Source organism: Hirundo rustica, chromosome 21 (assembly GCF_015227805.2).
Source record: "Hirundo rustica isolate bHirRus1 chromosome 21, bHirRus1.pri.v3, whole genome shotgun sequence".
NCBI classification, from domain to species: Eukaryota; Metazoa; Chordata; class Aves; order Passeriformes; family Hirundinidae; genus Hirundo; species Hirundo rustica.
Genome location: NC_053470.1, coordinates 5,802,073 through 5,874,161, shown reverse-complemented (window position 1 = coordinate 5,874,161; position 72,089 = coordinate 5,802,073). Strand labels below are relative to the sequence as shown.

The 72,089-nt window shown below is 40.1% G+C and overlaps 1 long non-coding RNA gene across 1 annotated transcript; it reads left to right on the top strand.

Moving 5' to 3' along the window:
• Positions 1-34,135: 34,135 nt before the first annotated feature.
• LOC120762136 (uncharacterized) lies at positions 34,136-55,426 on the top strand. Its single transcript, XR_005703830.1, has 3 exons — positions 34,136-34,251; positions 34,605-34,677; positions 55,309-55,426. It is a non-coding gene; the product is annotated as an uncharacterized LOC120762136 (long non-coding RNA).
• The last annotated feature ends 16,663 nt before the right edge of the window (positions 55,427-72,089 follow it).

Below are 72,089 nucleotides of genomic sequence, written 5' to 3'. Positions count from 1 at the left end.
GCATTTCTATCACAACTTGTCCCTTTCCAATTCCAGGACTAACAGGAGTAAAATGAGGTGCTTCAGCATCTGTCAGTATAAGACTTCTAGTGTCTTCCTTGTGAAATTCATAAGCACGTGTTCTGTTTGCTGCCACAGATATAGAGAACAGAAGTGATTCAGCATTTCCAACCTCACGATAAAAAATAATTAAAATACCCCAGGGTTTTTCTGGTTTCCTCAATTCCTTTTTTCTCCCCAGAAAATCGTGAGTTTGAAAAAAAAAAAAAAAAGTGTTTTAAAACCTCCCCCTCCTTTCCCTTTCTTTTTTTTTTTTTTTTTTTTTTTTTTTTTTTTTTTTGTTAGTGGTGCAGGAGGAGGAGTTAACTTGATCTACAGTTCTTGGATAATCAGGAATTTAGGAACTCCATCTAATGTGCTATTTGACAGCAGGGAAACCTAATCAAGGTTATTCATCCCTCTAACCATTGACCTCTACATTCAATAAACAGACAGTTGAAAAATTACCATTTCAAGGAATTTGTCAAACTTGGCCAGAGAGCGTGAATTTGAAGAAACAACTTGTACAAATCTCTGAAATATTACTTAATAAAAATGGCATTTCCTTACTGAAAAATAGTCTGCTTTTATGTATTCAGACATGCTTCTTAGAAACAAATAATAGTTTTGGATTTGTTTTTGTTTAGCCAATGAGGAAAAAAACCTGTTGGCTTGGTTTTGGGCTTTTTCATTTTTTTGACTTCCGTATATTCAACAAGAGCAGTTTATATTACACTGAGACACATCTGCCAGTGATGGGGCTTCCCTAGGTAGCAGAGGGATATAGTTTGTGGATACGTAGGTCCTAGCCTGATGGAAATTCAGTGGTGCCTTAGGAAATGAAGGTGGGAGAGGAGAAGGGATGATGATGTACTGTCCTCTCACCTCAAGTCAAATGGCTTCTTCAGGCCCTGCCTATTTTTTCACATCTCCTGTGTGCTTCATGCTTATCTGAAGAAGACTTTCTTGCTAATCGTTCAGGTCCCTTGAGCCTTTGGCCTCTTAGAACATGAAAGTCAAAAATGTTCTACTACCGGTTTCGTAGACGTGGGTCCATTAGCATGTGTGTTAAAAAGCGTAGCTGTTTTGGGTTTTTTTAATTGAGTTTTTACATGAATCAGAAAACAACCAGTGGTTTGTAGCTCAGTGTTTACAGGCCCCCAAGACAGAGGGCTTCGGTCACAGTAATTTTCCATCGCGGGGTCGGTTTGGGTCGATAACTTTCCTTGGAAGTTGAACAACAAGCAATGTTTTCCCTCTTGGGTTGTTATTTGGGGAAGAAAGATCAGCCTGCAAGGCTGTTGATTAAAGCCCAGGAGCTCGTTAGGCAGCAGGAACTGCTGGGAGCAGAGAGAGTTTGTGAGGGGAGCGCGGCCTGGGCCTGCCCACCAAGGCCAGGCCTAACGAGGCCTAACGAGGCCTAACGAGGCTTTCTGAGCTCTCAGGGCAGCCCCAGGTTTTTGGAGGGGCGGTGTCACCCCCCTGAGCTTTAGGGATGGATAAAATTGTATTTATCAAAAGCAAAGATAGCTTGTTTTCCTGACTGGCTTTGGTAAAGACAAAAGTCTGAAATGAGAGCTTTTCTGGTCAAGATGGCGACATCTGGAGCTTCTGTTTTAATTAAAAGTTTCTCCTGAGGTGTTAGTATAAAGCTCTAGTGAAAAGTGTTTCTGTCCACTCTGTGCCTTTCATTGTGTCCCTTTTTGAAAATGCTTATGGCAGATGGTGGAAAAAGAAGAAAAAGACAGTATATCCAAAGAAAATGGAGTTAAAGTATAGCAAAAATGAGCTAATTAAGATTACTATGATGTATTATTATTTTCAAAATTTGTGAAATATTTGCAAATGTAAAAATGCATGTGTTTAAAATATGACAGTATTAATTTATGAAAAAAATTATAATTAAGGAGCTGAGTTAAAAGGAATATTATTTCCAATTAATAGTTCTGTACTGATGCATCTCTTTATGGGCTCCCTATACCAACTCGTCCCTTGCCTAATTGATTTTAAATACATTTTGTTCTCCAGAAAGAAATTGAACCAGAATGATATCCATCACACTTATTTTATGCATCTTTAATAAATCAAATCATATTTATTAAGGCCTGCAATTATGTATGTCAGAAATGTTGACTAGATGCAAATAAAAGGCCTTGTTTGAATGTTGCTCTTAATTATGTTCTTTTGATTTTCATGACTTACTTTTTTAGAAAACTGTGTAAAAAATGTAATTGCTAATGAATGTCTATGCTAGAGTTTGATTATAGTTGTGTCTCTTATACAACCATTTGAATCTGAATATAAATCTTTTCCTGTTGCTCTTGCTTGAGCATTAGTACTAAAATTCCTGAGTAATGCTGATGTAGAATTTTAGTTTGTGTCTGAAGTATGCTGGCACTCGAATTACACGCTGAGAGAGACTCGACCTGGCGCTATAAAGGTTGAAAGGCAGAACTCCTGGTTTGCTGGTGATTTTAATTTTCTTTTCAAGCCCATCGAATCTTACTGACATCGAGTGTTTGGCAATGGTGAAGTCTCAGTCACGGTGTCATTAATCTTGTCCTGTGCACTCACTTTCGCAGAGAACACGTAAAGGTACGTGAGGAAGGTGCGGAACAAATGCTGAAAGGTGCATTTTCAGTTTTCATTGTCTGGACCACAGACACACGTCCATCACTGTGGTGAAAAGAGAGTGAGTTATACTGCTGGCTAGTTGTCCACAGAGAGCTGAAGTCAAAGAAATTCTGCAGTACATCATCAGCCAGAAGAGGCAGACTCCATATTAATTCTGCTTGCTCTTGAATTTCAGGAAGTCAGTTGTGAGCCTTATGGATATGTTCAGGCAGGAGCTCTGTGTGATCTCAGAGTAGCTGAAGGGCATCAGATGCCCTATTTCTGCCGCTGAGATGTGCCTCAGCATCCAAGTAATAGATTATAAATCTCTGAAAGCATTTTTCAGTCATGCATTTTTACCATATCCCTTAACCAACCGCAGATTTCAAAGAGCATGAAAATCACTTGTACCAGAGGATTTTGCAGCATAGGTAATGCTGTAGAAACTCACTGTACTGTCATTTTGACACAAATAATTGGCCATGGAGCTGCACATACACAGGAAAAAAAGGAAAAAAAAAATCTTTATTGCATGCTACCACACAGGATGTGTGCTGCAGACTTACAATTGTAATAATCCATCCCTGTCTGTCTGTATTGAAATGGAAAACAAAAAATATGGTGTTTGGACTGAAAAAAAAAAAAAAAAAATTGAATACCTGTGGTACAGTTACATTATTGGGTTATAGCATAGCTGATATGTCTACAAAATTGAACTCTTCTATTGCACTTCAGGTTTATGGCTGAGTAAATCAAAAGTCACTTTGAGAAGATGAGGACCTACTATTTTGTAGGTAAAATGTTGTTTTATCCTGAACAAATTTAGTGCATATTTATCGTTCCCTGCTAGGTTGCTTCTTACAAAATACATGCATTTCCTTTGCCATGTTCAGTTTGCCACAAAAGAGATAGTTGCATTGCTGATAGCTTGCAAAAACCCTCAGCTCTGTGTTTGTAACTGGATTCTGCTCATCTGTGCAATGGAGGCCAACATTCAGGTTAGGGATGTGTGTGTGTTCCCACAGCTCTAGAGTATTCCTAGCTGGGCTGCAGCCAGGGGAGGGCAGGGTGAGAGCCATCAGCTGTGACATGCTCCAAAGGTGATCTCAGTGGAGGAGAGTTTGCTCTAGGCGCGGGCAGTGGCACCTCACAGGGGAAGCAGATGCCAGCTCCTCTCGGAGGGGCATCAAGGAAGTTTTGCTGCCCTGTTGCTGTTGTCATGACCTGATGGAGTTTCAGCTTCACCCCAAGTGATTGTTCTTGCTGTGTTGCACACTTCTGTCACAGCCTGCTCACTGCTGAGGGGATTGGGTCATAAAGACAAGCTGTTCCAAGACATTATTAAACAATGTATTGCCACTTTCTCTGTATTGTAGGTTTTTGCTTCAGCGGCTCAAAGTAGGACTTGCTTTCTGATGGAGGGAAGTGATCGTGTACTTTGCATAGGTTTGTTAAAAAATTAAATGAATGGAAAAGAATGAAGTGACTGATGATTAGTGCAACAAATTTCCCAAGAAAATAGGGTTATCTAAACCAGTAACTACACTTTAATCAGGTAAGTCACAGTTCTCATTTTGCTCTGCTATAACTTTGTTTAGCTTTTTAGTGCTTCCTAGAAAATTTGCTGCAGTGCTGATGGTCTTTTGCTCTTGAAAGAATAGTGCAGTATTATTTCAATGAATTACTAAATATTTGTAATTTATTTCTTCTGCTGTTTCATCCTGAGTCCCTGACATTGCTAAGAGCGTAGCATTAGTGAAATCTACCTTTGCATTAGTGATGCATCTTCTCCTTTTTGCTGCCTGATGCGGCAGCAGAATGATGAGCTGAAGAAAGAACATGCTTTAGTGCTTTTGGGAAGTCCTTGAAGTCTTGCACAAATACCACTTATTTTCTCCAGCGTTTAATATCTTGAATAATAATATAATGGACTAATAATAATTAGTCCATTGAGCCACTTGACAGATTCTACTCCACTTACTTCTGAGTGTGTTTGTCTTGATGGGTACCTGTTTGCAGTATTCCTGTTATAATAGCATATTTTATAAATCTGAGGGGACGGACTACTTTAGGACACCTCCTAAAGTAGGAAGTGTCTGGCCTGACCAGGAACTGAGTTTAGTTATATATATATCAAGAGTTCAGAGATGTGCGTCTTCAGAGTGAAACTGATCATTTTTGGTGAGACTGGATGTTTGTTAGTGATGTGGGATGACACCAAGCTAAGATTTTGGTGTAAGGGACTTTTTTTGCTTCTTTTGTTGGTTGGTTGGGCTATTTTTTCACTTGCTTATCTTCTCATTGCAATACTCCTTTCCTTATACACATATTTTGTCGTGCCCCTTTTCACTAGGCACTTTACAGCAGCATTTTTGTTGGAAGGAAATACAACCACAGAGCCTTTTTTATCTGTGCCTGTAGTTTTACTTCCCAAATCTCAGCCACACACAGTGTGGACCCTGCCCAAAATGCTGTCTTGCTTTGTCTGCAGGTAGCTGCAATCTCCAGCCTCTGTGCCAGATGAGCAGTAATGTGGCAGATGTGGAAGGAAAGGCAGGAAAGTTCTGTCTGCGCTGAAAACATTACAGCATGTTGCATTGATCTGCTGTCACCTCAGACCTTCCCTGGCCCAGAGCAGCCAAAATATTAAGGCTTTTGAGCTATCTGAAGTTTGAAACAGAAGAGGCAGAAATCAATAAGGAAACCGGACACTCTTAAAGAAAAAGGCCAATTTCATAAAGATTTTACTTAAAGTAAGAAATTGGGAAGTAAGTCCTTACAATATCTAAATCCTTATACTATACACACTCCACTTTTCCCAAATGTGTGTTGTTCAGTGTAAAATCTTAAACCATTTATTGAAAAGATCTGTTCCGTGTCTGTGGCAAGGGAACAGATTCCATCAAAATATGACTTTGAAAATCCAGTGTCCACTGCAGATCTGGGAGGAAATTTTGAATATTCATCAAACAGCAGTTGTAGGTGTTCACTGAAGAGCCTGAGTCATGCCACAGAGCAATGCATCTCTTCCTCTACCCTCAGATTATGTTTTGGTAAACAGGCACATAAAATATGATATATGTTTGTTTTTTTATCTTTTAAAAGATAAATAGTGTTCCTACCAGGAAATGTCAAATGCGTTTGTGTCACTAAAAATATTTTCTTCCAAGCAAGTAAGTCACTCTTTTAACACCTAACCAGATACTTCTATTTTCAAATTGATTCTCCTGCAAACCTGGAGGAGTACTTAAGATCACCAATGCAGGTATGTTGTTAATTCTCAGTGGAAGCTCTTCAAAACTCAGCTAAGTGTATCACCTGTGAAGATCTTGTTTTCTTTTTGCCTGAACTAGCATCCCAGTAACAGTACCTTTGCCCTGTTAGGTTGAAAGCATGTGTTTTCTTGAGACTTGGCATACTATAACAGATGATCTCAGTTGTTTGAAATGCATGGTTTTGACCCTAGGTTGTTCACTTGTTGGTGCTGTAGTTTTCCCTGTCACAGGTGACGTGACCATGCAGAAAAAATTCCCTTTATTGAATCATTACTGAGATGGTACTCCATAATATTGTGAAAACCTGTAGCTGGAATATATTACATTACCACGTTAAAAGGTTTGGGATATTAAACAGCACAGCCTCCACGAGGATATCCTTGGGCTGATCAGGATGATAACAGCAGCAGGGCAGAGCAATTCAGCCACAATTACAATGCCAGCTCTGCAGCCCATCTCTGAGTTCCCAGGGCTTATTTGCACATCAGGCAGAAGCTCTTTCAGAGAGCATCGTGCTGGCATGTGGCACCTGTGCAGGAGCTCTGCTGCTTTGTAATCACAGCAGCTAAAGTTTGCTCATATAAACACATTCTCCTGAAGGAGTGGTAAGAAAAAGAAGCAAGTCTGATCCTGTACTGCTCGATAGAAGGGATCAAAAGTGAAGGAGATGTGGGTTTTCCTATTTCACCCTGGTAATGAAGCAAAGGTGCATTAGAGATTCAACCATAGGGCTGCACTGATGCAAACAAACCCCCTAATGTTGGAGCAGGGATGTTTGTGATGTACAGGAAGCTGCTGGGAAATCATTAAGATGTTTCTCTTGCTCTTCTGGATTTTAAGGAAGTCACTCCAAAGAGAACTGTAGAATATATGAGAAGGTGAAACAGCTACGGCTGGAGGTTTTAAGGGTAAAGCAGTTGAGCAGGCAGATCTGAGAGCCCACAGCAACAGTGGTGGAGGAATCTGGTGGTCTGTGAATAGGTGAGGAAGAGTTTGAAGTTGTCCTGAAGTGATCTCAGTTTCTACACTAAATTTCAGTACTATTCTTTTAATAATTTTGCTCTTTCATTATCCATTCTATTCTCTTGCTTGGAATGAACTGGCTCTGGTTAAACAAGGTTTCTCTTCTGGTATTTGATGTAATTATCAGAGAAATGGAGTTCTGGCTCTCTGGGTTGGCTTGCTCTTATGATTTATGTTTCATGCATTCACTTCTCTTTCCAACAAGTTCTTGGAAAGTATGAGAAACAATTGTTTTCTTGAGGGAAGGTGTTTTATCACTCTTAAAAAGCCAGCTTCAAAGAGGTGGTCTACTGAAACATCAGCTCCCTGTCCCCGATGATTTGTCTTTTAATACACAATGTTGTGCCAACAATACAAAGAATGAATTCTTACTGATTCATAGAGGAATCAGAAATGTGCTTTCTCTTTGCCTTTTCACCCCCTAAAAATTCATCAAGCCCTAAAGTGTCTTTCCATAAAAAGCCCAGAGAATCAGCCAATTAATTAATCATTAAAACATAATGCCATAGTTGCCAAGCATTGCACCTGAAGGAGGAGAAGGATATAGTTAATTCTAATAACGCCAGATTGCATTTTTAACAAAATTTCTTCCCTTGATCCTGTTAGACTTCACAGTGCCTATGCTTGGTAGTGTCTCACAGCAGCACAAGACTTTGTTAGATTTAATTATTAAATATACAGCAAAGCTGGCAGAAATGTTGAGGAGTGAACTGAGCTGGGGTTTTTCTTTTTGCATTGTTTTGTTTTGCTTTTATTCCAGTGTTCTTCTGGACCTCTCTACACCTGAAGCTGTCGAGCACAGCAGCGGAGGTTTGTCACACCCGTGCTTGGGCTCCTCTCATGCCTGCTGTTAATGAGCAAACAAGACACAGGATGAACCTTGTGGGAAAATCCCCCAGAGGAAACAGACATGTCTGGAGACAGAAAAGTTGGAAAAATGAAGCTAAAACAAAAAAAGGCCCTCCCAATAAGGTATTTGTGCAGTTATAAAGAAATGTATTAGCTAGCTTCATTCACACAGAGAGCTGAATGCAGTCTCATTTTACTTTTTATTTCCACTCTCTCTCTTAGTGGGATATTTACCATCAACACAATTTATGTTTGGAGATAAGGATTTTTATGAGATAAATGAAGTTCATTTTACTGTTTAGAGAGAGCTGCATCAGGGACTGATTATTATAGGAAAAAATATTGGAAAGAAATTACAGAAATCATGATTATAGGAAAGATTAAAAGCCAGTTTACATGGATCAAAGATTTTAACAGGTACGATGAGCTAATGGGTTTAATTAAGGTCAGTCACCATTTTGTCCAGCATTCCTCAGTGCAGTGAAAAATGCCTTTTCTGCAGCTGTCAGAAACTCAAGATGGACACATAGAGGAGCAACTTTTGTGCTATTCTGAAACCTCTCAGCAAGGTTCTGTAGGTGCAGCAGGGCCCTGGAGCTGTGTCACCATCCTCACTGCACGTTCCCTGGATGCTGCTGCTGGGGGGATCCTGTGGGATAAACTCCCAAAAGTCTCATGTGTTTTCAGTCAACACTGATCACCCTGGGTTGTTCTTCATCACGTAAAGTATGATGTGCATAGTAAGATGTCATTTGTGAGGAATAAACATAGCCATTCATGACTAAAATGTAAATTTTATTTACAGTCATGCATGTGCCTCCATAGGTGTTAAAAAAAGGAAACGTTCCAAATTGTCAAGTGCGAAATGTTTATTTCCGTGTTTCCGATAACTGTGGTTGAGTTAATTCAGATGTGTGATTTGTATTTATTAGAAAAACAGGATTCTTACTTAAGTGTTAAGGGATACTGGGATCAGAGATGAGCAAAATAATCAGCTTTAGACAGCAGTAAGAACCAAAATTAGGATAGAAAGACTAAACAGTACACAATCAGCAAGAAGTAATTTCAGATTCAATATGTCAGAAGAGCAAAATTGATATGAAAAAACTTTTAAGTTGGATGACTAAAGGTATTTTATTTTTTTTCTGACACTGGAAACTGACAGTGCCTTACAAAAGGCAGACTTCTTAGAAATATCCTTGGCTGGAATATTTTAATTTTATTAGTCGAACACCTGTTGTTATTCCTGTAAGCACCTGAAAAATAATTGTCAGTTTCCCTCGATCTCACAAAAGTTGCCAGGATGCCTGTAATGCCATAACACCACACAATAAATTTTAATAGCTCTCACAGATGGGCATCCTTTAGAAGGGCTGGCTGTGCCCGTTCTGCAATGGCATTTTGTGGGTGTGCATTCTCTGTGTCGATGCCTGAGTGTGTGTGACCTCCAAGCGAGCCCTCAGTTTACAGTTTGTGCTGCTGCTTTTGCTTCAGAAATAAGAAGATTTCCTGGGTTAGCTGGAACCAGCACTGGGATTTTTAGTAGCATCATGGTTTAGGTCTTCAGAAGCAATCTGTGGTTGCATCACTCTTTGTTTGCCAGCAGCTCAGAGGATGCACATTGCTACTGCTGGTGCAGTCACCTGCTAACAGCCAATCCTGTGTTTGAGCCCGCAGGATAAAATGAGTTGAATGTAGAGTAAGTTCAATGTTAACAAAAAAAACCCAACAATTTTTTACCTTAAATGTAGTAAAGATATTAAGGAAAGAAGAGTTTTCAGGGGTCAGTTTGCAGTCTGATGAATCAGAGACATTATGAAGTTGAGGTTTGAGCTATTTAGGAAAACAAGGCTGTAATCCCCATCAGATTTTACCTTCCAGAAGTTGTTAAATCCAGGAAGAGAAAGTTCCATCTATGACTCCTCCCTTGTTACTTCTAACATACTTTAGAATCTTTACTAAATTGAGAGGACATTTTTTAAGTGCACTTAGTTAAGAGGAAGCAGTGAGGGTTTTGAGATACTGCAATCAACAAAACATTTTTTCAGTCCTGTTAAGGATTTTTTATTGCTGCAACAGCTCAACAGAGAACAACAATCTGTGTCAAGAAAAACAAGAAATAAGAGATGCTCGATATTTCTACATGTCCAAAGTGTTTATTTTAAAACTCTACATTTTCAAAAACTGGTGCTGGTGAAGAAGCTTGGCTTTTCACCTGGGGCAAATCATTATTATCTCTCCAAACCTTAGCAGCATCTTTTATGTTCATTACACTGAAAAACAGCTTTGAAAAGAAGCGGCACAGACTTCCTTTGTAAACTGGATTTTCGTGTTGATGATAGATAAGCAGTGATGGTGTGGAATTTTTGCGTGCAAAGCCTCTTTTCTATGCCTGATTTTTGAGATGTCTGAAGGTCTCACCTTATCTCTTCGTTACCTCATACAGAAGCTCCCAGAACACACAAATTATCAGTGTGAGTACTCCCATGCTCTAGGATAGAGCTCTGGTAATGATTAGAGATATTCTGGTCAAGACCAGAGCTTAGAGCTCCCTTTCCCTGCTGAGTGCTGGGTGGTTTGCACTCCCCTTGTCTCAGCCTGGCTGCTCCCTTGGTTGCCTGAGGCTTTTAAAAGTTGCCTGCAGGCCTTTCTTCCTAAAAGTGGCTCTTCATTCCTGTTTAGACAGTAAACTCCTAGGACATGGGATTTCTCTTTCCTTGTGGATGTACAACCAGAGATAATTTAGTGGAGCAGTAATAGGAGCCTTGAGCCAGGGGAGAGAGAGCTGCTGGACCATTAGGCAGGGAGTGCATGATCAATCTGTGTAGCCCAGGTTCTCCCAGCAACCCTCTGGAGCTGAACTGCTTCTGTCTGTTGCCAAAATAGAAACTAAAGCCAACCTAACTGGCTTGTGCTGACTTGCTTTACGTGGTGCTGCAATGGTTAATGAAGGTGCAAATGGAATTTTTGCATCAACTGCAAAAATTGGATCTGAGAGATCAGGAGACTCTTAAACTGCACCAGCTTGACTCTTTGCTGTTGTCTCTGTGTGGGATAATACCTCGCTTGAGAATGATGGAATTAGTCAAGTGCTCACATAGGATTTTTATTTTTTTTTTTCTTTTATGTTTTGTTTCCTGTATATCCTTCACATGAAAACCTGAAGTTTGTGACAGAAAATTACAGCCCCGGTTCCACAAGTACAGATTTTTCTGTTCTTTGATTGTCCCTGGTGGCACACTGCAGGGAGACAGTCATTTCTGAATTTGGAGTTCTGCCTGGGGACAGAGCCTCAGCCTCTGTGAATGCCAGGCAGCTCCTGGATGAGAAGGGTTCTCTGGCCTGCAGCAGACAGCAAAGGCACTGTGTGTTAAAGACAGGCTCCTCTAGCCTGTACAAGGTAGATAAAATCAGATAAAGCTGGCAAGAGAAGGGAATTATGCATTAAAAGAACATAATGGAGAGAAGAGAGAGGCAGCAGTGGGAGTGGTTGGGTATAGCTGTTTCTAATTGAGAAGCAGGGTGTGGACCCTCTTCCTTTCAGAGAACTAAATCTCAGATACCTACATCCCAGCTGAATGCTACCATTAAAAAACAAACCCACAACATCTTTGGCTGGCTTTGGAAAAAAACCCACCGCCACAAAAACTGCTCCTCAGTCCTCTAAAAAACGTTCTGGGTGCCACACTCCTAAATGGGTTTTAAGACATGAATTAGTTGGAGCAGTCATTTCCCAGTAAAACCTCGTAAGGTGCATGAACATTGTTGATATTTTATATACTCCCATCATTATCATGTCTCCTGTCTCAGGACCATTCCCAGACCTGATTCATGCGTTTGTTTAACTTCTGTTGCTGATGGCTTTGCATTTTTAAGTGAGAGCACTGGAATGACTGCAGCAGACCAATTAAAGCTCAGGAGAATAACACACATTTTAAAATCACATGTTTCAAGTAACCTGCAATACCTCTGTGATATATTTTTAGTAATGTGAGAAGCAACTCTAATCACTAAAATAAACTCATCAATGTCCTCACTTCTGCTGGAACCAGGAATTTGGGCCACCATTCTCAGGGTGTAGGTGTAAAAATCTGTCATTCAATCTGGGAGCTGTAGGAATACATTCCTTCTCTCCATATGAATCCCATTCTGGTTTGTGCCTGTCCAGAGCAGGGACAATTTCCTTTAACAAGGGCAGAGGAACAGTCGGTCTCATTCACAGCCTGGAAAAGTCACAGAGTTTACAGCACTGCTCACTGTGGCATACTTGGCACTCTGAAGGATATTGCTATCTAGGTGGCACTTCAGCCCTCAGCTCCTTTTACCAGGCTTTTCATTAAGAAATCCTCCAGAAGATTTATATCTAGGACTTGAAATTTCCTTGACGCCTAAAGCAGAATTGCTGAAATCCCATCACAGCTTTTGTAAGGAGTGCAGAATCGACAGCTACATGGCAAACATGGAACTCGGCTTGTGATTGAAAGGATTCAGAAATTGCATGGCTGACAATTCTCAGATGGGGGTAAATAAATTGCCTGGACCTCATGAACTTGTTCTCCATGGGTATGCTGAGAAGTGCAGTCTGTAGAAAAAGGGTGGCTGAAATGGCAGAAGTTGTGACTGTCAATTTGTTAAAAGGCAAAGTAAATGATCAGCTTGAGAAAACCATTCTGGAATATTTCATATGCAATGTTCAGCACCAGAGAGAAAAGTCTGGGGTTTTTTCATATTTATAATAGTATAGAAGTGATGAGGAAAGATCCTTTAGTAGAAGGAGAGGCACTAAAGTCTTGAAACAAAGTTTTAATTGATTATAAAATGCCTGAAACTTAAATGAGAATTTTCCATTTCCTCTGCAAGTTCTGTTCTAACCCTGCATCATTCACAGAAAATGCAGTGAAATAAAAAGGATTTTCTTATAGGTGTCCATGCCGAGAAATGGCAAGATGAAAGTAGATATTCCTCATTATTTACAAAAATGTTTCTGCACTATTACTTCTGCCACCATTTCATTGCTTTAGTGTCCCCTTGAAAGATTGCCTTTCAAAGTGTGTTTTATTGCAGTCCTTAAAGATAATGCAAGGTTGTATCTCTGCTGCTTTAAGTGAAAAGGAGTTGTAAATACAAGCTCCCGTTTCTCTTTTCACCTGACCAAAGTGTGCATTCAGTGCCTTTGAGAGTGTTTGAATGTTTATGTAATTTCAGCAGGATGAATGTTCCAGGAGGTCAGCAAAAGGTTGGGATGTACCAGTTAGCAAAGATCATAATGATCTGCATGGCCTTAATCTGAAACTCTACATGAAGCTTCGCGTGGATTTTTGAATACAAGCTGTGCTTCTGAAATTGCCTTTAGGAGGTCACTTTTTAGTGTCTGCTCTCTCATCCTACCCCCAGCAGTAATGGATCTTGGTTTTCCAGGATGCAATTACATTGCATGGGGCTGTCTAGAGGACATGGATACAGGCTAGTAAGCTGCATATTTGAATTAACTTTCCATATAGAGTTGTTTGACCTCCGAGTCTCCTTCCCCTCGCATGAAACACTCAATTCTGTGTCACCGTCAATGTGCTGCTGGGAGCCAGGGCTGGCTCAGTCCTGCCTGAGCAGTTACAGGAGACTGCACAGGTCCTGCAAGGGGCAACAAAACAAGGATTCCTGTCACCTCTGTCCCTCGAGGACTCCAGTCCCTCAGACAGCGCAGGAGGAGTTTGTAGGGTTTGCTGTCTTGCAGGTTCCACTGCTTTCTTCCAAGACTGGCTGGCAGAGGAGCCAAGAGTTGTCACTTCCCCACAGTCTGGTGATCAGAGAGTTCTCTGGCGTGTAGAATAGCCATCTGTGTCCTGTACAGCAACCAAACTAGCCAAGCTTCCTTTTAGGCAGCAACCCTGCTGTGTGGAAGGTGCTTGGGAATTCATTCTGAACTAGCACTTCAGTGGAGCACAGGGAAGTTTCTTGTTTCTACTCCTTAAGAACTTGGGTGATTTTTTCCACCCCCCATATTGTACTGTTAAAGAGCTGTTAGATAGAAGCAGGAATAAATAATTAAATTAATAAATCCCAAACTCAATAACTCCCACACCTGTCCCAGTAAAGAGAAAAAGACAAACCTTGAAACACCTTCCCATGAGCTTGTTCTGTGGCATCTCCTTGTTCCTTCTTAGCCCCATGGAAATCCTCAGTTCAGATAGAGTCTGAGCTCTGCTTTTCATTCACTTGAATGACTACAGGAGTGCAATAAGGATCCATTGTGATGTGCTAAATAATTGCCTGTTGGTTTCAAGGAAGAGCCAATATTAGAATTACAGTTTCAGGGAGGGTGTTGACAGCAGAATACCTTTCCACTTGGGTGCCATCTTCTTGTGGAAATGAATTCAAACCTCAGTCTATGGCCTTCAGTTTATGTAATGTCTTGTAGGAGGTGGTTTCTGAGCTGCAAAATTTTGATTCAAGTTTTCCTATTCACATCTGATTGGATGGGACATCTGGAGCATGGGATCAAGTTTTTTCCAGTTTTTAAACAAAATATACTCTGAGAGGAAGGAGGAAGGAAGGGAAGAAGGAAGGAAGGAAGAAAATTCCTCTTCTGTCAGTGAAGACCTGAGGAACTGCATAGTTCTTTTTCATCCTGTCAGTTTCTGTGAAAGGTATGACTTGTTGGATATATAACTTGTTGGATGACTTGTTTGATCTCTACATGATTCTAATTCCTTGAGCATGTTCTGTCTCTACAGAGCACTGCTCACTGTGCAGGATATTTTAAGGTGTAATTTGTTTTCAAGCTACCACCAATTTTTCTCAGTAGAAAAGAACACTTGGTATCAATTTTAACTGGATGGAGGGACATTTTTTCTACCTGCAGCAAAGAGGCCATAGTAGCTGTCAGAGCTCTTGCCTATGTACATTTTCTGTGAACTAACCAAAAATAAAGTAAATAAAGTACAGTAAATTCTGAAAACTGATGCCCGTCCATTCTCAGGAGCAATTGAAAGCTAATCTAAAAGTCAAAAAACGTCAGATAGATTTTAATGCACTCACAATTTTTTAGCTTAACTCTGCGGTAATTGGAGACCAAGAACTTTCCATGTGCTCTTGGGGAAATGTCAGCATCTCCTGTTTTGTTATGACATTTGAAAGCTGTGGCAAATGAATAAAAATGTGTAACCCACTCACTGGCAGTCATTATGCCTGTGCTTCCCATTTTGCCCACTCTGTTGTACATGGGAAATCAGTTTGGTTCTCACTTACAGGTACTGCCTGTTCAACTCAAACCGTGATGGTTCATGAAGTAATTTTGATCACTGTCAACCAGGATCAGTTGTGACAGTACCTGAAGCTGCTCTCAATTACAGTGCTGTGAATTTGGAGTCAGCACAGAATAACTTCAGGGCTGCTGGAGAGTGGTGAGCAGGAACTCCCATGCAGGGGGGGTTGATGCCAGGTTTTGCCACTTGTTCATTTTATTGCTTGCCTGCAGAAGCACTGTGGCAGCAGCTAATGCCAGTGTCACCTGTGACTGAAGTCAGAAGGTCCTTGCAGTGGCACTCACCTGCCAGGTGAATGCCTGTGATGCGTTGTGCTGTCTGGAGCATTCCCCTCTGCTTTTTGCTGCCGTGATTACCCTGGACTTTGGGTTTTTGTTGTGATGTGAACGGGCGTTTTATAACAATCTTTGAAGAAGCAAATTCTTCACATGTGCCCAGTGCCCAAGGTGGCCAGTCATTATCTTTAACTAATAGCAGGACTGATTAGGAGAGATGTGCTTCCACACTGGAGAGAAAGGCTGATCACTCTCTAGTGTGTCTTTCCTCTGCTTCTTTCAGAAATTTCACTCTTTCATCATCCTTGGGTTGTTTGTGGCATTAGATACGGAAGAGATGTAAGTTTTCAGTTGTGTGGAAGACACTCCACATCTCTGGTGTTTTGTGCAGGGGGTGGAGGTGCACTGGGACAGCTCCATGCAGGGATGGAGCACAGAGGTAGAGAATCTGAGTGCAAAGAGCTGGTTTAGCAGTGTGTGCAGCCCTTGTCAGATGCATCCAGACCCCACACTCAGCCTGTGTTAGCAACTGGAGGTCTATTCCCTTAAGGACAGTAGGAACAGGAGTGTGTAGAGCTTAATTCCAGACTGACCTAGTCTGTGTCATGCAGTCACCAGAGACAAGTAACTCCATCTTGTGTCACAGGTAAGCACTTCATTGTTTTGCAGAAAACTTCCCCTTCAGTTAGTGGAAGGCTCAGACTAGGGTCTGAACCATGATACCCTGGTCTTGAACAAACCTGAGTGTGCTAGAGCAGCATCTAGTCTGCAGAGGGTAGAGCAGCACACCTTAGTGGGTTCTTTATGTTTACTGGCCTACTGAAAATCCAGAACTCAGTTCCTGTAGAATGGAAATGAGGAGGAGATCTTAGCAGGAGCTGTCTGTTGTTCCTCCTGCTTTCTCTACATTACTACTGGCAACATAATTTAATGAAGTTATTGGGGCTTGGCTAAAAGGCTCTGGCCAAGTTTTAATTTCCTCTGTCCGTGACACATTTCAAAGAGGTTATGTGGAAGTTAAACCAGAGTAAGATTAAAATCAGGGTGATGAAAGTTGTGTGCTGACATCTGAGAGGAAAAATTAACCTTCTTAATTTTGAAGAAGCTGCGTAAGAGCCTGGATGTGCAGGACATGTGTCAGAGAGGTAAAGAAAAGCCTGTCAGATTTTGGCTCGGAGCCATTAGATGTGATTTGCAGCATCCTTGCAGAGAGGAAGGAGAGGCAGCAGTGTGATGAGCATGGAACAGACAGAGACTTCAGATATCCACACACAAATTCATTCTTTCTCTTCAGTTCAGGAACTACCAACGTATCACATCCGCAATGCCCCAGAGCATCCTCCCAGCCAGTTGGCTCTCAGCAAGAATAGAACCAATTTCTTAATCCTTACTACCACCTCCTGCCAACACACTATGGAAATAGAAGATGTATCTGCTTCAAAAAGCATTTGTCTGCTTTCCTGGCCAGGCATATGCTTCAGAGGTGACAGCTGGTGCAGGAAAGAAGAATTTATTTATACATACATATATATAGAAATGTATCTATTTATATGAATATATACACACAAAGATATATATAGATATGCCTACAGAAAATGCTTTATGTGCTCATGTGTTTATATGAAAGGGAAGAAACCAAGGAAACTGATGAGATGCCATTTCAGTTTTATAACTTGGTACTTTAGAAGAGTAGGGACAATGTCTGTATCCCTAATGTGCAGCAGACAGAGTAGACCTTCTCTTGGGAGGATTTCTAGGTCAGGCAAAGTACATTTTTTTGCAAATTCTTAATTTGACATCAAAATAAATTGTTAAATATGCCGAAGATCAACTCTCTTGCTTCTCTTCATAAAAAATAATCCTGCACTTACCATTTACTGAGGGTGACTCAGTAAATTCTCAGTAATGACATCTCTAGTGAAGTATCAAGAGAAAGCTAAGGAAGGCAGTTGAATTTAAAGTTAAAGGCCTCAAAGAAAAAAAAAAAAAGTATCTCATAATCTTCCTGAAAGAAAAATCACCATGTTGCCATACTAGTAGCAGAGTTAACAGACACTACATGCCATATTGTGAGTTCTAGGCAAATGAAAACTGCAAGAAAAAGCATTTTAAGAATATGGATTTCTGGTTTTTTGGGCTTTTTTTTCAGAGAAAAAAAACCTTTTCTTGCTATACTTTCTCAAATTCATATTAAACAACATGCTTGCCTTGGCACTGAATAGATGCAAAAATTGTCAATCTAAAAATGTGGTTCATCTGAAAGAGAACAAGCATACATTGGATGCCAAGTGTGGGTTTGAAATGCATTTATTCATTCCCGATTTAGCACCTACTCGTAGCAAAAAATGCACTGAGATATAAAGGATACAGAAAATACAGCCCCCCCCTCTCCAATTTTAATAGCACATACTTATCATCATTCTTATGTTAATGAAGTGTTTGTACAGCTGCCACAGTGGGCACAGGAAGATTAAAATCTGCCTGTACTCTGTTTAAAGAACCTCAGGGAGATCAACACATCTGCTCTGGGGGGGAAGAGGAGTCTGTCAAAACCATTATTTCACATCTTTTGCAGCAGCTTAGAGCAAGGGTGCGAAGGAGAGAAGGAAATTTAATAACTTTAGGGCAGCCAGGTGTCTGTAGTTTTATCCTACCTGACAATTCATCACTTTGCTCAATAATCAGCAGCCTTGACACCCACATGTCATCTTTTGAACCCTGACGACTTTTTACCTGCTCCCTTTTGCTGGGTTGGTTATAGCTCAGGTACTGGAAGCCGAGTGGGGTTCACATCAGAGCCAGCAGGTTCTGGTGAGTATTTCCCAGGCCAGACTTCAGGGGTGAAGCGACAGAAAACGTGGCTGTTCCTGTGGATTGGTTGTTGTTTCCCAGATAAAATATTAGCTATCATAAGGACATCTTTTAGAACAAGAGTGCATGGGTGTGATGGAGAAAGAGATTTTAATGGTGATCCTGAGGAACTGCAGCTTTACTCACATTGTCATTGGTGGAGCCAGTGTTCTTGTTTTGGCAGTGACATTTCTCTTAGAGTTTTAGTCTCAATTAATGCAAGAAATATTGTGAAAGGCAGAAATGTTCTGTCTGTTCTTGTTACTTGCTGAGGATAATGATATATGCATGAGAGATGGTGGATGGTTTGGTATGAGCTGATAGGGCAGATGGAGAAGGAAAGGTGTTTTTCAAAGCAGTTAGAACTATTTTAATCTACTTTGTTACAGTGACATTGCCTCTAATCCTTTCCTTATATATTATTGATAAACTTTTCACAATGTACATCATGGTAGGATTCATCAGACTTGACATTTTATCCTCACAGTGCATTTGGGAAGCTCAGAAGTCTTCTATTTCCCATTTTGCATTTACATTTATTTCTCATTTTCGTGACATTGGGAGAGAAGAGAGTGTAAGGCAAATTGTTTGAACTTCGGTTTCTGCAGTCAGGCAAGAAATGCTCATCTTGTTAAAAATCAGGCCAAAAATTTTAGTCTCTAAATATAGATTTAAAGATCTAATTTTAGATACCTCATATGGGAGAGATTGACCTCTGTGATTGACCAGTGCTGTGCAAAGGCCCTGCAAGAAATCTCAGGGATAGGCTTTTGATCTCCTGAAGCTTCATTGCTAAAAAGTCGCTTTTCCAAGAATTTTTATGCAAATACATCTTTAGACACATCTTTACAGTGAGACATAAGTTGGCTAAAAGTGCTGGAAAAACTGAATTTATTTTCAGAAACTGAACCAAAAATAAAGACAAAATAAGTTTTGGTCAGTTCGAATAAAAAATATTAACTGCTTGTTTGGGGCTTTTCTTCTGAAACAGCAAACTTTGGGAAAAATAATACAGAATAAGCCTGGTGAGGCATGAAATATTTTAACTGAGTAGAAAAACAATTGATTTCTTTTTTGGGCTTCTATCTGTTTTATCTCTTAAAAAAAAAAAAAAAAGTCTTGCTTTTCTAGACGAACTGGTTTAAGGTTCTAAATAGGCCTAAAAATTTAAATTTAAAAATTTTGCCTCATACCTCGTTGTAAAGTTAAGCACCGCTTCTGCTTAGGTCTCGGAATTTTTGTTTAATGCTGTGTTCCTAGATTAAGAATGAGTAAATCCATCCCTATTTCATGGTCTGTCCATCCTAAAACCCTTCTTCAGTAAGGCCCTTCATTATTTCTGCGGGATCCCATCGGGAGCCCTGCCCTTAACCTTGCTGTTGACTCTCGTGCCTTTGAGCAGAAGGAGTTTGCCAAGCTTGATCAGGCCCACTCTTGGCAGCATCACTTTATATTGACTCCGGAGTCCTCTTCAAAACACGCTCTGTGCATCCAAGTCTGCCTTGATTTATGTTCGGTGATTCCCTTGGATCTTAGCTTAGATCTGTTTCAAAACAGAGTTTGGAACATTCGTCTCTGCCAGCGCGACTGTTTTGAAGGAAAACGCTGCGCTGCTTTCAAAATACTTCATGTCAAGGCCAAGAAACTATTAAAATTATATGATCTTCTGTATTTAACCATTAATTTGGTCATTCAGACAAAAAAACCCCTAAGCTCCAAAGATTCCTTCATATGTCATATGTTGATTTCCTGCTGTTTTGCATAAACCAGATAGGAATTCTTAGCATAAAGTGAATTTTTTGCTTGCTTTTGAGTATTGCTTGCTTCCAGTTACTGGGCAATTGGTGATGTATTGAGGATTTAGGAAAACAGGATGGAGAGCTGCAGTTTTTGTGGTTGGTGCAGCTTGCAGTTTGAGGCAATCCTGCCTCTTCTCTCTTTTCAGTGGAATTCAGCCCTTCCACCCTGACCTGCTCTGAGCAGGACTGGTTCTGGGGCTGTTGTGTGAGACAGAGGGAGTGCAGCCTGAGGGGGGCAAAAATCAGAAAAATCCTACACCAGGCTAGGAAACCCAAAAGAGACAAACCACCAGATTCTACTGAGGGAGTGTCAGCTCCAGCCTCACCACTAATACCACGTAATCCTACCTTTACAGATTTTTTTTTTTTTTAATCAAAATGGATGGATCAGTTGGGAAAAACCTGAGCAGAGATGCATATTCAAAAAGATGCATATTTGAAAGTCAGCTTCTGTCTGCTTTAGTTCTTGATGAATGTCGTCAGTTTGTTCTGTAAAGACTGATCCCAGATGTTCCCTAAAAGGATGTATGAAAAGGGTATTTATTTAATTTTAATATGGAAGATGTGTTGAATTTTTTTTTTAATCTATCTTTTCTGTTTCCTAGATTTAAATGTGAATGATGTGATGAACTGATCCTTAATTTTTTCCCCAAAAAACACATGGAAACATGCAATGTTTAGTCAGGCATCTGTCTATCTCCAGATAAAATGTAGTCCATTGCTTGCTTTAGCACAGCACATTGTGCATCTTAAATATCTGTTTCTCTCTGTTGTAAACTTAGGCCAGTTGAGACACTGTAATCTAGTTTATTAAATAAGCTGATTAGTGTTTATTTAATTGGGTAACTGAGAAGGTAATGGCACACAAAGCTGAAGAGCCTTAGTAGTGGAGCCTGACAGGAGAAACAGATATGAAAACCACTAGGATGGGGAATCAGGTCTCATTTAAAAATTAAATTATATTAATTTATTCAATTACCTTTAATTAATTCCTAAGTGTACACAAGCACACATTGTGAAACATCATTAAGATCCATCATAGTCATATTGATTTGAATTCATTCTCTGCAATAACAGAGATCCATATAATACTTTGTAAACTAAATCTGCTTTTCAAGAGCTCTGAATTCCAATAATTCAAAACAGAAAAGCAGGGAAGACCAGGAAACAGTATCCAAAATCCAGCCTGTGACTATTATGTGATACAATTAGCTTAGGCATTCTGAATCTCACCCCAGCGGCACGAAGTTTACCACAGAATGCATAAACCTGGCCAAATGCAGGTTAAATTTTATTTTTTTAATTTTTTTTTTTCTAATATGTCTGACAGTTCTTAGTATCTGAACTGATAAAATTTCAAAAAACCTTAATTTCTGTACAAAGTCTTCTGTGATTTGCTTTGAGTGCACAGTAGATACTCTCAGAATGGCTTCACACGTCTCTCTTCTAAAATCTTCTAACAGTACAGGAATACAGTGTTCTTTGTGACTTGGAAAGGGTGTTGTGTGTTTGTGTTAAAAGGCAGTTTTTACTTTTGAAAAACGCTGGCACAAAGCACCACTTCCAATCCTGAGTGACCTGATGCTGCTTGTTATCAAACTCTGATGCCTTAGACCTATATGGCATAACCATTTTTCCTTGAAAAGGGCCGAAAACTCAGAATTTTTTGGCTGCATCTGTTCAAGGCCGTTATTCCTTTTGCTCAGGTCAGCACTTTGTCATTGCAAGCTCTGCTCAGCAATCCCAAAGCCCACTCTTGCTGTGACTGGAGAAGTCCACATAACGTATTTTTCCGACAAAATTTCAGTACTAGTGAGTATCGAGCGTCATGGCTCTGTGTGACTGAATATCCTCATTTTGCTTGGCTGCTGCTCTCTGATCTGGTGGAGAATGCTGAGGATGGAATGATCCACCTGTGTCTGCTACAGCAGCGCTGCACCTCGGTGTTGTGGTTACCTTTGAGAGTGCCATGGAGCTGTTGCCACGGGGTTTTAGAGGACTTTAAGGAGAGGTGCGTTCTCCAGAGAATATTGGTGTGATAACGTGGGCTCACCGCTTTAAAACTGCTCTGTTCGAGGGAGGCCGCTGCGCCAAGTTTTATTGTTTTGAGGTGAATATGCTCATACTTGGAATATATTCGCTGCTTACAAGTCAAATGCATAAAATCAAGGGGAACTCAGGTAGACTGAGTGGATTTTTTTCCCTTAAAGGAGACCTCAAATGTCCAAATGTCCTTATTGTATAATATTGGAAATTCAGCCTTGTCACTGTAAAACACAGATCTCCGAATGTTTCTATCCTTAACATTTTTTTTTTTCAAATGGCAAAAAAAGATCCAAATTTACAAGGGTGAATCTATCTGAATGTGAAGGGGAGAAAACTCATTACATATATTTAAGCAAAGAAAACTCACTACTCTAGTCTATACAGAAAGAATATATTGAAATCTTTCAGGTTGTATTGAGAAGGATAATGTCATACTATTAGGCAAACTTGCAATTAAATTCAGGAAGGCTGTTAAATTGGCTTATTAAATTCAATCTGCAATCTGAATAGCACTGAAGGTTTGGAGGAAAAAAAATGTGTCAGCTAGTTATGTCCACTGTTGCTGTGACAACAGGCTTGGAGAACAGTCTGTTTAAAACAAAACAACCTCTCCCAAAAATAACCACCAAATCCAACAGAAGAACATTCTGCTGGCCCCACTAAACCCAAATAACCAGACAATAACAACACGATGCCAATTCCAACTCAATGAGAATGAATCATGTAAGTATTGAAATTGTGCCTGCTGCTGTTGTCTAGAATAATAGAAAACTCAGAAATGGATAAGTCAAATTAAAGTCAGTGTTGTTGAGCATTTGCTAATTTAGATAAACTGCTGTGTGTAAGCCTCAGTGTGTATTTTTGCTGGATTTTTGGAGGGGTGTGTTTGACCTCCTGTTCCATGATGCATGGGTGTCTTGCAAAGGGAACATTAGGTGCCTGCAGACCAGATTTGTGTTTTATAGCCATGGCTTGTGCTCAGCTCTGTTACAGGCTGAGCATTTCTGGATGCTATGTTCTGTTTGGGAGTGCAAATGGAAATGGACTCTCATGTCTCACCCATAGCTGCTACAGGAGTTACTTTATTTGTGATTTTCATACGAGGTTATGTCTCTGATTTGTGGCCCAAGCTAGAGAATCTGCCTGATTTTCTGATGCAGTTATGTCCCTACTTTTATCTCTGTACATGCAGCTGGATATTTCCAGTGCACAGTAACTTTTATTTCCAGCTCCAGGGTCACAGGCCACACCATGGGTCATTGTTCTCTTAAAATTAATTTCATTTGATTAGGAAAAATTATGGTAGGTATCCTCAAGTTGTGAAGGTAGGGCCAGAGATGGACAGTTACTCTGATTTGAGCTGAATGAATTTGCTGATTGAGGAAGTTCTGGTTGTTGGAGGCAGAGACAAAAAGAAGAGATGGAAGAGGCTAAATTTTATACCTGCCACTTAAAATACGTCTGCTGAGCTATAATTCAACTAAGTAGCAGCAAGTAACTCTAATTAATCTCTAATTAAGCCCATGAGTTTTAGCTAAGAAGGGGTTTGGTTTCCTAAAAATAATAATAATAAAAAAATCCCTTCACCACCAAAGACCGTGTTCCCAGACTTTTCTAGCCTTAATTGCAGTCCCAAACACCTCAAGCAAATTTCTGGGCCAATTAAATCAGGGCAGTGGCTGGATTAACATATTGCAGTGCATTTGGTGTGCTTGCTTGCACATTTGGTGTGCTTGCTTGCTGGAGTGAAATGGTTTGAAAAGAGAGGAACAGCCTGGCCCCCAGACCTAGATCTTGCAGCTGGCATTGCTCTGCGATTGCTATGGCCACTTCAGATCTTTATGGGTAATATTTTTTCTACTGATGCCTAAGGAGACTTAAAAGTAGGAAAAACAGCAGAAGGAAAGGGGAAAAAAAAAAAAAAAAAAAAAAAAAGAGAGAGAGAGAACAAAAACTGGGGGGGAAAAAAAATGTGCCTTTTTTATTACCAGGCGTTTAATGTGGTGAGGAAAGATTCCACTGAAGAAGAGTCCTTCCTTCTGTGCTCTGCAGTATATTCAGCATTGTTTGTGTTGCCTATATAAAGGAATGAAGTTTTGCAGTGACAGTTTTTAATATACATCTGCCCTAATGCTGCTGTGGAGGATGATTCACTGTATGGGAGCAGGCATCAATATTTAACACGAGGTGACATTTTCCCTGTGTTTTGGGAAGAATTTATGCAGCCTAAAAGACAGTGAAATTTGATAATGCTTTTCCCAGTGCAGCCATGGAGGATCTGTAGAGTTCTCTTTCTGAGACGTACATCTGCTGAGTTTGAGCTTTATGTGATGCATTTGTCTATTTTCTAAAGGGCTCATTAAGAAGAGAATTGGGATGTAATTATTGGAATAAGCTAAATTTGCTGTTTATGTGAGCTGCTCCATTTCAGTTGCTTCATACAATCTTGAAAAATATTGTTCCACTGCCTGGTTCTCTGCTGACCTTAGATTACTTCTTACTCTGTTGACCTCAGATTACTCACTTGCTACTGCATTTATATTTCATGCAACAGAAATTGAACCAAACAAGTTTTCATCTGCAAATATAAAGGAAGAGGACACAGGAAGACCAAACACTTAGGACAGATGAGAAACCAATGTCAGAGAATCTGGATGAAAATGATATTTTTGAAATTGGGGGGAGTACCTTTTACAGCAGCAGGGTGAAATGGAAGGGACAGGAACACACGAGTTCACATGGGAGAGGGAACATGTAGGTCACAGAGAGGTGATGATGGGCACAAGCCCCTTTCTGTTCATCTAGGTTGTATCTTAGAGCGTCTACACACCTGTGAAACCTTCCACATTTGTGCTGAAATGTAATTGTAGGGATCCTAGACTTTGACAGCTTAGCATCCACCTTATCCACGTGCCCTGGTGAGGATTCAGACTGGATGTTTCCATGCATCCTTCTTCACAGAGTAAATATGGCCTTGCCTGTGTGCTCAATCCTTCAGGGTTTTTTTTGAATGAAAGCTGAAAAATTTAGAGTAATTTTCAAGACAGAACACTTGGTGATAATACAAATGACTCTTTCAAATTTTAAAGTAATACGGATTTGTTTCTTCGTTTTAAAGCAATGCTACTACTGGAAGAAACTGAGGTAATTTAAAAGTAGAAAGAGCCTGACCAATAATATTTGCCAACATGGGAAACTGGCACTCCAATATCAGAATATTTTAAATAAAGCATATCTGTTGAGTTATGAGCTAGCAGAGCTTTTTCTGTCTTTGTAGTATTATTAATGCAAATTCCTTTTGAGCTGCAAGATTATTAAGTTTGTGTCACTAAGTCAAACAATTATATGTGAAAGGTGTGAAACATAGACCGTGCCAGAGCAGTGTGACCCTTTTGGATAGCAGCAGATGTTAAATGCTTGATTTCTTACCTTTGTTCTCCTAACTAAGTCTGGATTTCCTTGTCAGTTAATAAGCATTTAAGCAAATTGTGTATTCTTATCAAAGTTTGTGGCAGTGAACTGTAGCAGCATTAAAATGGCATTTAGGAGGAAGAGAGGAGTATCCTTTCATGGCTGTCCTGATGAAAAGCAGTGTCAAATCCGTCTGGTGTTATCTCCCTTCTTTCTGCACTGGTTGCCAGTGTTGAACAGCACGAGCTGGCTGTGACAGGCTCTGCAGTGGCTCTTTCTGGGACTTCTGCTGGTTGATTTCCATGACCAGGAGAGCTGCTGACTTCCTAGAAGAGGAGATGCTTTGCTATGATTCACAATTTTAAGGGGGAACAATACTGCTGAATACCTGTGGGTGGCTTTGTGGTGGCTGAATACTTGTGGGTGGCTGCCTTGTGGAAGGCAAAACATGTCAGAGTCCCCTGGAGGGGTGGGAGGGCTGACTGGAGTTACAGTCTACATGTGAGCCCAGTTTTTTCCAGCTTGAAAAGAAATCCATGTTTGTTTGAGATTTTATGTTTCTTAGCCTTTTTCACATGAACTGCTAATAATGCCAGTGTAGTATGCAAGCTGCTCAGGTATTGGACTGTGTTAGAATTGCACAATCAGTTGATTTGATTGCGTTAAGAAAAGTCTCCATCAGATTCTAGCTCAGTAAAAGCTTTACTGCTCTTATAACAGTTTAGCAGAGCAGAACTTTCCATTCTGGGGTATCCTGAAATATGCTGCCCCTGATTGTTTTGAATTTTAGGTGAACTTAAAGATTAAGATGAGCTGACACCAAGTCTTACTTGATTTAAAGGGGTCAAAAAAGAAAAAAAAAATCAGAAATCTTGTACTGCATGTTCCTATTTCTAATTTTTTCAGAATTGATATAAATAGTGGCTTAAGTATTCCTAGCATCAGACTGACTATTATGTGTGGAATAAAGCCTGAGGCTGGTAGAAATTTCTATGAGCTTGTATTGGAAACATTTCCAACCCAGAAAGGGCTTAGTGTAGCAAATCTGGAGTCAGACAGTAGTTCAGAGCTGCATACCAGATGAGATATGTAAAGAACAGAAATTATTTATTCTAAATGGGCATGAAGAAACACAAGCTGGAAAGTGAAAGAAGAAAGTTTTTGCTCGAGAATTTGGCACCACCAGCACAAACCAAATGAGATTCATGTCCATGCCCTGCTCTGGCCTTGCAACGCCCTTAGCAAATTCCGTACAATATCCATCTGTGTAAAAGGCAGAGTGCTGCAGTGGCAAATTGAGCACGATGGTAAAGCACAAAAGAACAGTGCACGTGAGGTGCTTGCTCCGAATCCACTCTGCTCCACGACCCTGCCCCCCAAAAGGAGTTTGCCTTTCATGTTTTTTCACCCTTTGCTGAATGTTGGGTGCCTGAACAATGCATCACCGTGAGCCAACGCAGTCGGTCTCCAGAAATATGGAGTTATAAAATCCCTCAGTTCAGCACAGCCTTGTGGTTTTTACCCAGTTAATAGGATACCTCACATTTCCAGTAGAGTAAGACAATCACTTGGAAAACTGGTAAGAATAAAAAAAACAGGGCTGTTTCCTGCGCCATTTTAATTAAAGTCCTGAGTTTTAAATATGGATAATTTAATTCAGGGTGATGCTCTGACTGAACAACCAGGATATTTAAAAAAAAAAACCTTGTAGCTGTTATACTGATGTGTTTATAGTTTGAATTTTGGGATAAATCACACTGGCTCTCTGTGTGTGAAGCTCTAAAACTAAAAAGTGCCTTGATTTATTGGACGTTTACGCAGAAATGTCTCTCCTTCACTTAGTTGGATTTTTTTTTTTTTCCTGTTCTGACCTCCTGGGAGTTTTGGATCATGACTCAAAATTTAACTGCTGGATTTTATACCCAGGCTTCTGGTTCTTGGACACTGTAATGCCTTTTGCCATGTTTTCTTCATCTGCTTGCCATCCAGCTCCATCATAAATAATTAGTCCAGTAATTTTATACAGCAATTCTGAGAAATGGTTTCATTCTCTTTCAGTAGTCCTAGTCCATCTAAAATTCATCGCAGAAATCAGAAGTTTTTCAAAATCTGTTCTTCAGCTACCTTTGCCATATTAAGAGGAAAAAAAACAACTTTAAATCTTGAGCTATACTATATTTAAACTATTAAATTATACTGTGACATTAGAATGGCAAGAATATGCTCTTCCCCAGGAAAGGCTGTAGAAAATAAGCAGTAAATCTGTTACGACATGTGAAAAGTGCATGAATGTTATAATCTTCACTGACAAAATCATATCTCGGTTTAGGCAAGATTAGACTTCAAAGCATGGTTGTTCTTTGCGCTGCGCTAAATTCTGCGTCCTTGTTTCTAAGGTGAATTTAATTATGGAGCAGAGATTCATGGAACATCAGCGTCATGTCCGTCAGCTAGGAGAGTTGTGTGAGGGTTCACGATTTGCAGTGGACGCCCAAAATCAATATTTCACCCTTGTTGGTGGGGTGGTGGCTGAGTGTTGTGCTTTTAGCACCTGCTTTGGAGAGGAATAGAGCTCCAGACATGTCGGTGTTTGTGTTCTCAGCTGCCACTAATGCACATTTTGGGAAGAAAGGTCTGCTTTAAGGATTTCTTCTGCATATAGGTGCCCTGCAGTTTTACACCAGCTGGAGCTTTGGCCCAAAGTGATCTGTCTTTGATGAGGTGAGGGCAAGGTTTCCGTGCCTGAGTGATGGCAGGAGTGCTATGTAGGTTAGAACCCTTGGGCAGAGCTGCACTTGAAAGGTTCTAATGAGTGACAAGGGAAGCCCTTTAAAAATGCAATGACAAAAAAAGAAAACCCAGCACATCATTTGAACAGCACTCACAAGAGGAAAAAGCAGATGCAGAATATGAAATGGCATAAAATAAGTAGTTTCTTCCAAATGGATGTCTATTGTTCACAGCTGGATCAATGGGTATATTGGTGTTATTTAAGATATGATTGGTAAATATCAGGTAATTTGTAGGAGGGTTTTAATATGTGTTAACAAGTAGAGTTCTGATGTTAAAGACAGACAACAACAACAGCAAAAAAATCCTCAAGTCCCAGAAGGTATCTACAGCAATAGTTTAAAAAATTTTAACCTAAAAGGGAAACTCATTTGTATCAGTGTGAAATCCTCAGTATCTTTTATGGGAAATGAAATTCCCGGTCCCTTCAGATGCTGGAGTCATACAATTCTACATCAGGCTTCCTCTTTGCCTAACACCCACATTAATTTTCTTCAGCTCACAGAAAACGGAGACGTTGTAATTCACAGCAGATGCAGTGCTATGAGCAGAGCCTGCCCAGTTTGAAGGGGGTGTGAAGGCTGTGCCCGTGTTGGGTTACGGAGACAGAGATGACACGTTTGATTTCTGTAGGGATGGGGAAAACTGACTGCTCTAACTGACGGCATTCCCTGGTGGCCAGAGGCAGTGTAGGGAAAATGGCAAGGCTGGCACTGCAGTAGAAAATGTTGAGGCAATGAAGTTGAGGTAAAGGAAATACTTTTTTTACGAGCACCTCTCTCCTTTAGGTTTTAACTTGTTAGGCTTGGAGATGTTCCAGACAAGCAAGGAAGCACCTCTGCGTGCTGGGTGCTACGAGAAAGAAGTTAAGCCAACAAATCTATGGAGAGGGGCTCTTTATATAAGCTCCTTACAGTGGGTTATTTCACTTTCTGCTGAAGCAGGTCTGGGCTTTGCAGTTACAGGTAAGTGAAAAGGGCCTCAGCACTTTTGCAAATTGCATCGCTCAGCAAGAGCTAATTTGGTCTTACACCACCTGCTTTTTAGGGTTGTTAACCTGATTTAACAGATTTTTACAGATAGATCAATTAATCAAGCCAGTAAGAATCAGGGCTTTCAATTTTAGCGCTGTATTAGCATTTGATCAGACCTTAAAGCTGTGTGGTTTTTGCCACAGTGGTGAAAGGGAGATGAGTGGCTTCTTGCAGTTGATGTCTGCCTGGAGCTCAGCAGGCATGATCCATCTAATTATTTGAATTCAACAGATTTGGGAGTGAAATGATGCTCATTTCTCAGAATGGTTCAAATAAAGGAAAGTGTGAAATTTCACATCACGCGCCACAGAAGATATGTCATAAGAAAACAGAAATTGCTGTTTGGAGTAATTATTTTGACACATGGGTGCTTGTTTAGGCACAGAACATTTTCTGAGCATGGCTTGGCCACAGGAAAAAACCCATAAAATATACTCAAAACCCCTGGGAAAATTGAAACTACTTTGAATTTAGCTTTATGGCTGCTGTATGTGTTGCTTGCACATCTGCTGCAGAAGGAGAGGCAAAGTTAAAGGTGACAGGTTGATCCCCGAAGTAGCATCTGCTTCTGCCTCTGCTTTTAGTGCTGAGCAGAAAGCTTATTCCCTTTCTGTCCTTCCCTTCCATCTTCCTTCCTTTTAAATTGTGAGGGAAGATACCAGTGCACAATAAAAAAAGAAGCAGATGAGGAAATCTTTTATTGTTGCTACACAGCCTGTTGCTGGGTTTTGATTGAATAATTCACTTTGTGCATTTGACTCCACAAATTGGCTTGTTGAAGTGGTTTGGTTTTTATAAGTCCTTGAGGATTTTTCTGCCTGGTCTGAGGTTCTCTTCTCAGCTGTTCCCAATCCTTGTATTTTCCTCTCATTTCTCTGTTTTTATTTGCACTGCTGCATGTATTAAAAGACAAAGAGATTTGATTTTACTAATCTACTCGTGCCTATGTGTGCAGTGTACCAAAAGTGGAATGAGGAGTGATTAAAGTATCTTTTGAAAGGATAACAGAGTGAAGGACATTCAGCTTGACTTTGCTGTTAAACCTCCACAAGTATATGAGGAGAGAGCTGATTATTAGGATGTCAAGTAACTGAATTGTTATTCCTTGGAAAATACCTGAAGTATTTTTAGAGCCTATTCTTTTTCTGATAGGGCTGAAGTTTTATGATTTTATTTCCAGCTTTTGTTGTTGGTGTATATCCTTTGTGTTTAGTGGTTCAATGAGGAGTGCCCAAGGTCTCCCCAAGCTGCTGTTGATGGAAGATGAACATGAAAATGCATTTAAATTCAGCAGCGTCTCCTAGCTTGCAGGAAACCCAGCTTTTGTGTTTATTTTTTTTACTGATGGGAGGAAGAGGGACAGACTCCACTTTTGCCACTTTCCAAAGTGATTCTGAGCTTAATTGGTGTGACTCTGTGGGGTGGAACAAGCAGCAGTCTGTGTATTGCTCATTCTTCTTGCCTCGGATCATGTGCAGGACTTTAGAGAGGCGTTTCACAGCTGCTCTGTGTCAGGAATCGTGAGAACTCCTCGTACTGCCAACACCAAGAGAATCCAGAAGGTATTTAGGAGCACAAAAGAATCTGTTCTGTTCTGGGCTGTTTGTGGTGTGTTGGGTGAACTGAGGAAAGTCATTGCCCTCGGGTTGGTTTGGGGTTGTTTTGTTTGATTTATTTAGATTACCAAAAGGCACATGTGGTGTTGCTTCTGTGGGCCCAAGTGGCAACTCACAGCAAGTATTGTAACAACCTGATGTGAATAGCGCATCTCAAAAGTGGCTGGTGCTGGGCACTTGTCCTCCAGCAGTAAAGATGGGGTTGATACAGACTCAGAACCACTCTGGGGGTGTTAGGACAGGAAACATGCAGTGCTCATAAATTATTGCATTACAGGCACACCAACAGATCCATAAAAAGGATTGTTTCTTGCTATTTGTTGGCCTCATACCAAATGAAAACCCTGCTCTGACTTGCAAACCTTCGGAAAAGTTTCACTCCTGAGACAGGACTCCCCACAACACAGTGAACATCAAAGTAATTAGAATTCAGCAGAGGAGATTTAAACTAGATTTAACTGTCCCATTTTGGATAAATTGGCAATAAGAAGGAGAACAGGTCCTTAGGAGAAAATAGTGAGAATGAGTGCTCTGTGAGGGAATGTTTTAAGAGGCTGCTGGTCATGGCTCATGATGCCAATGGCAGCGTTGTCCCTTGTAGTGTGTGTAATCATGGTACCTGGCAGGAGTGTGGGACTGAGGATCAGGAAAAAGTGTGCTATCCAAATATAGATGTGGTTTTAGGCATTCTTCCTATGCTTCTAGAGTCATTCTACCTCCCTTTTTTCTTCCCTTTAGGGGTCACAATATAGGCACTTTAGTAAAAGTCATGTGGGTTTTTTCCTCTACAGATACGTAATGAATTCTGGTTAACATAATTTTTTGCACTGTTAAAGATAATAGTTTTTCATTACCATTGAAGCCAACAGGTTTTCATTACCATTTCCACTGATGTCAGCATTTTGGCGCCCTGTATTTTTGTTTCCTTTTTCAGCACACAGATACACCCTGCTTTTCTGTGTCCCATCTTGCAGTGGTTTGAGCTGGGGGACTGATGGTGGTGTGGTCACACACTTGGAATCTGCTGCTGCTGGAGAAGGGGCAGCAAGCTCAGCAAGTCCTCAGAAAAAATCCTGTGGGGATTTTTTGATAGAAAGGACAGCCTGAGTTTCCCCATTAGCTTTCAGCATGTGCTTTGTGCTCCCCAAATCTTCCTGTTGACTGGCAGCACTGGACTCTGTGCCCTGATGTTCCCAAGCTGTGGGGAAATTAAATGGGCAATTTCCACACTGGGTGGGTGGATATAAATAGAAAAAAAATGCTCTTAATAAAGTATTCTTCTGGAAGTGGCTCCAATGACTGTTTTACAAAGGTCAGTTTGAAGAAATCTGGTTAAACCTGTAAGAGCAGCTGTGGAAGTCTAAGGAGATATTTCAAACACTGCCCACCTTTCTTCTGTCTGTCTTCAAAGTCTGCAAAGTCTAATCCAGTGATCCTGCACACTGCAAAAAAAAAAAGGAGGAATGGGGTACCTAATGTACTTCACGTGGAGAAAACAAAGGGCATCTTTTTATCTCTGTTCATGTTTATAGGTGGAAAAGGATGCAAAATTTAATTAGGAGAAATTACCTTTTCTTACATGCTTGAAACACATTAATTACTTCCTATAGCTAAATCTTGGAAAGTCTGGTGAATATTTTACAATATATCCCCAACAAAAAGAATCTGAGCTTCATATTGCTACAAGAATTGTTGGGTTTTAGCAAACTATTTAAAGAAACTTCCCTCAAGGCCTGTTAATCACTGAAATAGCTATAAGCACAGTTTTAATGAATCAAGAACATATTTAATAGCTTTATTTTTTTCTTTAAAAATTCATTGTATACAAAAGGCTGAAAAAGCAGTTTATATAATCTAAATTAATTGTAACTCTTTGAAAAACAAAACCAGATAATCAGATACACATTTGGATTTTAAAATCAGGACAGTTTTTGGGAAGATCAAGCCTGTTTTCTGTTTTTGAAAGAAGACAGGGAGAATTGCATTCCTTTGATTGCAAAGCTCTGATTGCAGACAGTGATATGCTAACAATGGTTGCTGGAATTTTCAGAAAACTTTATAGTGATAATTTTTTTACAGTTGGACATTTGACTGCCTATTCCATGTCCATGTTTGTTTGTTTGTTTTTATTATTGGCAGTTAAGGTAAGAGGCATGAGACTGTAAGGAGTTTGGGGCCAAACTTCCCCATTTTATGTAATTGAAGAGCCTTCAGCACCCACTGCCTTGAACAATACTACAATAAATATGGCATAGAAATGCAACAGCAGTGATGACCCTGCTGAGATCGGGGTGTTTCACACAGACATCTTTTCTTTCTTTTTATTCACATGACAGAAGCTATTTTTAAAGAGAAAAACCTTACAGAATTCCAAGTGAATAAATAAACTGAACGATGTTGGTATGATTTGCTGGTGGTACTAAGCAGTATCAAACAGTAAGCGTCAGCTGGAATGACTCTCCATAGAAGTTGTTTTTAAAAGTGCAGTAAAATTCTAATATCCTCTGAAAGGTTATTATCCAAGTAAAGAAGGCATTTATGTATAAAGCTATGCCAATTTGTCTCGTCAAGATGGGGCTTTTCATGACACCGAATGTGAACTAATTCTTTTTTCACTTACCTTGTAAGTAGCTTTATTCCAATACTACTGAACTCAATGACAGAGCTGCCATTAAATTCTTTTCCTATAATAGCACGGAACTAATGGTAAAAAGGCCATGAGGTGGCAATTCCAGCTGGCAGCATTTACAAAGGAGACTTTATGAGGAAGTTGGATAAATTCAAAGCCAAAGTGCAGTAGAAGGTGACAAATTCTCAATCACCAGACTGGATTTAGTGAAAAATTTATTGTAACAAATTAAAGAACTGACAGAAGTTTGTATTAGCGCTGTTACATTTAATTGGTGGAATGTAGCGGAATTATGGAGTTATGAGCTGGTAAAGAGGTTTATAGAAACCAATTAAAGTATAAACATTAAGAATGGCTGTATTGAGTGGCTGGAAACAATTGCTAGGCATTTCCTGAGGTTGTATTCTTCACAGAGATGTTTTAATTGCTAAGGATAATGCTCTGAAAAGCAAATAGCTTATTTTATTACTTTCTCTTATTTCTGTAGCTACCCACTTATCTGTCTAGATTTGGTTAAATTTCCTTTTCTGAAGTTATTCAGGCTTATTTAATTTCCTTGTATATTCTTTTCGTGGGGAATATGGACATTCACCTGTCACCAGAAATTCACTTGTTTTCCTGTTGCAAGCTCATCAAGAAGCTGTATCCTCCACAGAAGATGCTCGTAGAGTAGTTGTGGATCAATCTGCTCCCAGGAGCCAGTGATACGCAGCTGAAGAGAAGATAAAGCTGGTGATGGGGTGAGTACCCAGTAAATGCAGCATTTCTGTCACAGAGTGCAGTGCCATTTTAAATCACAGCAGGGAGATGGGAACTGGGTGGTCTTTAAGGTCCCTTCTAACCCAAAACCATTCTCTGATCCCATGAAATGAGTCTCTCCTGGGGATTCAAATATCTTTGTACCTGGACCTCTGTCTATTCTCATACTTCAGCTCCCCACTTGTAAATCAGGAGTAATAGGAACGTTCCTCTCCACAAGCCTGTAGCCTGATCTCAAAAGCAGATAGGACAAATATTTCAAAGATGGGACTCATTTATACGACCCCATAATGTCTAGCAGGAGTGAGTAAATATTGTCAAAATTTCTTTTCAGGCATGAAGATCCCAAGGAAGCAGCTCCTCTTCAGTACTCAGAATTCTGATTTCCTAGACTGCAAAAAAGACAGGTGAGGGAGACTCACAATAAATATATTAAACTGATACAGTTTTAAAACTTAGGAAAGGTGTAAAAAATTAATAAGAAGCTATACATAGCCTTTTCAAATTAAAAATTGTGGTCCTTCTTCCTTAAAATAATGATATCCCACAAAGAACTAGGCAAATTTGGCAGAGTTTCTATAGGATCTATTCGTACTCATTATTGCCTGTGTAGTTATATCTCCCTGTGACTTTATTTTAAATATGTCACTTTGACTTCCACCTCATTCTTCTGCGTGAATGTTGGAAAAAATTCCTGATCCTGCTGCTCTGGTTCAGCTGGCGTTTTCATTCTTTATTTGGATTTTCTCCCCATTCAGGTGTGCCTCCAGGTAAACAAGCCTTTTTCTTTTTTGCAGTCTCCCTATGCACGAGAACTTTCCCACGCCCTTAATCAGATATAACTGAGACCATAATTACCTTGTTCTATTCGGTCAGGTTTTCTAATACCGTCACTTAGATGACAGAGAGTGGCCATAACCTGGCTGCAAACTCCCTGTGGCTTGGAGGAGCAGACTCTGGGCAGACTCCGCCAGCTTTGGTTGATTTACTGGAGGGGAACGGCAGAGTCTGGGCGGGGGAACACGAGGTTGGCAGGGAAAGAGTTTGGCCCTGTGGGATTCAGCCCCTTGTAGGATGAAGTGTGGCACGAGTGCCTCGGAGCGCCGTAAAACGTGGTCACAGAAGTTTGGGTAGTAACTGATGTGCCTCGAGTGGGTGAGATGTTTGAGTGTCACGCTCCGCGGGTCGCAGTGGCTGCGCTATTTACGGCAAGTTGTGTTTTTATCGATCATCTGTGACGTGTGACCAAAAAAGAAAAAAAGAAAAAAGAGGGCCTGAGGCAAGATAGATTTTAGCTAGGTCTGAATTAGATTTTATAGGTCAGCTACTCTCCGTTAATTCAATACCATCTGATTGCTAAAAAGGTACTTAATGAGGCTTAATTAGAAGGGATGTCTTTGACTGTCGTTTAATGCCGTTGCATAGTCATGAGTTCAGGGGCTGGCTGTGGGTTTTTCTCTTAGCAGTTCTTGGGTCTCCATCTAACAAAAGCCAATAAATGATCCCATCTGCTCCCTGATGTGTGATGCTTGCAGTGCAGGCAGCACAAGGACCAGCTTTGGAGAATGTGTGACCGCTGTGCAGGAAGGGTTCCAGCCTTAAATTGATAAGCCTAGCTTGATAAACAGAGAAATAAAGCAGTAAATGCCATAGTAAGCTGAAACTTGAATTTTGCATTTCAAGGGAATAGGAATTTTAAGGGAAATTTTACTTTTTAAAAATTATTCCATGTCTTCTGTCTCATTCTAATGATCAATTAATGTCATAATGTAGCATAACATGAGAAAAAAAATACCCTATTAGTTTTCAAAGGAATTTTTAAGCATAATTGCTTCTTGGTATTGGCTCTTTCCTAAACTTTTTCTAAAGACTTTTCCTGTTTAACACAGCAAGTTTCACTCTCTGTATATTATTATGCTGTAGTTCCTAAAAATGCTGTAGATGTGAAAAGAAAAATGCATTTTAAAATAAAAGTAGATCAGGATGTAATATTTAAAGCAAAATCACAACATTTTAAATAAATTTGAAAGTATTTAAGATCTATTAAGCCCTGATAATTTGGGAAATTCTTTTTAGAACAAAGGCAATAGCATCAAAGGAAAAAACATTTAAAATACATATATATATATATATATAATTTAAAAAATCCTCTAGCATTTTCAGTGTCTTTTTAAAAAGAAAACGTGTTTGAAGCTTTCAAAACATTCTCTACTGACCAGATGGAACAAGTTTTGTGTCAGGCCCCTAAGAGGCTGCTGCATTTCCTCTGAGGTACAGCTGGTTTTGAACACCAGCCCTCTGTGGTCTCTCAGGTGGTGTATACATATAACCAGCCACTGTGCAAGCCTCAAATAACCCAATGCACAGAAGTGTTTGGACTAAACCAAAATTGGAAATGCAGAGGGACAACAGATTTAACTGACAAAGAAAAAAAAAAAAAATAGTGAAGATGTTGACATGACAATAAATTAACTGGGCTTGAATTATAGTAAATGTATCTTCATCAAGCTCACAGATGTGCTTCTCTCACAGTTGAATGCTATTAAATTCTATACAACAACCTTGTTAAATTTAAATTAAATGCTAATTTAACACATCTAAAGGCATTGTCACATTTTGTTCTGAACCGTGTTTCTAATGACTTCGAATCGTGTGATGTATTTATGGCAAACTTCTGTAGCTGCTGTGCTGGAGAATTTGTGGGGGTTTATTAAATAAGTTATATCCTTCTCCCTGACAACATTTGCAATAAGAAAAAAGTCAGGAGAATCAGTGAAGCACAAACTGCAGGCACAACCCAGGAAGTGGTTCATACAAAATACATAGAAATCTAATGACCAGATGGGGAGGGGATAAGATAGTAATGAAGAAGATGCAATTAAGAGGAGAAATTTCAAGTCACATTTTCAGCCATCCAGATCCTGCCAGTTGAAATGCTCGGTGGGTCCTGTTGTACTCACAGATTATTTAGAAGAAACGGTGCCTTTCTGGTCTAATGAAATTACTATATCTTTCTTTTCAATACACCATGCTGCTTGAACGACTAACCTTTATCTAATGTGCTAATGCCACTTCCAATTGATGTACCTATTTAAAATGAACAATTCTAGTGGCAGAATAATGAAAACAATTAAGCTGAACTTGTCAAAATTAATAGAAGAGATTGCATCTTCATCTTAGACAGCAAAGGCTATTACAATCAAATGTTTTCCATAAGAAGACTTAGCACTGGTTTTTGTGCGGTGTCAAAAAGATGCACACTTCACATTCTTGCCTTTCAAAGGATCTGAGTAGGTCCCCAAAACCCCAGAATTTCCTTCAGGTAACTCATTTTCTCTAAGTTTTTCCTTTCTCTGGTGTTCCTAGTAACAGGTGCTCCCAGTAGCCCTCAGGAAGTCAGCAGTCCTGCTTTGGATGCCAGGAGTTACAGGAATTCAGCTAAGCAGGTCTGGGCTTTCAGGTGTTGGTGGATTTTGTAGGTACACCCTCAGATACGTTCAATACTCCATGAAAAAAATCCCTTTTCATGAGGAAAATGAAAGGACTTAATGAAATATGCAGCATACTGCTCCACAAACAACTGAGCTCAGTAAACTGAGTTTTGTGTAGAATTTTCTCTCTCTCTCTTGTATCCAGCTTCACAATTAGCACCCCGTTTGATTTTATTCATTACCACCATCTCTTAAATCCCGCTGTACTTGGAATCTTCTGCTTCACCCTTGCCCTGGACCTCTCTTACGGGCATTCTTACGTTATTCTATAAAACACAATCACTTGTGAGCTTTGCAAATTAACCAGGCATCCTGGATTGTACAGCAGCATTTTCTGCCCATCTTTGTATCATTATTTTATGGCAGGAGAAAAACTGCCATTGTAATTGTGGTCTTTTTTTTAATCAAATTCTGGAGTCACTATGCTAATATTTGCTTAAAAAAACAAAGGTTGTAGTAGTATATATTTTAAGGATAACCTGAGTTGCTGTGTTTTGCAGAGAGCCCTTCTGGATTTAGTCAATAACTTACCTATACTTTGCTAAAATCTTAGATTTGCCGTGTCTCTCCCATACACTGAATTAAAGAGAAGATGCTAATCTCAGTGATGTATCTTGAGATCTTCCTGTCTTCCATGTGCTCTGCCTAAGCCTCTGCAGCATTACAAGTAAGTCTTTGGAGTGCATTTTGACAGGGGTAGTACATTGCTATATATTTTTTTTTTTTTTTTTGGAACTATATTTGATGCTACGTAATTACTGCTGTGAGCTCTGTGCTACCAGGAGCCTTCATTAATCACAAATATTTTGCTGCTCTAGTTATGGCTCTTCCTTCCCTTGTTCCGCTGACTTCCGCCTTCTTTCTTATTTTATTTAAATCTCTGGCCCAGAGCAGCTATAAAGGGTAGACACTTATGGGAAAAACAAAGAACAGCAAATTCTAGGCTGGGCAATGTAGGCAGTCATTTGTTTGTTTGCATGCTGAGAAACCTGCCAAAAGGAGCAGAACTTCCCTCCAGTGAATAATGTAATAAATTAGATTTCATCACCATGTAATCACAGGTCCATGAGAACTGGGTATAAAATAATCTTTCTTCAAATATTTCCTCAGTGGAGCCCATCGTGATACACACACAGGCTCTGTTTGAAAATGTACTTCCTTGTTACATGGCTGTGGTTGTATTTCAAGGAAACCCGATTTTCTTTACCTCAAAACCTGCAGGGAGGCTCTGTGTCTAACTAGCTTAATAAAAATGTGTAAAGAAGAGTTGACTCTAGAAGTAGGGCGTATTTGTAAGCATCTGTTGCATTTATACTTTCTAATTATGTCCATTTGAGTAGACAGATCCACAATTTAGCTGAAATAAAACAAGACCAAAAAAACCCTTACAAATATTCAGTTTTTCTTTTGAAAATTTCATCTTTTTAAGGCATTAAAATATAAATAAATAAATGAGGAGGACCGAAAATGTCTGAGACAAGGCAACAAAGCTGATACAGTTTTTAAACCTGGCTTCTGTTGTGTTTATTGACATGATTTCATCTTTAAATGCACAAACCAGCTGCTGGGACGGTTAAAGGACATTGGCCTAACCCTGCTGAGGAAGCCACTGCAGACAGGGAGTGTGGCTGCCAGGTTTTGAGCTGATCTCCTGATCTCCAGAGCTGTGTCCAAGCTGTTCAGTAGGGTTTGAAAGTGCTCACCAAAGGAAGGTACCAGGTGGATTCACTGGTGTCCTGCCCTTCTCCATGGGACACCTGAGGTGTTGGAGCGAGATCATCAAGGTGATGGCTTCTAAATGATTTTCCATGGACAACAGAGGTCCATATTTTATTTTGGTGATAACAGAGAGCTGGCAGGAATACATGGGAAAGGATAAAACCACAGGAGGGTGCCTGGAGACACCCTGGGCTAGAAAATGTTCTTCCTGACAGGAGGCACCCATGCTGCAGCCTTTCCCTTTGAGGCATCAGCCAGCACCAGCTGCAGCCCCACGTTTACATCTCACAGATCTGTGGACACTGTGGTTTCTTTGGTGGCTTCCTTTAAGTTCCAGCACTAGAGCTGGTTTGGTGTTTGGGTTTTCTTTTTTTTTTTTTTTTTTTTTTTTTTGAACAGCAGTGGTGTTCATTTTTATATGTAGACTGCCTGCTAAGCCTCAGAACCCCGCTTTAAATATATCCTTATAACCTTAGCATTCTTTCTCCTCTTTAATTAAGTGATAACTACAGCTTTGTGCTGAAGGCTTTTTATTTCTAATAGGGTCTTTTATTCGCAGTTTGAAAGCAACATCTTTTTTTTCCCCTTCCTTGAATGTAGTCTTGAAAATTTTTATGCAGTTAACCATGAGCTTCACAATAGTAGTGTCTTTTAATAGTCTTTCTATCATGGATCGGTTTTGTTTTTGTTTTTTTTTTACCTTTTTAGCTGTTCTTTTTTGTTTGCTCTCAGAAAGTTGCTTCTTTTTCATATAACTCTCTCCTTGGAGCTGAGTTTTGCTTTGGTTGATTTGTGTGTGTGTGTGTGTGGCTTCCTCTTACCTCCAAGGACACTGAAATCAATTTTGAATTGAAGAGTCGTTCTTATTTTGAAAATGAAACAGCAGCTTCTGCTGTGTGTCCAGTACACTGCTGAGGGAGTAATGAAGAGTTGCTTTTGCCCTTCTGCATTCTCCTTTTCAACAAAAGAATTTAAGTGTCTGGTGAATGTCAGGTGTTTCCTCTCTGCCTGTCCCCCAGCCTGTGGAGGTCCCTGGGAAGGGCTGCACAGCCACTCCTCCCAGCCTTGTGCCATCAGCACATTTGAGGGAGCATCTGCCCCCTCATCCAAGTCATTGGTGGGTATATTAAACAACACAGGATGCAGTTTAATACTAAAAATCTGATCGAGTTTCTGTCTCTGAAAATTTTGCCCCCCAGTATTTCATTTTCTATAATAAAGAACATGCACAAAAACTCTTGGCTTTCCTGCAAGATGTACAAGTCACTGCTAACACTGAAAATCTGTGTTTTGTTCAAAAAATAATCCAGGAATTTTCTTTAAAATTAGGCAGTTAATATTTTATGTGATTAGAATTAACTCTGGGAACATTTATCTCATCACGTTTGAATGTTCAAGTCCATGATGTATTTTGAGCTAATTTTGGGTAGGCTCATTAGGGAAAAAAGGTGTTGTTATTAATAGTAATTTGCAAGAACCTTTGTTGAAGATTAAGTTGCCTTTCAGACTATATATCTCATAAGTCAGTGACAAATATAGTAACAGGCTTACATAGTGAAGGTGTAAAATCTCAGGCTTAAGAACCATTATTGGCTTCTCATCTTCCAATACTCATTAACATCATTATCCCAATACAATCAACTTTGATGACACTACTTTACTTTTTTAGTACATTTTCAGAAGAGATCAGGTTAATAAAAGCTCTTAGTATTCAGTTAAAATATTCTGCACTCTCTTTCCAAGATCTCCCTGGTCTAACACAGAACATCCAGCAGAATCCATTTTTCAGAAATGAGGATGTGGCTTTGATATCAGTGCAAAACACTTTTGGTCAGAAATGGGAGGTTTAATTTTCCAGTCCTACTTTTGGTCTGTGCTGGACCCGAGTTTTCAGTGAGAGAAACAGTTTGGCTCAACCTCCTGAGCAGCTGAGCACTTTTGTTTTGTTTTTGCAGTCATCTCTTTTACACTCTCTTGTAGAGAAATAGGAACTCACTTTAGAACGTTCTCTTTTACCAAAGGACACCAGCTTTGACCAGTATTTCATACATGTTTATGTTGGAAATGATGAATATTTGAGAATACTAAAATACTAAAAAAAAGTACCATGATTTGGATTTTTCTCTTAAAAACGTAATGTTTTCTAAATTAATTTGAATATATTTTGCTTGACATAGAATGTGATTATGCTTAGATTGCACATTTTAGAAAGTATGAATTTCAGTTTAAAGTAATGGAGAATTACTCTGTAATTTTTCTCCAACTATTTCTAATGACTAATACAGTTAATATTACATTGCAAACCATTCATCATTTTAGGATGAATGCTATTAACTGAAAAGGGTTGTTTTGTTTGTTGTTTTTTATTTTTTTATATATACAATATAAATAAGAAGTAATTAGTAATTTGCATAGTAAATACCAAAAAATAAATGCAACAAAATTAATGAGATGTGTATCTGTATGCATAGTAAAGGAAATTATGCTGCTTAAAGAAAAGGAGATGTACTCCATCCATTCTGTATGCAGAACTCCTTGGAGTTAACTCTGATACTAAGTCAAAAAACCTTCTCTTAAAATAGACACAGCTGCTTTGATTAGACAAATGAAGGTACAGTAAGAAGAGTTCAAAGCCCATAAAAAGCTTTCTTTTTTTATTTTGATAGCTGGTTATAAGTGCATTATCTGATAGAGAGATGGTAAAGAAAACAGGTAAAAGGAGGGCAGCTTAAAAGAAGCCCCATGCAGGTCATTATTTCAGCCATTCTTTTGTATTATTTTCATCATCAATTACAAGATTACCTTTTTTAATTGAGGCGTTGCATTTGAGTAAAGTATAATTTGCTCTAATAGGCAGCTAATTGGACTAATTGTCTACTGAAATTAGCTAGAAGTCTGTTACATCTTTATTTTAAATGTTGAAGGTCTCATTAAAATTCCTTCATGTGAATAGGGGAAGAAGAATATACCATTAAACTAATTGTTTATGCAAAGTGAAAGTGTTCTGCTCTTCTCTTTGGTATCAAAGATTTGAGCACTCAAGGATGGAGCTTGGGGACCCTTATCCATCCAGAAATTTTTTCCTTGGGATGTGCTATGAGGTTACCAAGTTCCCCCAAACCCCATCCAGCTTGGCCATCGAGGGATGGGGCAAACCCAGCTTCCCTGGGAAACCTGTGCAGGTGCCCTGAGTTTTATCTTTGATGTGTTTCACGTTCTGTGCTGCCCAGGGTGCAGCTCTGAGCTCACACTCAGGGTCACTCAGCTCTCTGCACACAGCAGCGACACAAAACAAATCCTTTTCCTGCTGCACACCAAGGACAACTTTCAGCCCCAAAGCACAAACAAGGGTGGCTGGAGGGAGGAACAAGAAGGATGGGACCTCACAGCCTGGAGCTGGAATGGGACAATTAAACCCCAATGTGCAAATGGACCAAAACTGATCAAAGTGTGAGACCTCGTGACCCTTTGTTCATTTTGTGACCATTTCGGGTGTAGCCTTGGCCAGGCTCTTACCCTACCCAAGGCCTTTCAATAAATATCTGCTTTATTCTCCAGCTCTATCCAGTCTCTGTTCCAGCTCAGCCTTCCCAAGGCTTCAGTTCCAGGGCCTCACCACCCTGCCAGGGAAAAATTTCTTCCTAAAATATAATCTAAGCCTGTCTTTTTTCAGCCTAAAGCAGTTTTCCCTGTCCTATCACTCCATGCCCTTGCAAAACTCCCTTCCCAGCTCTGCTGTAGCCTCTTCTCATCCCATTAGGGGCTCTCAGGTCTCTCAAGAGCCTTCTCCTCTCCACACTGACTGTCCCCAACTTGCAGCCTGTCTTCCTGGGAGAGGTGTTGCAGCCCTCTGAGCATCTTTGTGGCCTCCAGCAAGGTCAGGTCCTTGCTATGCTGGCAGCCCCAGAGCTGGATGCAGTGCTCCAGGTGGGCTCTCACCAGAGCACGGCAAAGAGGGAGAGAATTCCCTCCCTGAGAATTCTGGCCATGCTGCTCTGGCTGTAGGAAAGGGTGTGATTGTCCTTCTGGGCTGCAAGTGTGTGTAGGGTCATGGAAACCTTCCCCCAAGTCCTTCTCCTCAGGGTTGCTCTCAAGATCTTACATTCTCTTTTCTGTAGAGGCTGGCAAATTGAGCTAATGCTCCCGTGTATTTCTCAAGTCCTTTTCGGAGGTAGACAGAGCCAGAATTTCATCAGAGCACTAATCACGTCAGTCTTTGCTGAAGAGACTGTTGCCAGGCTTTACGGGGCTGATTAGAGACAACAGCTTTGAGACACATCCCACACGTATTTAAGACTTTATGAACAATGAATATCATTTTGCATTACACTCACAGCACAGTGTCATTGCTGGATAGTGTTACAAAGTAGGGATTATCCTAAAAGTGAAGGTTCGATCATTTCTTTTTCAGCATTTAAGATATTTTGACATGTAAACCAGCAGTGTGGCTGCTGGGACATGTTGGGAATGTTGCTGCACAGCTGGCACATCACGCAGAGTTTCTCAGGAAGAAATAGGGGCTTCATTTCCAGCAGCTTTTGGCAGTACAGTTTACGACTATCCTTTTCTTTAGGGGCCGCTATCATTTTTATCATGAGCAGGAATAATTTCTGTGTTGTAACAGTGGGGAGCCAGTGGCTGCAGGAGTCTCACTGTGAATGCTAATCCTCTCCTGGGGCTGGCTCCCACAGAGCAACAAGGATGAGCAAATATTTGCTGAAGTGCTCATAATTCAGCTGGGTGCTGTGCGAGCTCTCAGATTATTTCTATTTTCCAATTTTTGCATTTCTAAATGCTCAGAAAGTGACAATCGGGGAAAGAAAAGCCAATTTGACCGTGCTTCTCTTGCCTTAAGGTATCTTCATCCCAGAACAGACCATGGGAAATCTGGTATTTTTCTCTGGGAAACTGGGTGGTGATTTTATTTCCTGAAGCAACTCTGCCTTTAGTCTCTTTTGAGCAAACCACATCCAACACCAAGCTCTGCATTCAAACCATCCACTAATCCACCAAGATCCTGCATTGAATTTTATTGAAGTGATTTTTTGTTGGAGAAAAGGAGCGATTCGGTCATTCAAAGATTGCTGTTGGGCAATGGAAAATGCATGTTCTCTCTCAGCTGTTTGATGGCCACATGCAGATTGATTATTAAACCCCCTAAAAGTACAGACTGTGAAATCACAATAAGCTGAGAATGTTTTGTCAGTTATTTGTTAGACATACAGCTGGCTGGTGTTCGTGTGTGCTTATCATCTTGTATATTTTGAACGTGAAAACTCATTTCACTGTAACCAAAATCTTTTATAAAAGCATTTTTTAGGCTCAGTGAGCTAATATGGTTGATGTAAAATTACTGGCTTATATGTCATGCACTTGAAACTTTCTATGCTTGATATATGTGTGTAAATGGGTTTCTTAGAGCTAAAGGATTGCTAGCTTAATCCTGGAATCTTGGTAACTCTCAGGTGGCAATTTAAGTATGGGCAAATGAAATTATAAATGCCTATCTGACATGACAGTTTTCATGCAGGGAAGTTTTGTTTTGCTGACATTTTTTGATTCCTTCCCTTGTCACAAGTATCTTAAATAAATAAATTCTGTTTGGAACAGGATTAAATTGGGAGCTATCACATTCTGCTTCAATATCTTGTAACTATAGTATAAATTCACACTGATCCATTCATTCTCTCCTCTCATATGCAGTCTGACCTCACATAAACCGATGTAAACAGAGAAAATACTTGTGCCAGCAAACCTACTGTAATTTGAACCTATTAAAATAGAGGTTAGAATCTGGCCATGAGTATAAATAGAGTGTAATCTAGTTTCTTGAGGTCTGCAGATTCAGTAACTTTAGATATTTATGAATTCAAACTCCAGCAATGGTTTATGCTGACATGCACCTGCTTGATGCAACTTAAAAATGGCTGAAGGAAAATTTTTAAAGAGGAATGTATGTCCAGCTCAAGACTGAGTCTGGACCTCGGGCTGTGAAGTTCAGTGCTTTGGTTTTAATGCTCTCCATCCTATCCTTTGCATATCTCTGCCCCTCTTTTTTGTGCATATTCTAGATTTTTTTTTTTTTTTTGTATCTTGAAAAGAAACTGTGAAATTTAACTTGTTAAAGAAAATTTTTGCCTTTTGAAAAAAAAAAAAAAAAATCAAAATCACGTCCACCAAAATTCTCCTCACCGTTATTTCCAGTGCACTGTCCTGCAGGAGAGGCTTTAGTTAATTCTACAATGGCATTGGCTGAGATGTACATTTCTGCTTTCTCAGATTCCTCACTGCTGCAGGGATCACAGGGTCATTTGGGTGGGGGAAAGCAGCCCAGGCCAAATAGAACAGGGGACTGTGATTTTCATTGCTTTGTCCCCGGAGGTTATGACCTGGCTCTGTACACAGCAAGAGTCACGATGGAGAGTCAGCACTAACATTTGTGTCAAAACAGACTTCACTGGAGCTGGGCTAATACAAGTGTAGTGGTGAGAGAGTGGAAGAAAGATAAAGGAACCCACGGTTTGGACTTCAGGCTGTGAAACAGAGACTGTGTCATCTGGTCACAGCAGTCCTTCCATCAGATCATTGGCAGCCTGAAAAGATCTTTGACTAGCCAAATACCTTGCAGACACTTTATTTGTTGAATCAGCTATGCAAAACACAAAAAAAAAATCTGTTACAGAGACTTAATTATAGGCAATTAGGTGTCTATTCTGTCAGTTAATGATAATAATGGTAAAAAAAGGATAACCATTGTCATTGTATTCATGACTGCATTTTATGCCTTAACTTCACATTCAAAGGTAAATACAAGTTTTTAATTTGTTTTATAAATGTGTGGTTCTGTAAATGTTCTGCTGTGGTTGCAGTCAGTTGTCAGGTTTGCCATTGCAGAGCTGCATTGTGGAAGTTCTCATTCCAGATGAAAAGAGCACAAATTGCTGACTTGAGCAATGCGGCGTTCCTGACGTTAGTAAATCTTATTTGTGTAATTATCTTTCACCGCGGTAGGACCGAGTAAATCATGGCTCTGCCATGCTCAGCATGATGTGTGAGATGGCTTTCATTTCCCCTGCTGGTGGGGAAAGACTGAAAGTTTCTACGGCTTGTGCTGTGGAGCTGAGCTCTCTGTCGAGGTGTCATAACTCACACCCTTGAAGCTCAGAGCATTCACCACTTCCCAGAAATACTGGAATGCCTCTCTGCACGTGACCTAAACTTTTTCAGTCCATACTGGCTCAAAGAGCAAATGGACCCCATCTGCTGACAGAAGCCAGCCTGGTTGAAGCAGCAAATATGGAACCAAGAACATTGGAGTTAACTGAAACATGGTCGAAGAGACAGTCATTGCCTTTAATTAAGGCTAGCTAGGATATGTGGGTGGGTTAAATATCTGTCTATTGGGAGACTCTGCATGAAAAAAAAAAAATAACTGGTGTTTCTAGGAGACGAGGTAGACGTATAAATGATGAGAAATAAAAGAAATGCCTTTACCATTTGTAGATGTGAACCAAGTTGCAGGAAAATGGCTTGCGTGAAAAAGTGACATCATCCGAGGTTTGCAGAGAACCAGTAACAGCAGTTCTGAGTCCTGTGACTTGCCATATGTCCATATTTAAGTACTGGAATAAATGGACTGTGGAGTGGGTAATTCTAAAGAATATATTAATTAAATGGTTGTCATGAGCATATGAATTTTTTAATTAATTAAAAAGCTGTTAGTAATGGTTTGGGAGGCAATGATAACTTTGGATTAGAACAGGAATGGAAGAACTTCTGACACAACTGACCCACCTGGTGTCCTTGATTGCTGTTCAGTGATTGAACCTTTCATTAGATCGTGGACAGGTGAGTTGTGACTGAACCTGAATTCCTCCCACAGCAGAAAGAAATATCTCATTACTGAGCTCCAGGATTGCCTGATGAGTTCATTTTTCCTTTCATTTAAGTGGTTTCCTGTGGGTTATAAAAAAATCACAGAGCTAATACGTAATAAACACAGGAGAACTACACAATGGAACAGTAAAAACTGTGGTCTCTTTTGGAAGATTTACCTACTTTACAGTGGTTTACTAAAGTGATCTTATGAGTGATGTAATTGTTCTTAATTGAGCCGTATGAATTCAAGTTGCACATGAGCTTTATACACATATTTCCTATATTTGAGACATCTAATTATTTTCTCCTGAAGCATGGTGATGGTTGAAGAAGAAGATCCTATTCCTTCTTCTTGTTTTCATAATCAAAGCTGGAGTTTTGGATACAAGTGTCAGGCAGCTGGAATTCACAAGGTAGCCATGTCCTTATGCCCTGTCACCTTGGGGAAAATGAAGAAATGAAGTCCTTTCCTTCACTTTCTATCCCATGAGAGAGACAGTTAGTGCTTTAATTCATTCCTTTAAATGCAAAAGAGTTTTAATTTTAATTGTAAGAGGGTGGTGCTGCTCCTCTCAGTCAATATCTGAGTCACGTTCTGCGTGACGAGGGAACAAAATCCAAAGTACCTAAGATGTGAAAATAGCAGCTGTGCCTTAAATTAGAGTCAAGGGCTGGGATGGGAGTTGCTTCTCTGGAAGAATGTATTAATAGATAAAGCTGAGATGCATGACTACCACTAGCACTGAGAGAAAGCTGCAGTTTGGATCTCTTTAGAAATTAAATGTGGCATTTATGCATGTATGAATCAGAAGGCACATCTGAATGTGTCAAACTTCCATCAACTATCATTAGGGCTTTACAACTTCTTTTTCTCTTCCCCCACCCTCAAGTTTTCTGGCTTTTGTTCACATTTGCTCAGCGTAGGAGCTGTGGGCCCTTAACAGCAAGTGTTGGCTTCATTTCTGCTCAGTTTTCAGCTTCCTGAGCAGGGAACCTTTTATAGACTGTGACACAATTGTTAATTATGAGTGTTGCTCTGCCCATGCTTTGGGATACTAGTGGGAAGATTAAGGTGTTCAGAGAGACATAAATTTGGCCCACCTTGCGTCAGTGTGGCATAAAAAGATCTGATTTGGGAAGTCAGACGTGAACTCGGTGACACTTGGAGGAGTCCAAGTTTCTGTTTCTGGCTCATGTATAATTAAGTAGCTTTGCAAGGTGCTTTTCGATATCCTGAGCTTTCCAACAAGTGGGATTTTGTTTCCACAAATGGTATTCCCAGACCTCTCTCTCATCAGGGAAACCTTCGAGATTCATGTTACGGAGAAGGTTCAATGAGTCTGTTCCCAAAGACCGCCCTGGGGATGGATTGCAGTGCAGTGACAAAGACAAAGACACACGGTGGCTGGAAATGAGGAGGGAAACACCCAGTGATGCACCCAGGGCTGGTGGGAGGCACAGGGAAGTGACCAAGAGCAGGAGGAGCAGCAGCATGGTCAATGCAGCTCTGTGTTCAGAGCTGACCAAGGTGCTGAGTACAATCCACGGTGTTGCCTTTAGTTCTTCCTCACAGAACTGCCACAGCCTAAGAGTGACTGATGCCTTTCAAGCAAAATCAGGTGTCCTGCCATGTTTTTTTTTAATGCAATACCTCCTGAGAGGCACAAAATAGACACAAAGCAATAAGAAGATATCGTTTGTTGTGTGCAGTGTAAAGAAAACAATCAGCGCGCTATTTTAGTCCAGTTGTGTCTCAGATTTCAGCTCCCAGATAAACACAGCTTTGCACTCAAAGACAGTATTTAGCACAGCTTGAAAAGTGGGCTTGTTTATTTTTAGTGTTTTCAAGGATCAGCTCTCAGACAAATCATTTTTCACATAAACCAGCTCATAAATTCCTGGGATGCTATCTCAGTCATCCCAAATATGCCAAAGAAGTGAAGGTCACACGGTGTAAATTGAAGCTGTACAAGTTTGCCTACCAGTTTTTGTGTTAGTGTGCAATGGAAGGAAAAGAGCCATATATATTTTAGTTTTTACGTTTTTTCTAATCTGCTTTTTCAGTCCACCTGCAACCCTTAAATCACTGAGGGAATACAGTTTCTTTAATGAATAACTGGTGTTGGTGGGTATTGCCAATTCACTTTCAACTAGGAGGAGAGTCAGTTCCTTCTGGACAAAAATTTTGTAAGGAATGCAAAATGAGTTGTCATCACCCAAAGAAACCCAGACAACAACACAAAACAACCCCTTGGTGTTCAGTTGTTTTACTTATGTTGGGAAATTTAAGGGAAAAAAGACCAAAAAGAAACAACAACAACAAAAAGCCAAACAAACAAACAAAAACAACTCCCACAGCCTTCCCAATTCAGTGACTGGGAATCCACATTGATTTGGGGAAAATGGCAATGTGTATTTTCTTTTTCTGACAAAAATTAGTCTATATCATTGCCAACCACAACTACTGACAGCTTTGGGTAGCCTATTCAGATTTCTAAACCCTTTAAGTGATAAGAATGTCTTGGACTGTCTGCTTAAGCCGTGCAGTAACTCTTAAAAGAGTTTAAGTCATTAAGTACATCAGAAATTTCTTGCAGTGAATTGACATACCACAAGCACAGGATGGTGAAGTTTCACAGAGCTGGATCAAGACTTCACTGCTCTGAAAGCAACAGATTATTTCCAACAATAGTATTTCTTTTTTGGTCGTTTAAAGATTTCTCAGAGTCTAAAATGACACCTTGATTTATGCCCCTGCATTCTTGTGGCTTACTGCAAAATATTTATCTAATCAATTGTGAGACTGTCACAGAGGAAAAGTCAAGTGCCTATTTAGAATGCAAATTGGTATAAACTAAAGGCTGTAGTGTTTGTGTGCCTGCTGCAGCATTCTGACCCCTTTTGTGTAACTAACATTTGATGATGCTGAATATTTAATTGCATACTGTGCTAAGTGACTGATTATAATGATTGAGGCCTTTTTCTATTGCACATTAATAATATGGGGTGAAATTCTAATGCTTGACCCCAGGTACCTGCAGGGCTCAATGACCTGAAGTTTAGTCTAAAACTGATCTTAGTATAACTGCAAGTGTGCAGGTTATTGTTTTACTCCGAAGCATTTTGGGGCAATTTGAGGTGTAAGAACCTGTATTTGTGTTAAGCAGTTCCAAGTATGACTTTCCAATGCTCTTGGAAGGAGAGAAAGTTGTGATTTCTTTTCTGATGACTTTAGCATTGTGATTGCTCTGTGGTTGCTGTCTGTCCTGATTTTATAGCTGTTAACTACAGCTGTGAGTGGATGGAATGCATCCCTTAAAATGCATCCCTGAAAAGTCATGTACTCCCCTCCACCAGCCATTCTCTTCCTGTTCATAGAATTTTCAGTCATGAGGCAAGGTTAGCACTTTTCAGAATCCCCAGGTTTGAAGACAGCTGAGAGAATTCAGACATATTTTTACATCCTTGGTAAGACTAAACTGCACTTTAATAGAGATCAGAAAGTGAAGCCATAGAAAACACTTTTTAAAACTGTTGTTTATACTGTTTTCCTCTGTAATTGCACAGACTCTTTTGTCAGACATTGGGAGGGGAAAAAAAAAAAAAATGGCTTTTGCTATGGCAACACAGAGGACTTAGAAAATGATCTCTCAGCATGGAAGAATGATGATTCCCAAAATAGTGCAGGAGCGCTGAAAAAGAGCGAGATCCTCTCTTGTGCCAAGGCCTTTTCAGCTCTGGAATGGGGGTTCTCCTGCAGAACTGGCTCTCATTGTCTCATCATGAAGCTCCTTTAGGCGCACAGTAATTTAGAGCCGCCCGTGCCCTGCTGTAATTGGTGGCTGTCTGGCCATTGTCTGCAAGGAGCCCCGGATGCGCTGGGAGCTGCCAGTGCCACAGCGCTCCCCCCAGCTTTAATGCACCCCCAGCCTTGCAGTGAGGGGGAGGGATGGACAGCAGAGCACGAGGATCCTCTCACTTCACACTGCTGCTGAGCTCCAGATAGCTGAGAGAAGCCTCATGCAAATTAATCTCTTTAGCCGGATTTAGGTGCTTCGTACTTCTCAAAGAGCTCTCTGCGCAGGTAGAAAATTGATCACGAACTGCTTTAGGAGGGGGCTGCTTTGCTTCATTAATCCAAGCAGCCAGTAATTTGTGAGCAAAACACTGTCACAGGTCTGTGAGGTGATGTTCAGGAATACGGCATTGGGATTGTCACCTCTGAAGGTGAAGAAATCTGGAGGAAAGAAGAGCTGGCAGTAAGGTTCTGCAAAGTTCAAGCTAATTACTTCAGTGATTTTAAAAATGAGCATGAAGGAATTCTTAGTGATCTTTTCAGTTAATGAGAATGCATAAAATCCTTGTGCCATATTTTTTTTACTGCTGACATGTGCATTCCTTCAACAAAAAATCAGAATAAAAACGAACAAATATCCAAAGATTTTTGTTTTAATGCAGAACACAAGTACCAAGGAGTTTTTTTGTAAGGATTAGTGTCCTCTGCTACCTTCTGTGAGCATCATAGGGGATTTTCAACATCTGGAACCAAGATCCTGAAGCAGCCACTTGCAGGATATCTGTATCTTCTGGTCCCTAAACTAGTTGTTCCCTTCATTCCTCTATGCAGTGCATCTTGCACAACAAAATTGTCACACATGGGCGGTAATGAAGGCTAATATATTGAGACAAAAAGATTTATTTCATGTGCTCCTTGAGTTCACTGGTTCTAATCTTGCCCTTCTGCCGTCTCATGCTGGGCAATACTATCTCAGAATTTTCTGTCTGCCAGCTCTTCAGTGTTGAGTGCTCTTCACCAAAACACACATCACTGCCTGACACGAGTTTAAAGGCAGTAATTTTTGCTGCCATTCATGAATTTCTGTTTCTAGCCCAACATGAGCAATGGTGTCTCATGGCCAAATTCAGTCTAAGGGTACTGTGATTATTCCCTTTTGAGAGAACTTCTAGTTATTTGTTTGTGAGATCAAAGACACATCAGCTGTCTGCCTAGAACCTCACAGACTGCTGGAAATGAAAACCATTTTGTGTTTCTCATTTCTCCAAAAGCTGCTTATCAGCTTCATAGGCAGATGCACATATTTGAAGGAGTCCACTGAGCCATTCATTTGCACTATACACTGAGGTTTTTGTGTTCACAGTGATGATACTCTGATGTACATGAATAAACATCCTTCGCCTACAAGAAAGGTTACTCAGTATGTTTTTGGAGCTGCTGGGTTCTGCTCTGCCTTTGCTCTGTGCCTGTGCCAATATTATCTGAAGTTACTCAGCCTTAGACCTACTGTACATATAACTCACCTAGCAGTTGACATAACCCACAGAATTATCATTATTCAGGGCCAGGGATTCAATCAATGGCTTCCAGCCTCTGTTTTTAAATGATTGAATGCTTCCTTCCGTGGTAAGGGTCTCCCCCTGAACAAATCTCTCCAAATACACATATCCCATGTGGTGCTTACAGGTCCTTCTGTTCTCACACAGCTCAGCTCTATGAGATTTTTGTGTCAACAGCTTTCTGTGCTCTGCAAACAATCCTATTAAGTGTACTTGAGAGGGTTAGGATGGGTCTACCAGTTTTGTGCTTCAATGAGGGGTGTGATTAGTTTTCTTCTTTGCTGCTGTAATTGTGTTAGAACTGTCCCTTGAATGGTTGCAGCTATTTTGCCTTCCAAGGAGCTGGGGTATTTTATTCACTTCTTAGCAAAGGTGTATAATCTCTGCACACATAAATCCCTTTATGAAATGCAGATCCATGACCCTAAATTTTGGTTTCCCACCCCTGGAGGTTTCCCATGGTTACTTTTTGCCCATTCTGTCAAATGCAGGCACTTGGAAACTCTGACTTTTTGTACTGTTCTGTGCTGTAGCTCATAAATGGCACCGTGATTCATGGAAGTTTGGTGGTACTGGCTTCTCCTGGCTCTTGGATCAGGTCTGTGGCTGGATCTTTAGAGATCAAGAGAGTGAAATTATAGCTAATTTTTACTGGGTCAAGAAAATATCTTTAAACCCTCATCCCTGCTCTGGGAAGGATTTTGTTCCTTTGTTGTTGTTGTTCAACCATTGGAATTTTATCATGTCTACCTTTTGAGCTTATGTTTTAGAAAAACCATCTTTGGATCTAAACCTATAAACAGACTAATAAAGCACTGCCTCAGTGAAGCAATCAGAAAAACATTTAGATGGAACTTGGTGGTACTTTGAGGAAGATTCGTTTCCTAGGTACGTCCTCTGAATGTCAGATTCTTATATCCAGGAGAAATACTGACAGAGAAAGCACAAAGGCAATTTTTTGAATTTTTTTTTTTTTTTTCCAGTGAGACATCAACGCCTCAGAAATGAAAAGAAGATGAGAAAATTCTAAGTTACAGTTACCAGCAGACTTCTCTCTTACCTGTTAACACTCAGTGTTTTTACTGGAAAAATAGATAATGAAAGATAGGAAATGAGCTATGACTTGAAAAGTCCCTCATGCTATTAAAAAGAAAGGACAATGGTATTTATATGATCTTTGGAAACTAAGTAACCATGACACATGAAAGGCTCGAATGAATGGAACAACGGGTGATCTGCTGAAGTGTTTCACAGAAACCTTTTTTCCCTAGAAGCATCACTAAATTGATTAACTTATTAGCAAAGCATACACTTTCACTGAGGGAGAAGGGTTTTTTAATCCTTATTTCTGTCATTTATGTGTTCTGGTTGATGTCAACACGTTTTAATCAAAAGAAATTGTTTAATAGCTTGCCTACACAGAATAAAATATCTTGTTGCAATCCAGGCCAACTAACAAATACAAATTGGCCATCTTTAATTACACTGGTTTGGGTTTTTTCATTTCTCCTTTCAGGCTGCAAGGAATCTATCCTTATAGTCAAAATGCTTGGGGGAATAAATGGAAATCTGAATCACGGAAATTTAAATGAAAATGAAAGAAGTGAAATGGGATGAGCGCTGCCATTTGAAATAAAGTGCTAATAAAACACTCAGGTATTAGCTTCTGAAGAAGATTTTTATAGAAATCCCTTGAAGCGCTGGAAAGACTGGAATAATATTGTAATTGGCATCCCTGACCTGTTTTATGTATACTGCAAGAAGTTTTTGTCTCTGGCTTGAAAAGTTCACGATAAAACAAAGCTCCCAGCATTCCCTGGTCTTTAGCTTTGAAGGTCTAAAGTATGGATTTTTTCATTATAGTATAGTGAAAAATAAACCGGTTTAACCACGATGCAGAGAGCATAATCATCAGGTGTTCCTTCCTGCACGCTCTTGGATAATATTTTTTGCAACAGCTTTGATGGGGATTCTACTTAGCAGACTGAAAACGTGACCTTCAAAGCTATGCTGTGTTATAATCGTGTGTACAGTGCCCTGTAACCAAATCTCAAGCTCATGCATTGTGTGTGTTTGGATGTCATTATTCAGAACATTTTTATTGCTCATCTAGGCCTGGAAACTCTTTTAAAACCAAATCAAGCATTCGTTCCTGCAAAAGAGGCAAAAATATACTCTTATTAGCTGTGACAAAATCAGCAACAGCTCTGGTGTGAGGGGGATTACCAAAGGCAAAACAAACAAAGAAAAGTATTCAGGAGCTGAAATAAGTGATTGAGATATTGAAGGTGCTTTGCAATTATTAGGAATTCTTTGTAGGCTGGCATAATGCAGCCTTCTCACATCTCCTAATGTAATTACAGTGATGAGGAAAAGATTTTCAGGTCAGGTCCTTAATTTAGATAATTCTGTCTTAATATTCAAGAATAATACACCAAAGGATTAACATCCTGAATGCTGAAGGGATTCTTGTGCCTTGGAGTGTTTCACTGCAGCCAGCTTTATTGTGGATACGTCCAGTTCCTTTCTTGCTTTAGAACACGGACTCTGCCCTGCAGAAATGGATCTAATATTTTGCTTTTTTTCCTTTCCTAGCCATCACTCTCAAGGCAGCGCCTTCATCAGCTGCAAATCATTATTTCTTCACCCTGCTTGGGTGGGAGCTCACAGAAGCTGAGCCATGATGTGGGCACAGTGTTTCAGCTGTCCCTTCTCTCTGGTCTGCAGAGGTGTGTGCCACACTTGTGTTGATGTTGGAAGCCTTTACCACTGCAGGAGAAAGTACAGGTACAAAAATGGCAATGACAGAGACATTTCTGAGCTTAAAATAATACATTCTCTCTCTGTGAAATGACTGTTATTGAACAGTAAAAGCACAGGCTTTGTTTTACTGCTGTTCATCTAAATCTCTTCCCTTGTCCCAGAAATTTGCTCTGTCTTGACAAAAATGTATGGGGTTTTTTTTTGAGTAACAGCCTGCATTAACAAACATAAAGGTTAATAGAATTTGAGCATCTTGAAATGTGATTTAATTTGGAAGACCGCAGTCCGTGAATATTAACTAGTAACAAATTAAATTATTCAATGACAAATCACATCAGGCGGGCACCTATGTAATATTAATTGGTTTTGTCATTACAACAATTCTTCCAAACAGCAGGATGCAGGCGAACTCTGCATTAACGCTTTGGCTCAAGGTGTTCATTTGTAAATGAGCAATTCATCATGAGAAGGCAAAGGGAAATAGCTCCAGGTTTGTGTCAGATTGCCCTGGTGTTAACTGCTGCTCTGTGATGTGACATTGTCTAGACCTATAACCAGTGGGAGTAATAGAGGGGGAAAGTGGCCATTCCATTATTTTGGATGAATTAAACTATTGGCTGCCACTACCCGAGTGTAATGTTTCTAGTGACCCATATCCATTACTTGCATTAATAAAAAAAATTGATATGTTAGGTGTTTGCTTCCAAGCTTTAAAAATATAGCCTTTATATTCATATGGCATTTAAAATAAGTACCTAGGCAATATCTTAAAGTTTTGGTTGTTTTTTTTTTTTTTAATTTAAAAATGGAGACAGGGCCTGCTGGAATCAACAGGAGTCATTCTTTTGTTTTCTACAGACTTTCTATTAGCTTTTATAGGAACTCATTACTGAACTGCCATGAGGGATATAATTTATGCTGGCAACTGCAGAATGAAATTAACAGTTAGAGGGTTATTCCGTGGTGCACCACAAGGGAAATAGGTGCACCCTTAGCCCCGTATAACAGTATATATATATCAACATTTATGCAGACAGAATCTAGAGAATACCAAGGCAGAAATTTGTGCCAGCTCACAAAAATGAGGGCAACAGACTTCAGGCTTACTATTTCTGCTGTAAAGCCCTGGATTTTAGGATACATTACTGTTTGTTTGAAGTATTTTGTAATTGATTCTTCAACAGAAGAAAACCCTATTATGAAATATATTTTGTGTGTATACGGTTAGAGATTAGACATACTGTGATTGTAAAGAACATTCTGTTTCTTCCCCAGAATGCACTGTGTATGCAGAACATGATGCCTTACCATCTAAAGAAGTCAAAAACATAATTTGAATGTCTCTGAATTCAATCAATACTTTGTTTCTGTTAAAAATAGTATTTTTTAGATGTTACTAAATTCATGTTTATTGCTGGGCTACATGCCAGGAAATATACCTTGTTCATTTTATTTTTAAAATAATGCTGTATACTTTTGAAACAAGGCACGCAGCCGATTTCTTTAACCTTTTTATGCTTTTAATAAGCATTCTCTTAAGTATTCTGAGATACTCTTCATCCTTTTTACAGATATTGGCAGTCGATGCAAGAAAACAAAATCCAGCCAGAAACCTCTGCAAGGCCCTGAAGGTTTGTCTTGTCCATGAGATTTCATAAATTTCGGAGCAGTCTGTCTTAGCTGAAAGCACGATACACAGGCCAGTCCAGTTACAAGGCGTCTCATAATAACGTCCTCAGTGCTCTAAGAGAATATTGATGTTCTGTGGAGCAGACATGCCAGGTTACCTTGACCTGCCAATACGGGATTACAGCTGCAGCAGCATATTTGACTTCTTTGCCTAGCCTCAAATGATCAAAGAGACTTTTGTTCCTTCTCCCAAGAGCCATCTGCACAGCACAACAGGCTAAGGTTAGGCTTTCTTCACACTTATTGCTCAGTGCTTTGAGAACTGCAATTATTTGGTGCCATCATAAATAAGCCTTCTATCTCCTTAGTGCTCGTTGTCCTCTCTTATGCCTCTGTTTTCTGCTTTAGGTAGTTTAAACACATTTAGCTGTTTTTCACAGCCTCCTCACTCTAGCCACGACAGTGTGGAGGGTCAGGGAAAAATTCAGCTTCTGCTTTTCTCGGTTTTGTCAGTGGAGCTGTTACTCAGTCTAGAGCAGAGTCATGTCAATGAGACACCTTTCACATTGTAGCCCTGGGACACGAACCTGGAGCTGCTTCCTTTCTGTCTCATCGTGGGATGAACTGCTCATTTGTAAATGAGCACCTAGAGCCAAAATATGAGTCCTGACTGACTACATTGCAGTGTTGAGAAAACTTCCCTCCTTCCCAGCTCACTGCAAACTTGAAAAGTCCTACAGTGTTCACCAACAGGTTCATAAAGCCTTTGTAGTCAAGGGATTTACAGGATTGCAGAGAATCACTGGGGAAACTGAAGCTTATCCCAATGCTCGGAAAAAGGCAAATGAAATAATCCACCTGCCCTTTGCTTTAAGGTGTGGGATGTTGTTTAGCACAAATATACATCAAAATTTAACTTTTTTTGAAGTGTAAAGGCCTGCAGTGTCCATCAGTGGCCTGTAGTGAATATGGGGTAGCAGTGGGTACCAAGGGATGAGAATTACAGGGGACAAATGCAGAGTGATGCTTTCCTTCTTCCAGCAGGCACAAAGAGTTCAGGAGCAGAATGAGGCAGAGTAGATGATTACAGACCTCTGAATTGAGTTTGTTCTTAAATACTGATCAGAAACCTGTTGTGATCTGCACAGTACTGTGTGGCACTCGGAAATCTTACATTTAAACCTGCTACCTGCTCATTTATAAGGACAGGAACTACTTCTTGTAACGTGCAAACTGACAATTCCCCATCTTTCAAGATTTTGTTTTGGCCTGTAATATATCATCCCATTTCAAACCTTAAGTCATAGTATGTTTATTCTCTCAAAGTAAAGGCTGTTCTATACCTCTGATCATCTTTCTAATTATTTTTCTGTATCTTTCTTCGTTCTGCTGTGTTCTTCTTCGAGTTGTTATCAGAATTTCATGCAAAAATCAAGACAGATGGAACTCCAGGCACCTAATATGTTTTCTGATTTGTTCTTCGTTTTTCCTTTAATATTTAGCATTGTTTGATTTTCTGTACTTGCGACAGGGATCTTCAGAGAACTTTCTAAAATTACTCAATTTTTCTTCGTGGTTAAAAAAAAAATGAATTAGGTCCTATATTTTTAAACGCTGAGGTTGTTATTTTTGATTGCTGCAATCAACATTGCATTTCATCCGATCGCAGATGATTTGTATCACCTGGAAATGTTTTACCTCCCTGCTCACTCTCTTTTGCTATTAATTCATAAATATGTTGAATAGCATGTGTTTACTAAAATGGGTGCCACTGGGCCTCTGTGGCAACCATCCTCAGCTGTCTATTTCTTTTTAAACTGTGTTTCTTGGTTTTCAATCAATTACTGATCTGCAAGAAAGCTGTTCTCTGTCATTGTGTGAGAGCTTTCCTTTTTCAAGAGCACTTCCACAAGCTCTTTTAAAAATTCTAGGGCAGTGAATTGAGCACGCCACATCTACCCAAATGCTTGCTGACTCCTCCAAAAAGCTGTGAGAGGTTTTAAAGGGAATATCTTCTACCTACAGAAGCTGCAGGACTTTTTTCCCTACTTGTTATCCAAACATTCGCTGTTCTAGCTTTGCTCAGATCTTTAACTATTTACCTGAAATAGTTACAATTATATTTACAATATTACTATTTACAGTTGCTTACCTGCAGTTTCTCGCCTGTCTGCTGGGGCCCTTCTCACAGGCTGAGGTTGCATTTTTTGCTTTCCACTCCTCAGCTGCTGATAAGGGTTTAAGTGACAGGTTTTATGACACCACAGTTAGTGCACGTTTTGCTCCCTATTTATGTAGAGTCAACTTTCCTGTAAGGACTGGAGTGCACAGGAGAGTACAAAACAGCTGTTTAAAGCTGTGTTTTTATTCACCTACTTCACTGAGATAAGAGGCACTAATTTTTCATTGCGGAGTAAATCAAATGCATTATTCAGCCAGCGTGACCTTGCCAACAGATCCTGAACATCTTCCAGTCCTTGAGATTTTGTTTGGTACAAGTGGATCATACTCAGTATTAGCTGGAGGAAGATCAAATGTAAATGCTGACTTACTGGTTATTAAAAAGTGAACAGTTTATTAGATATCAGTAGGGTTTTTAGCTATCACTGTGTTCACAACAGATAACTTAAAAACATAAAATAATTATTGCAAGGGGAAAGCCCTATTGCATTATTTATTTCCATCTGATGTCATCAAGAAAAGGATAAGAAGGCTTTCTACGTGCATTAACATTTTTTCAGAGTAAGCAACTTTTATTTCATAACACACATCTTGTCAGGAGAAACAAGTGGCATGGATTTTACTGAAGTACAATTCTCTTTATCAAAAATTTCTTCTTTGTGTGGGAATAATTCTCAGTTCATTTTAGGCTGCTCTCACGTGACACATGTTGGCTCAGTGGTGTGAAACCCAGAGGAATTTCAGACTTTCAGAGGAATTTATTCTTTCCAAGTCACAACTGTTTGCCTTTTAAATTTCATGCACATTGGTGATTGTTAGTTGGTTTTATTTACACTCACACTGTACTGACCCATCCATTAAAAATCCGCTGCAAGAGATTGAGAGAACTTTTTTTTTCCCCCTTTATTCTTTTAATCAGCCAGGTCAAGGTACTGTTGAAATGACCCAACCATTTTCCTGAAGAGAAATAAAATGAGTTTGCTTTCGGTGGGATATCTCACATAGCCAGAGCAACAGCACGGGTGGCAGCAGGAAAACTCAGCCTGAGCTTTTTTCTATGCTGTAGCTGGATACTAACACTTTCCAGTAAAAGCTTCACACCACCAGCTATTTGACATCTTGCATTATTTCTTTTACTGAGCAGCTAGCTAAGTGTTGTGCATTTATTTCCAGCAAGGCTGAGCTAATGAGGAAACAGAACAAGTCTTTTACTTGGTGCGGCTTGGCTATGTCTTTTGCTGGAAAGAAAACACTATTTAAATTCTGTTAAATCACACTTAAATTAAGAGAAATCGGAATAACCTGCCTCTAAACTGTCTGCTGACAGGAATTATTTTTGATGTCAGTATTAAATATACACAATAGACAGTATTTTTAGAAAGTGTCTGCTGTATTGTTTGGGATCACAGTGAAGTTGCCAAATCGGGAAATCTTCAAAGTGTTCTGGATTATATTCTCAGCTTTTGGAAAATATCTCAGGCTTTACAATGAGCATATTTTACTCCTTCAATATTCTAGAAATAGGTTTCAGTGCATTCCTGCAGGAGACCTGCATGGATGAGCAAGGAGCTTCTGGCAAAACTCAAACTGAAGAACAAAGTTTACGGAATGTGTAAAAAAAGGAGAGGCCACATTTAGGAATGTTTTCAGAATATGCAGGGATGCACAGAGGAAGGTCCACCTGGAATTAAATCTGGCAAGAGATTTCAGGGACCACAAGAGGAGTTTCTTCAAGTATATCAGTAGCAAAAGGAAGATTAAGTGGAGAAGGGATTGGGTTAGAGATCAAACAGCAGTGTAGAGAGGAAATTTTAAACTTTCACATAGAAAGCCAATGCTATCAAAGCCATTCCCTGCAAAATGATTGCTGTGTAAGCACAGGAGAGGAAAGCTGTTGCAATTCCCTGGTGTGAATGCTCAGACAACTCTGAGTCCAGCTGGCAGCAACTGGGAGGAGCTGATCCTTGTTTCTGCAGACCACAGTGGGAACAGAAACCCCATTCCTCATGGATGGTGTGGGATTGGAAGCTCTGAAAACTGACACAGGTCATTCCATGGATTCTTCTCTCAGACATTTTTGTTTGTTTCCCATGGTCCAATCAATAAAGGAAAACTTAAGGTGTGATAACTAAAAATTCGTCCATAAGGTTTTCCCCTAAAGATATACACAATATATACATCAGTTTGGTGCCAGAGCTGGATGCACAATGACTGCCAGGTCCTGTCCACGTGCACAAAGGTTACAGAACTGTTGGGAAATTGCAGCACCTCTGGCCCTTTGCAGTGGTGTTTGAGTACGTGTCACCGTGACACACAAAGCAATCACACGCAGACAAGAGATTTTCGCAGAGGTTCTTCTGATCCAGCTCCTAGCTGAAAGAGCGAAGAGAAGAGACCCCTTTGTTTATTTTTTTACTTTTTATACATTTGTGGGTCTAGCAGAAGATTGGCCTTTTGGGGTTTCCACCCCTCAGCCTCAGTGGCCAGACCAATTGTCAGTTACAATTGTTTTTAGGTTAGAAATATGCAAACAAAAGACAGAGAATGAAAAACAAAGGATTTGTTTATATTACTTCTGTGGGAAAAGTAAAAAACTGCTCTAATATTCTACAGTAACTAAAAGATCTGACTCCATTTATGAAAATCAGAAAGCCAATAAAGAAACTCAGAAAAACCAGAGTAACAAGTACGTGCCGGTTTACACACCTAGGACGCTGTAATTAGTAGTTATCAGTATTTCTGTGCTACGAATATCATGGCATTTGGCTGCATGGCACTCGCCCCAGCACATTTAGCTGCTGTTTCCAACCTGGCTTCTGCCATTTCTGCAGCATTGACATCAACTGTTTTGCTGTGCTTAAGTAACATTGCTTGTTAGTCTGTGGTTCCCTTTGCTCGTTCCTGCTGACCTCAATGCTTCTGTTGGTATTACTGCCTGGAGCATTCTGGCACAACCTACTGGAGTCAGTGATTTTTCGTTTCTATTTTCTACAACCTCCTCAGTAACAAATCCACTGCGATTACATTTACATTAATGGCCCTCTGTTAAATCTTGAGGGTGTCTTGCTCCATATTTTTTATCAGATTTAGTTCTGGAAGTCATCACCTTTCTGTGTTTGTGGTTTAGGAAGGCTCTGTGATATGAATTTTTGGAGGCTGGGCAAATATTCTGAGGAGGAATCACACTGTTGACTTGTTCATGTGATCCTTTAGAGATCTGTTTGTGGCCATGGGAGGGAAGGGGTGCAAGGAAATGGAGATATTTGTTCTGATGAATAAGGAGACATGGAAATGGAGATATTTGTTCTGATAAATAAAGCCATTTTATATTTTCAGCCAGTGATGCTTATTACTTTTAGGCAGATACTGTAGAGCCTTCATGCTTACCAATATCTTTTTTCTCCATGAATTCCTTCAATTCTTATTAACAAGGATTCAGTCTGTGCCTGTGCCATTCAAGAGGGAAAGCAATATCCCCTTGAGTTCCCCAGATATAAAATGAGGTGAGGTAATGTCAACTAAATGTGGTTGAGATTTGCTGTGCTAGAATCGGCTTGAGTGCTTCTTTTTAATTTTTTTTTTTTAACCTACCAGCTAGCACGAAGGGAAAATAACTGGATAATGGAGTTCTTAATTGGCTGTAAATAGATAGAAATATGTGTTAGCATATGGTGACTGTTAATGGTGGCTTACTTTGTATCAAATAATTCTATCATCTGTCTGTCCAAATGATCTCACCACAGAAGCATGGCAGCATTTAACGTAGTACATGTTTTCCTCAGTGTTTTTTACATGACAGCTAGAGTTGAGTATTAACCAACTCTATTTTCTGTGGCTTGGCAGCAAATCTGATCTTTGATCATACATCTCATTTGCATCACGCTTTTCTTCTCTTTTAGTAATTTGGTGTAGTTTAGTTTAAATGTGCCAAATAAACATGGTTTGCTGGCTACTAAACCAAAATAAATATATATTTTTTACCATTTAACATCCTTCACATTTGCAGTTAGCCTTGTGCATGGCAAAACAGAGACAGCAGAGCGTATGTGAGGACTCAACATTACTGGCAGAAGGAAAGCTTTTTGAATGTGAAGGACACCCACTGGGCAGTTCAGAATCTAGGGCAAAAATTGCTATTACACTCCCTTATTCCCCGTATTTACAAATCTTTTTTGATAATGGGTAGTAGCAAAGGGTGCAGTAGGAATAGGAAAAGCTGCGAATGGTCACTTGCCTCCGAAGGGTGAGTTAATTTACTTACAGGTGGTTTGGGTTTGTGCTGCTCCTCTCCACCACTCTGAATTTTGCAGGCTGAGGTAAATCTCACACCTCCACAAAATCAGGTGTACACACGCACAGTCTTTACAGATTTTAATTCATTAACGAAGACATTTCACTTTAAAAATGTGCCATAAATCTCCTTTGTCAACTTATATAAAGCTCATTTGAATGATCCTCTTAGTACAAATTAGGGAAGGTTATAGCCTTTATATGGATTATTTTATCTGCACTGTGCAATTTCTTTGGCCTGTGGCTGAACCAGAACTACCTGGATGTCAGGGATGAGTAAGGACATTTTAAACTCCGCACTGTGAAGGTTCATTTTTTTAAAAAATGTCTGGAAAATTCACGTTCAGCTGCAAACCACCTATCATCTAAGCAGGGCCTGGTGGTGCCCCTACCAATGACTCTGAATAGTTCCTTAGTGAGTGGCCTTGAGCCCCAGGTAGATGTTGCTCAAGAGTGGTTGTGAGCTGAGGAGCTTCTGCTGAAAGGACTTGGGCAGCCTGGCCCTGGGCATTTGGTCAGTGAAAAGCATGGCTAAATAAAATTAAAAAAAAAAAAAAAAAGTTTTTAATGTTCCCAGAGCTCTGTTAATTATTCACATCCCATGAACTCAACAAGCTGTAAATAGAAGGCAATCATGCATTATTTGTGAATGGTCTCCCTGCAGTTCTGCTTAGTCCTATAATACACACAGTTAGTATGGAAACCTGTGAAGCATTCCCAGTGATGCCTTAAGTTCTATCTTTCCTGTATTTCACACTCTGTGCTGCCCAGGTGCAGCTCTGAGCTCACACTCAGGGTCACTCAGCTCTCTGCACACAGCAGCGACACAAAACAAATCCTTTTCCTGCTGCACACCAAGGACAACTTTCAGCCCCAAAAGCACAAACAAGGGTGGCTGGAGGGAGGAACAAGAAGGATGGGACCTCACAGCCTGGAGCTGGAATGGGACAATTAAACCCCAAAGTGCAAATGGACCAAAACTGATCCAAGTGTGAGACCTCGTGACCCTTTGTCCATTTTGTGCCCATTTTGGTTCCACCTTGGGTGCAGCCCTGGCCAGGCTCTTGTCCTGCCCAAGCTGTACCCTAAAGGCCTTTCAGTAAATATCTCCTTTATTCTCTGGCTCTGCCCAGTCTCTGTTCCAGCTCAGCCTTCCCAAGGCATCAGCAGGAAAGCATCATCCTGCTCTGTAAGCACCTGGATTAAACCTTTTCTTACATCCTTTTACAGGTGTATTCTTTACTTTATAATGTAAACCAGATAAGAAATCTTCATCAAATGCTACAAATTGTTTAAATCTCTGTCAGTTAAATCCATTTGATTTCTGGGATTGTCAAATACAATAAGGGAAACCTTATCTTTTTGTTGTTTACTATTTTACTGTAAAAATACTGGTGTTCCTGAACCAAATGCCATCCCATCTGTGGGAGCTGCACACAGAGGCTTTAGGAAGTTTCCTGGTTTCCATGTGCATGTTTAGTGAGATGCTAGAGTTCTGATATATTGTGAAGGTTTCCACACCTCTCACCGGATTTTAAGCTCAATTTCCAGAAGTTTGCTGTTATTTCTCTCCTGTTTGATGGAGCCTGGTTGATTCATCTCCCCATTTTCATGATGCATTTGTCTTCTCCTTGTAGCAGTGTTGCCAAGGGATCATGGAGGCTGTCAGGGTCAGGAACAAACATTTTATTATTTTCTATAATGCAGAAAGGGTGGGCCTAAAAGATTATTTGTCCTGCTCTGCTAGATTCTTGTTATGATGGCTAAAAAGGCCTTAATAATTAAATCTTATATCTGAAGATTGCAGTCTCTCTTTGCTACCTGTAACTACAATTAAACCATTTTTTCCTCTAAAGATTGAAAAATGAAAAACCAGTGGAAAGTTAAATTTAGAGCAGAGCAAACCAGTGATTTCTCAGCACCTTGGTGCTGCACTGTAACCTCTGCTATTTCTAAAGCATTTAAATTGTTCTGTACTGCATCTCGGTGTATTTTTTAATACCTTAGTTTAAAATTATTCTTTATAAGAACATATTCTGTTACAGGGAAAAAAATCATAAATTCATCACAAATACCAGTTCATATTTTATGGGAATCAAGAAATAGAAAGACATATAAAAAGTCTAGGACACATTTTCCTTGATTTTCATCATATTGGGATTTTCACAAAGTGTCTTCCATGTTATGTAAATATTGAGTTGGGATTTCATATGTGAGGAGCCAGAAAATGAAGGGTTTTTTTTTTTTTTTTTTTCATGACAAGTTAAATATAAACCCGAGAATTTAACTTGGTGTATTAGGTCCAAAATTACTTAATATACTTAAATAATTCCTGAAAAAAAGATGATGAATAAGAAGGCAGCAAAATTTGCTGAGAGTGGGTCAACCACCACAGAGGAAGACTGATTTATGTGTGAGGGATGGAGAAATGTTCACATTGGTTTTCTGGTTTAAACATCAATTATGTGGCGAAGTGCTTCCAGCCTCGGTGGCCCCGTGGTCTCATTCCATAGTCTGGACTGATGGATGAGCCCCACCAGGATCCTGACAGCAGACCAAGCTCACCCTCCATCCATGTAGAGCATTAAAACCTCTGTGAAAGCCCAGAGGATTTAGAATTCATTATTCAGTTCAGGAAAGAGATTTGGATGCTGTTACAGACAGCTTAATGAAGACTTTAGTGATGGCCAGAAGTCCAAAAAGACATTAAGAACCATAAGGAATAGGATGGGGAATAACATGTAAAACACTGTAATTAGAGCTGATAGGGAAATGTTCCCTCAGCAATGAGTAATTTGAGAACTCTGAACAAAACCCACACCTTTATTTGTAAAACAACCCCCAGCCATTCAGACCGAGTATTTAATTGCATTCAAAAGAAGTCTAGTTAATTAATAAGAGGAATAAAAATAAGGAGGGTGTTTGAAATTGTTTTTGAAAGAGGTAATAAGCTGTGTGTTTCACTTCCATGCTTGTCCCAGTAAGGAAATACTTAATGGAGAAGACTGAATACACCACAGATTTTAAAAAAACTGTTGTGCTGGCCACTGATAGAAAGGAGGAAGGATTAAAAGGTTAAGTGAACTGCAGGATTAAGCCAGGCTAGTGTTCCCATATTCTTGCCCTTTGCCTATGCTCCCTGAGAATTAATCCATGGCAATATTTCAGCATCAGCTCTTTGGTGGAGCCATGGTCTGGACAATGTGTTTTAAAAGGTGTCTCATAGATCAAAGAAAAATGATAAGAAAAACGCAAAAAAGAGTATTATTCAACTACAGGAAAATTGCTCTTAAATGAAAGATAGGCATGTTTTTGAAATTTAGTGTGATAAGCAAGGATATATTGAAGTTAATTATTAGCATGAAGCAATAATAGGACCTGGTTCACATAACCGCACTCCATGGGTCTCAGCACAGACAATATTCTCACTTCAGTGAAGTTATGTCACTTTTAATTTTAACAGTTCTCTCAGGTATCTGCTTTAGGCTGTACTTTAACAGAGTCCTGATTCCTCACTGGTGTAAATTACTGCAGTTCCATAGGGATCTTAATAATTTTAGCAGTAATGATCTGATCCAGGATAGCCTGAACAGAAAATTCTCCTTTGACCTTGTGGCAATTTTTAAAATTAATTTTATAAGTAAAGTAAATACAACTGTGCAGAGAGTAGGTCCTACTTGATTTGTAACAGCATTTTCCACAAGCTGATGCAGAGGCAGAAAGATCACAACCTCCATCAATAAGTAAAGGATACTGTAAAATGCTTAAATGGAATGGAATTAATCACTGCTTAGCCAGCAGGGCAAAATCTATGCATTGATGTTTGGCTTATCCCCCAGCTAGAGTCAACTAAATACTGGGTGCTTTGTCTTCCCTCTGTTAGTCCCAGCAAATTCTCACTTTCTTTTCCTGTTAATCAGAAATGTTTGTTTTCCCCTACCATCTTTTGGCGTCCTCCCCCACCTCCATTATTTAATTTTCTTTTAAATTCTAGCAACACTTATTCTTTACAGATCTTATACCTCATGCTTTTTATTTCCTTTGCCTTTATTTTAGGCTTTTCTTCACTTTTTTCCTCCCTTATCTTTTTCTTCCTTCTGTCTTCAGGAAAGTTCAGTGTGCAAGTTAATCTAATAGCCTGAAGCTCACTGATATGATCAAGACTTGTGAAATAGAAACTAAGCCCTGACTGACTTTAGAGCCTTCTGCTGGCAAATCTCACATGAACAAATTGGTTCTCGACATTTGATCAGGTCTGCTTGCTTCCTAAAACATGCTTTAAATTTAACCTGTAGGCCTGATTCTCCTTTTATTCTGGAAAGGTTGTGCAATTGTTTCACAAAACTTCCTTCTCCACAGAGTAATTCTTGATTTGATAAGTATAATCCAAATCAGTTGTAAGAAATTCACTCTTGGCTTGCTTCGTTATGATCCCATATAATAATGACAAGTTTTGAGCCTCCCTTCTGTGTGTCTGTAAAGAGGCAAGCTTCACAGAAAAGATAACTCCTTTACATTGCTAATACTGTAGAGAGGATGATATTTACCACGTCACATCTCTCTATGCAATACTCACGTGGGATCATAGAATGGTTTGGTTTGGAAGGACCCTTAAAGATCATAAAATCCAACCCCTTGCCATGGGCAGGGACAACTTCCACTCAGAGCAGGTTGTCCAGGGCCCCATCCAGCCTGGCCTTGAAGTGGGCAGAGATCTGAGCTCCTCCAGCACTTCCACAGCTTCTCACCTGCATGAATGTCAAAGAACTGTTTCGAGTTACTTGGTTTTTGGTTCTTGCTGTGGAAGGAAGAGAGTGACACGCATTGCTGTCCATTTGCCACATTTGCATTCTACTTGTGCACAACTTTCCTCCTTATAGTTCTTCTGGATAAGCTCACAATTAGCAGTTATTGCATGGATGAATTGATCAGTTGATACCTGAAAGTGTTCTGTTGGAGGAGCCAACATAAGTGAAGAAGAGGGCTATTTATTGTTGGTTTATTTTGTAAAGGAGAGAAGTGTGGATGTGTGTGAAGCAGGAGACAAGAAGCTCACCTACAGCACCAATACAGTGTCTTTCTGTCTGCTTAGCTCAAAACTGAAGAGTAAAACCTGCATCTTCATTATTGCAGAAAGCAATGAAAAAGAATGGTTATTTACTTGCCATAGAAAATATATCCACTGCTTTCTAAAAGAAGACTGATGGTGTTGATTCTGTGATTAAGATGTTCAAAAGCCCCTCCAGGAAAGCCTTTGATTACACATTTTGTCAGCACAGATCACAAGGGGTGGATGGAGGAAGGTCTTGTGGGGAGGGGGTCTGGACATCCCCAGCTGATTGATCATTTGTCTTTACTTGATTCTGCAGCAGGGATGAGGAGAAGTTGTAGGGTACAGAGTGTGATGGCTGCAGAGGCACCTTGCTCCTGATGTGAGCACCTTGGAAATTCTGCTGCTCCTGAGTCTGCTACTCAGACTTGGGGTTCATTTTGGGAGCTGGGATGGAGGCCCCAGGGGATCAGGAGGATGGTCTTGTCTTTCCTCCTGGAACACAGTGCTCCCTGACTGACTGAGGCACCGTTTGTCTGGACAAATAGGTGTCAAAATACTGACAAGGGAGATAAATCACCAAAATGTGTAAACTCACATGACTTGTCCAGGTAACAATAGCCCTTCATGTCTGTGCTTTTAAAGTGACCATTTAGACACCTTCTAGAACTGCTCAGAGCTTTAAAAATAAATGAGCACTAGCTGCCTCAAAAATACACTCATTTCTTCTATGATCAGCTGCTAAAGAGAAAATTTATGGTGTGGTTCAACACTTAGACCAGTAAGCTTTTTGAAAATGCCACCTCTTGCTGCCAGGTGTTTTTATTTAAAAAAGGACATGTAGAAAAGGTGGAGTGATTTGTCTCGGTGAGTAAGAGCAAAGTGAGGTCACTCTCTGGAAGCAGCAACTGTTGTGATAAACAGCCCGTCATAACGCCGTGGTTGGCGAGGCAGAATAATTTTAAATCCTTTGCTGGATACTCACAGCAGCTGCACGTGGCTGGTGCTGCCTCGCAGTGATCAACACGGGCACCCAGCACTTGGTGGAACCTCTCGCTTGCTCTTTGCTTGTACAAACCCACTCTGAGTCCCCTCATGGGAGGAACTCCTTGGCGTCTTCCAGAAGACTTTCTCTCTCCTGCACGTCTCTTAAGTCGAGCATGTGAGAAGCACAGGAGTCTTTGCTGCTCTAAAGACCGCTGGATCTTTCCCTCTGTGTAAATACATCCAAATGTGGCCTTTATCAGCTGCAGAGGATGGGATTTCTCTGCTGGTGCCACTGACAATTTGTCTGCTGCAAAATCTCGCTTGTGGCCGGGTCCCCTCTGTTTCAGCTGTGACTGCAAATCGCAAGACACGTCTGAAAAAGCCCAGTTGCCTGCAAGGAGGTAAGAAAGGACATGAGGAGCCATATCTTAGGAATCTATGTGGGATCCCAGGACTGGCTAAATCTTGCTAAAATTAAAGTTTTCAGAGGAGGAATCTGGGCATAGACAGAAAATATGGTACAGCATTATATGAGTTGAGTGTCTTCAAGCACAGAGGTGGGTGGAGGAGATTTAAGGCTCAGGAAGCACAGAATTTTAGACATAAAGGAAGGAGGTGTAGGACTAAAAATATGTCCTTCTCATTAAAAAAAAAAAAAAAAAATCAGAATTTTTTTTCTTCTTTACCTTGATTGCTTTTTTCTCTTGACAGGACTTTCACTTTGGCACTAAAACACAGGAAATTCGTGTGTTTCTAGAAGAAACTAGAAGATCCTTATGGATGTAACTCAAAAAACCCCACCTGCCTTGGAGTTTTCATCCATTTCCTGTTCAGTAGGACTTCTAGCTATTAATTTACCTTGGGAACTGATGTAACTCACAAAGGCATACACAGTGTGCAGACAATGACAATTTGCTGAGGTGGGTGAGATGAATCAACTCATGGTGGGACTGATTTCTTCTGCTAACTATAAAAAGTGCACTGATGATTAAACTAAGATACCTCATGCTCAGGTAGCTGCTGTTAAATGACATGAATCCCACATGAATGACAAAATCGAGCAGCGAAAAAAAGCAACACTTATTACGGAGAATCCTCTGTGGAGGCATCAATGCTCACAGGTCATCTCCTTTTGTCACTGGAATTTAAATCTCTTCCTGCACTGGACTAGAGAGCACAGTACTGCCATGTTTGGGAAAGTGATAATAATTCCTCTGCATTAAAAAGGTAGAGCAGTGCACAATTTTTAAGAACAATCACTGATTCCAAGGGAGTAACTTCGTTTCAAAATTGATGGTGGTGCTATGTGACCCACTTTTTTCTCAGGGCAGGGAGAGTCCAGTGCTTTTTCTGCCCTCTGTACTATCAAAAAGCACTTGGAGCCAGGGTCAGTTAATGAGGAAGACAGGGCTCATTTGTTCTTTCACTTTTAAGATCATCAGGAAGTCTCATCTCCTTTCTCCTCATCAGGATGGTCCTGTTCATATATTTGGAAAAGTTTACTATTTATCCCAGTCTAGAAATGTCAGGCTTTTATTAACACCCCCCACACAAACTCACACCCACTCCCCCATTCAAAAGAGATTGATTTCTGAGCGTGGCTAGTTATAGAGGAGGAAAAATGTGTTGGAGTACAGTACCATGTGCTGGAATATTAACAGAGTGGAGCTCAATTATTTAAAGTAATCGTCCCCCATGTTTTCCATGCCATAGGAAAGAATATTTAGGAAATAACATGGTATTAGGAACATGTTTGCTTGCACAGGGGGTTGGGGACTGCGTTCAGAGTGACGTTTGCTCATCCAGTAGAGCTTCACCATTCCTGTAAATTCAGAAGAACTTCAGGATGAGTAAGGATGTAAGGAGCCCAACCTTTGGAAACTGTGAGAGACCTCTGCTCTGTGCTTTTGTGGCAGCAGCAGTGTAGGTACACACAAGGGCTGTACCCAGCAGTGCCAGTTCCTATTCCAGCAGCTCCACCACCAGAGCCCTCTTTGGCCTCCAACACCAAGCACTTCCTCTTATATAACCATTTTAATATTTATCTCCCTCTGTGCCCTTGCTGAGAGTTCTTGCTTATCTTTTCTCTAATGATAGTGACATCTCATTGAGTGCAGTGAGATGAGGAGTGTCAGGGCAGGCTCCCAGGACTCTCTCTCGAGGAAAGCTGATTGTGCCCTCACCACTTTCCCAGCCAGATGAGGCACAGAGCTCTCCAGACTCAATTCCCAAGCCCGTAGGATGGGATTTCTACCAGACCACCGGATTTCTCACAATATTGGCCAGGTTTAAGGGAGCGCACACAGCTTTGGGTGGATAGACATCGACCCAGTGCGAGGGTCTGAAGGTGTGTGCCCTGCCAGCAGCTCCTGGGGAAGCTGGCAGCCTGGGGGCCACTGTCTGGGTGGGTTGTGCTGAAGCCCATCAAAACCTGACTGCAGAATGTGAGATGGGATGCCATGCTGGAGGAACCTGT